This window comes from Akebia trifoliata, chromosome 10, assembly GCF_017979445.1.
Source record: "Akebia trifoliata isolate Shusen 1 chromosome 10, ASM1797944v1, whole genome shotgun sequence".
Classification (NCBI taxonomy): domain Eukaryota; kingdom Viridiplantae; phylum Streptophyta; class Magnoliopsida; order Ranunculales; family Lardizabalaceae; genus Akebia; species Akebia trifoliata.
Genome location: NC_141384.1, coordinates 23,403,401 through 23,475,489, shown reverse-complemented (window position 1 = coordinate 23,475,489; position 72,089 = coordinate 23,403,401). Strand labels below are relative to the sequence as shown.

At 33.5% G+C, this 72,089-nt stretch overlaps 5 protein-coding genes and 1 long non-coding RNA gene across 8 annotated transcripts; 5 read left to right on the top strand and 1 right to left on the bottom strand.

Annotated features, from left to right (window-relative positions):
- The first annotated feature begins 5,258 nt into the window (after positions 1-5,258).
- Positions 5,259-7,624, top strand: LOC147393337 (uncharacterized). Its single transcript, XM_086457141.1, has 2 exons — positions 5,259-5,752; positions 7,366-7,624. The coding sequence occupies exons 1-2, from the start codon at positions 5,297-5,299 to the stop codon at positions 7,447-7,449; spliced, it is 540 nt and encodes a 179-aa protein (XP_086313267.1). The 5' UTR covers positions 5,259-5,296; the 3' UTR covers positions 7,450-7,624.
- Positions 7,625-13,459: 5,835 nt separating this feature from the next.
- On the top strand, positions 13,460-22,492 carry LOC147393336 (uncharacterized). The gene is made up of 2 exons (XM_086457145.1): positions 13,460-13,960; positions 22,227-22,492. Exons 1-2 carry the CDS (start codon positions 13,508-13,510, stop codon positions 22,308-22,310), a joined length of 537 nt encoding a protein of 178 aa, XP_086313271.1. The 5' UTR covers positions 13,460-13,507; the 3' UTR covers positions 22,311-22,492.
- Positions 22,493-25,194: 2,702 nt separating this feature from the next.
- LOC147393335 (dynamin) lies at positions 25,195-35,068 on the top strand. 3 transcript variants are annotated; one of them, XR_015182198.1, is made up of 8 exons: positions 25,195-25,446; positions 29,418-29,506; positions 29,661-29,736; positions 32,166-32,215; positions 32,302-32,637; positions 33,187-33,225; positions 34,358-34,659; positions 34,763-35,068. XR_015182198.1 is itself a non-coding variant. In XM_086456319.1 (7 exons), the coding sequence occupies exons 1-7, from the start codon at positions 25,287-25,289 to the stop codon at positions 34,541-34,543; spliced, it is 936 nt and encodes a 311-aa protein (XP_086312445.1). In that variant the 5' UTR covers positions 25,195-25,286; the 3' UTR covers positions 34,544-35,068. The 3 variants fall into 3 exon arrangements, 2 of the variants coding, with proteins under 2 accessions (XP_086312445.1, XP_086312446.1); XM_086456319.1 differs by having other exon boundaries at positions 34,358-35,068; XM_086456320.1 differs by having other exon boundaries at positions 25,414-25,553; positions 34,358-35,068.
- A 6,729-nt stretch (positions 35,069-41,797) lies between these two features.
- On the top strand, positions 41,798-43,406 carry LOC147393334 (mavicyanin-like). Its single transcript, XM_086454915.1, has 2 exons — positions 41,798-42,036; positions 42,918-43,406. The coding sequence occupies exons 1-2, from the start codon at positions 41,883-41,885 to the stop codon at positions 43,259-43,261; spliced, it is 498 nt and encodes a 165-aa protein (XP_086311041.1). The 5' UTR covers positions 41,798-41,882; the 3' UTR covers positions 43,262-43,406.
- Positions 43,407-63,962: 20,556 nt separating this feature from the next.
- LOC147393333 (mavicyanin-like) lies at positions 63,963-65,522 on the top strand. Its single transcript, XM_086456365.1, has 2 exons — positions 63,963-64,194; positions 64,999-65,522. Exons 1-2 carry the CDS (start codon positions 64,035-64,037, stop codon positions 65,388-65,390), a joined length of 552 nt encoding a protein of 183 aa, XP_086312491.1. The 5' UTR covers positions 63,963-64,034; the 3' UTR covers positions 65,391-65,522.
- A 134-nt stretch (positions 65,523-65,656) lies between these two features.
- On the bottom strand, positions 65,657-67,656 carry LOC147393332 (uncharacterized). Its single transcript, XR_015182213.1, has 3 exons — positions 67,434-67,656; positions 67,244-67,323; positions 65,657-66,506 (listed from the first exon to the last, which is right to left on the bottom strand). It is a non-coding gene; the product is annotated as an uncharacterized LOC147393332 (long non-coding RNA).
- Between the last annotated feature and the right edge of the window lie 4,433 nt (positions 67,657-72,089).

Sequence of the window (72,089 nt, the reverse complement as noted above, 5' to 3'; positions counted from 1 at the left end):
ATCTTTGTAGCTCTTCTAACTTGGATTTTGTACAAACTCGAGATTTGGGCCACCATTGTTGTGTGCTATTTTTGTGATGTTAGTCTCTATAGCATCTCTAGCCATGGATTAAATCCTCAAAGAGATGGTCTATTTTATTGCAAAACCTAAATTGGCTTTTAATGCAACTTCTTTGCCTGGTTTATGTCAAGCTTGCTTTGGTCTACTTAGTGAAAATCTCACAATTTATAGTAAAAAAAAACTTTGAAGCAGCTTCAATGGATATTTTTTTTAGGATTTTCTGTTGAAAGACACTTGTAAGAAAGAAGGATTTTTGAATCTGTGATTTCTTTTGAGAGAAGATACTCATGAGAGAGAAGACAAAGAGTCTATGTTAGATTTGAGAGAGAAGAGAAAAGGTTTTAATTTTAATAAAAGAAATGGAGAGAGGTATTTGAAAATACCTCGTTTGTTTTAAAGTCAACAATGAGATCCAGCTGACTTGTCTTTTCTTTAAAACAAGATCTAGCCGTTGAATGACGCAGATCCAGCAACTGACATGCATAGTTTTCTAAGACATCCCATGTATTCCAATGCTACACTTGTTAAAATATTCTTTCATAAACCTTTATAAGGCCATCAACATCTTTTAGAGATATATAAACCCGGGTGCCTCCTAAGTTTATTATTATTTTTTTTTTATAAGGAAAACATCAATTCTTTTTAAATCATGGGGAAATTATCAAAAAAATACAAAAAAAAATATATATATATATTTACCAAAACAAATCCAATTTTTGAAAAAAAGATACAAAACCGGTCTTTGAAAGACCGGTTTTTCTCTCTCCTCAATTTTTTCTCAAACACTTTCTCTCTCCTCTAATATTTAAAAAAAAATGAAATTTTTTTAAAAATCGATCTTTGAAAGACCGGTTTTTCTCTCTCCTCAATTTTTCTCAACACTTTCTCTCTCCTCTAATATTAAAAAAAAATGATTTTTTTTTAAAAACCGGTATTTGAAAGACCGATTTTTCTCTCTCCTCAATTTTTCTCACCCCTTTCTCTCTCCTTTATTATTAAAAAAAAAAAAAACGAATTTTTTTAAATACCGTCTCTTAAATTTTTTTAAATTTCACGGACACGTCTCTTAAAAATCTAGAAATTAACAACTCTATTTTTTATTTCGCGGACATGTCTCTTAAAAATCTAAAAATTAACAAATCTCTTTTTTATTTAGCGGATATGTCTCTTAAAAATCTTGAAATTGATTTTTATCAAATATATATATATATATATATATATATATATATAGATATATATTGATAATAAAAATTCTAGAAATTAATTCTTATCAAATATATATATAGAATAGAATATACTAAAATTAAAACTATAAAAATCAAATAAATCTTTAAAAATTTTAGAAATTAAAATTTTTTTTTGTATTGATTTTTTCTATTTTAAAATAAATTAATTTTCAAGTGAATATTTAAAAACTAAAAACGTCATTACTTAACTACCGGTTTTAATAAATAAATTCTATTAAAAATTAATAATTAAAAAATCCAACGAGAATCTATATAGAAATATACTAAAATTAAAACTCTAGATATCGAATAAATCTTTAAAAAATTTAGAAATTAATTTTTTTATATTTGTATTGATTTTTTCTATTTTAAAATAAATTAATTTTCAAGTAATATTTAAAAACTAAAAACGTCATTACTTAACTACCGGTTTTAATAAATAAATTCTATTAAAAATTAATAATTAAAAAATCCAACGAGAATCTATATAGAAATATACTAAAATTAAAACTCTAGATATCGAATAAATCTTTAAAAAATCTAGATATTTGTATTGATTTTTTATATTTTAAAATAAATTAATTTTCAAATAAATATTTAAATATTTAAATATTTAAAAACTAAAAGTGCCATTATTTCTATTTTAAAATAAATTAATTTTCAAATAAATATTTAAATATTTAAAAACTAAAAGCGGTATTTAAAAAAATTCGTTTTTTTTTAATAATAAAGGAGAGAGAAAGGGGTGAGAAAAATTGAGGAGAGAGAAAAACCGGTCTTTCAAAAATCGGTTTTTAAAAAAAAAAAAAAAATTAATATTAGAGGAGAGAGAAAGTGTTGAGAAAAATTGAGGAGAGAGAAAAACCGATTTTTCAAAGCCGGTTTTTAAACAATTTTCATTTTTTTTTAAATATTAGAGGAGAGAGAAAGTGTTGAGAAAAAATTGAGGAGAGAGAAAAATCGATCTTTCAAAGATCGATTTTGTATCTTTTTTCAAAAATTTGAAAAATTGGATTTGTTTTAGTAAATAGTTTTTTTTTTTTTTGTTGTATTTTTTTGATAATTTCCCCTTAAATCATTTTTATTGTGAAAATTTTCAAAAAGTCGTGACTTTTTATTTTGGGTGTTTAACAAAATTGCAAAAATTACCAAACCACTCATTTTTGTTAATATTTATGAAAACAGTTACACATCCCTTTTGTAGTTATCAATATCAATCAATACTGTTGAATATTGTAGGGTAGCATCACATCTTCTATTTTCTTATTTCGACTTCCTGTGAACCTATAATCTTACAAGAGATAATTCTTTTCATAAAAAATCATAAGGTTTCAAAATATTAAATTAAAAAACATCAACTATTCAACAATTTCTTCAAAATACATACTAATTTTAGTAATTTCTTCTTTAATTTAAAATTCAGATCAATATAAAAATGTGAAGCAATGGCTCTGCCTGTATCTTTCAAATGTGCACCCACTATAGATCCCCACAAAATTTACCGAAATACAATATTTTTTTTCCTTTTTTCGTGTTGATTGATGAGAGATTCAATTAATCAAAGTGGACTAAATCAACCTCATTGATAATTTCTGGCTATTAAAATCATCCCCTCAAAATTTGTTGAAATAAATATTTCTTTTCCCTTTTTTGTGTTGATCGATAAGAGATCCATAGATGGACAAAATCAACCTGATTGGTAATTTATGGCTATTGAATTCAATCAATTATTAACAAACAAACACGGAGGTTGGTTCCACGCCCACAAAACAAAATGATCGAATCCAATGGTTAAAAATCATTAAGATCTTACTTTTTAATGTTTAGATCATTCAAATGATGGGCTGAATATCGTAACTAGAACTAGAACAAGAAGATTGTTATGTGGCTGCTGATAGATACTTCAAGTTAGGTAGCTAAAGAAACTCCCTAAAGTACAGGATAAGTACTCTTTATAATATTCTACAACGCCTTTACTTGCACGAAAAGCTAAAGCTCTAGCTGATTGGATGACAACTGGAGACAAAACGAGGCCGGTAGCCGGCTGTATTACCAAAAGAAATAGTTGGGATCATGTACTCCAAGGAGTTCGGTAGCTTAATTTGCATACGACGAGTAACACTATTTAGGTTTCCCAGCCAAGCGGGCCTAATTGGGGCCGAGCCAGGAGTAGAAAAAAAATTTGTGGGGACAATCAAGAGTGCAAAAAAAAAAAAAATAGTTGTGAAGGCAACTAAGAGTGAAAAAAATATATTTGTGGGGGCAATAGTGACATATTTCTTTATCGGCCACAAAAATCTGTCGCAAAAGCACATTAATCCATAAAATTTGAAAACTCTTCTGCGGTGCCCCACTCTAAATCCGCCTCTGGCTCCATTGGGTTTATATACCAAAATCAACTTGATCAGAGACTTTTAAGTCCAGTTTTTTTTTTTTTTTTTCTCACAATGGACTTCTCTAAGACCTTTAAATGCTTTTCGAGTGATCAGTTGTATAAAAATTTGAATCCAATGGTTAGAAGAAGTCATCAATTATATGTATTTAAGCTGTATTTGATCTTTTTACAGTAGTGTAATTTTGTTGATGATGAGGGTGTCCAAACCCATTGGGCCAATGCCCTCTTATTAGAACATCATATCTTAGTCAAATCCCTCGGTACATACCAAGTAAGTTAGGATAAATCCCTAGGACTCGCCATCAACCGGGCTTGAACTCAAAACCTCTCATTTTTTTTAGGGAGGCCTTGACAACTACCCCAACACCCATTGATTTAATATGAATCTTAATTGATTTTATTCGTAATAAATTTAAATAGAGGAACATGTTTTGTTAGTCTATTTCCAAAATTTCAAGGCATGGTTTTGATATAGTTGATATAAGCATTCACGTGGATCTTATATTCACTTTTAATTTAGGGGATTCCTCCAATTGGGGAGTTAGTAGTGCTACTTGCTATAATACTAAGAATGTGCATCAATTAACTCAACCTCTATAGATTTAAATGGTGAATATCATGGTTATATCAGTGTTAATTAAGATGGACTTTGGGTCATATCGATATGAGGCTATTGATAACATCAATGAAACAACTCTTATTTAAATATTTTGTTGGTTCGCTCAACTAAACCTAATATTACTATCAAAGATTTCACTAGTTATTTTTCATTAACTCATCGATTTTTTTATTTATCGAGAGAATGAATTTGGCCCAATAATGAATGTTTTTTTTAATAAACTATCAATATGGAGTATAGTGATAGAAATATAACATTTTTTGAAAAATTATGATATTAATGGTTGTTGAATAACAATTTTTTCAAAAAATCTCCACGTTTTGAAAAAGAATACAATTTTTTTAAGTGTTATTATATATATGGGAAGTATTCAGAGGCCCTAAAGAAAGTCAAACATTTTTGAAATAGGGGTTAGAAATTTCAGAATTAGATGATTTTTTTATATTGAGAATGAAATTTATGGTGAAGAGATCATCCTCACTAAAAATCAGTTCATTTCAAAACTTCTAACCCTAGTTTACAAGTTGAAGAATCGTGGATCGTCTGATTTTTATAAATAACTTTTGATGAGGTTAGAAATTTTGGAATAAGCTGATTTTTTGTGAGGATGATTTCTTCATCATAAGGATCATCCTCACAAAAAAATCAACCCATTCTACAACCTCTAACCCATATATTGAAAAAAAAAAATGTTTAGTTCTCTTTTAAGGCCTCCTCACCCTATATATATGTTCAAGAGTAAAGCTTAAAACTTATGAGTATATCCATATCTGAATCCGATTTGAAATCCTACAAGTTAAAATCATTTACCAATTCATACTTAGATCCGACCCAACTGAATAAATGGATTCAGGTCGTACATCAACTCATATCCAACTCACTTTTAATTCATGTATACTCGAACAAACAAAACCTACTAATTCAAAGTTTATAAACAGAGGCCCATCTCTCTCTCTCTGACCCCATCAAGACTAGGCTAGAGAGAGAGAGAGAGAGATGGAGGAGATACGAGAGACTGCCTTAGCTTACTACGCTAGCAGTTCCGAAGAGGTCAAGAAAACAATTAAAGATTTCTTTGAAACCATAGACACAGATGGAGATGGAAAAATAAGTATCCATGAATTCGAAGCTTACGTAAAGAAGAAATGGCGTCGTTTTAAGACGGAATTATTTGCAGAATTAGATTCAAATGATGATGGATTTTTAGATCTCGAGGAAGTTGTGGTTTTCTTTTACATGGTTAACTTGAGAAATTGTTTCTGTGACGTTTGCGGAGAATTTATAAAAGGAGTGTTTTTCACTTGTGTCGAATGCTTCAAAAAGAAGAATAGCAATCAAACCTACGATCTCTGCCTCAACTGCTACCGGATCGGGCGGTTCACCCATGAACACCGAGTCTTTCTGGATAACTACGCGTTGCTCATCTCGTTGTGGTCCGACTCAAAAAAGGCTGTAAGTTTTAAAACTAGTAAAGTTTCGTGTCGACTCAAATCGTTTTAATTTCGAGTTGACTTGACTTGACTTTTAATTCGTTTTTTTACTGGCTTTCGGAATCTGGTTTGAATAACTTGAACATATTTTGGATAAAAACAAGAATAACAAAAGAAATGTAAATCTTAATTTTAAAATAGAGTCCGACTAGCCAAAACAAGACCTCGAGATTTGTAATAAATCTGGAGGACTTGTTTTATGAATCTCGAAGCCTTTTTGATGCTCACAATCCTTAGTAAGGAAAGGGTTTCTCTTTAAAATATTAGAAAATATTTTAAGAGAGTTTCTATTGCCATTCCAACCTTCACTGTTCCGAAAAATACCAATTTTCTTGACAGCCAATTGAAGGGTGATTTATCAAGTGTTCTGAGTTTTAAAACTACATGTCTAGATTAAGGTGAGTTGACTCAACGCTAAAAAACTTGTTTGAACCAACCTAAAGAGTCTTCAATCAATAAACTTGAAAATTCAATCCAGCCCGATTAAAACCAGACCAAGTAATGTGTTATATCTTTGGAAAACAGCAAATAAATATGTCTAAATTTTTATACATGGGGATGGATTATGGGACATATGTAAAAATAAAAAATTTTCAAAATATGGGTTAGAGGTCTTAGATTGAGCTGATTTTTTGTGAGGATGATCTCTATGATGAGAATATCTTCTTAAAAAAAAAAAAAAAAATCAGCCCTATCTGAGACTTCTAACCCCATCAAAAGTGATTTAGAATGAGGACCGTCGATTTTTACCTATAATTTGTAAACTATTTTTGATGGATTTACAAATTTCAGATTGGCCTGATACTATAATTTTTATGAAGTTCATAACTTCATTCCCATTTTTGTAGAAGAAGTTGGGTTATATGGATGACCAAAGGACCATTTATCTCTATGGACCACATGTCAACGTACCGCCCAAATACATCATTCAGGGTGCCACATGTATATAGAGCATGAAATTTTATGAACTCCCAAAAAAAAAATATATAATTGAAAAAAGAGATTTTTTTTTCACCATTAGATTTAAATTTTAAATTTAGAAGTTCAATGGCTATCTATTTTTAAATTTAAGATCTTGCTCCAAAAAATACTCTCTATTTTTGGATTTATTTTTTCAAATCCAATCTAGACCACAAACAAGAAGGCTAAGTTGTCATTTGGACCAATGGGGTAGTCCATGTGACCCATATTAAAGATAAACCTAAAGAAGATAAAAGCTTAAAAGAATGATTTGGTCACATGATTTCAAATTTGAAAGTTTATTGTACTAGGAATCTTATCTGTTAGTTTTGATTTATTTCTTATCTCTATAAGCTCTACACCCCATTATAAATACAATAGGTGTCTTCCCATCAAATGTGTGGTAGACCAATTAGTTTTACTACTTTTATAGCCCAAATGTGGACCTCGGTTCACCTCTACATGGTCCCTCGGGCCATTCAACCTTTTCCCTTTTATAGAAATACCCTAAAATAAATCTTTCATCATAATTTAATTATATGAAACACATGAACAAACACCTCCATTGTATGCATCCCAATAAATGATTAATATTTGATTTTTTTTCTTTTTTAGCATTCTGAAGATGATGCATCGAAAGCCCTTGGAGTAGGGGTTTCGCTCGTGCAAGGTATTCTTGAGATTTTAACAAACATTTAATGTGCAACATGTAATGTTTTATATAAGTCTTCATTGTAAATTCTTTGTATTTATGTATCTCCTTAGAAATAACACATGGTGTGTAATAATTATTATGGAGCTCTTAGATAATCTAAGTAATGTTCATACGTCGAGAAAACCTCTTCTATATCTTATTTTTCCCATGCTTCTTTTATTTTATTTTATAATTTCCCGTTTTTAATTATTTTTAGTGATAGTTTTTATTGACCAGTACCGCTAGTAATCACAATTTTTGTAGTGTGTTTATGTTTGAATGAAGAAATCGAGTTCTGCTCTTAAATTCTTCGTTTACAAGTATTAATCTAACTTTTAAGAGCAACCCATAACATGTATAAAACTTAGGGCGATGGCTTGGTCACCTTTGGTGTGACTTGGTAGGAAGAAATGAATAGGAGCTTCAATACTAATCAATAACAATATTCTTGATTTCTTCAACCAAAGTTGTTAATCGCTCATTTACATGACAATTTGAGTGATCTTTGATTACTAATCTGCAATAGAGAGCAAAAAATTAAGGCCAAGAAGAAAATAAAAGTTTCCCCCTATGCGCTTCGGCTATGTTTGCATTAATGGTTAATGGAGAATTAGTTGGTAGAATCAAGCTTAATAACTTGCAATTGTTTCAGCATGAAACAGTTATATAAATTTCGATGACATGAAACATTTATATATATTTCAACGCTTTGTGAATCTAATTAAATCCGATCTATATGTTAATTTGAAGAATATTCTACCCCAAATGAAGTATAGGCATAACTCTAAATGCTTTCGATTGAAATTTTTATTCGGAATCCATATTGATGTAGGACAGATCACATAATAATTTTCTAGAACATCTATTCAAAAGGGACGACGTAGGAAGAGCAAATATCTATTTATCTTTGGTAATGAAGGACACAACTTTACATGAAGTTATTATAATCGCTGTAGAAAAGCTTACAATGAGGTGTACAATATTGTCTTAGACACACTTCTTAAGAATATTTATTTCTAATCAGTCCCTGAATCTTGTTCCACACTTCTCTTACGATTGAAATGTCGAAACTGTCCTAACCATTCGAATTCATCATTTTTGTTTAAGAAATTTGGATTTCCGACATCTCTATCGAGTTTCGGAGACTCCATTCCTAAGGAAAGGATTTGAGTAGAAGGAGAAGAAGTCATTTTCAAGTATTTTGAAGTTGTATGTAAAAAATTATGATATATTTTTTTAAAATTTTTACTTCATTTTAGGATGAAAATTAATTGATTAACAATGATTCTTTTAGTTTTAAATCATCTACATAAGTCATTATATCAACTTTTTAGTCAACCTTTCTATCTATTTTAGTTGAAAAAACTCGAAAAAAAAAATGGGTGGGTTTTACCAATGTCAAACTCACTACTTTTTATTGTCAAGTTTAACATTTTTATTGTTGAGTTCGACATTTTTAAAAAAATTATTGAGCTCAACAATAAATAAAACTGGTGAGTTTGAAAAAAAAATGGTGAGCTTGACATTCTATAATAATTTTTTAATCTGTTTCGTTTTTCATTTTTTGTTATAAATCATTGAAATAAATAATTAAAATACTTCTAAATATTCAAAATTATAAGTATATCATTTCCACTGGTCGTTTAAGATAAAAAATCATTAAAAATGATTAGAATCACATTTCGAAAATCTAAGTATGTGAAGATGATGAAAAATGGGTAATTTGAGTATTTCAAAAATAATAACTTCGAACAAGGTTGAGGGACCATTAAGAAATAAAATTTTAACATGAGTTTAAAATTTACAACAGTTAGAATTTTTTAGCCTTTTTTAATATTTTGAATGTTAATATCTTATTTTAATGTGATTTAAATATTTGAGTATTTTATTGGCCTTTTTTCGATTTTCGAAAAGTATACCATTTCAGATAAGTTTTACTAGTTTGGCTGTGCAGGATAGTAGTATGAATTGGTCAAATTTGATGTCTAAAGTTTTATTTAAGCTAAATTGTAAATGGACTTTTGACTATTGAATGAATTTTGTCCTTAGGGTTTTCTTTTAATTTCTTTGTAAACTCTTCTTACTACTTGAAATTGAAGGACTTATTGTTAATCAACCACCAAAAGACCAATCTATTGAAGAGGGGAGAACTATAAATATAAGAGGATTACGAGACTTAACTGGAGTATGACGACACACTCGAGAGTGGAGGAAAATATGCACTCAACACTCCCCCTCACTCATAATGATGGAAAGAATCAAACCCGTGACCTATGAAAATCTAATGCTTTAATACCATGTTAACCAAACAACTCCTCCAAACGATCAATCTAGTAGATAGAGAGAACTATGAATATAAGAGGGTCACGAGAATTAAATGAGATATGACACTTGCGAGAGTGGAGGAAAATATCCACTCAAGTCAAAGTGACCTTCATTTGGTATTAGAGCCAAAATTTTCTTTAGTTCATAGATATAAGTGGAATCGGAATCGGAACCATTAAAAATCACGGGTACCCATCGGTTCCGATTCTCAAGAATCAAATGAGAAAAATTATTTTAAAATCATTATAATAAAAAATTCATTCTAAAAGATAACATATTATTTGTAAAGTATCAACTTAATAAAAATTTATTCCACTATAATGATGATTTAATGACTTTTATCTTCAAATATTAAAATGTATTTCCTTTGCATGTAATAAATTTAAAAAGAAATGACTCATCTTAAGCTCAAATATTTAGTTTATATGAAATTTGAAAAACTTTATATCGTATATGCTAATTTTAAAATATAAGATTACCTTGAATCATGTATAATGTAAAAATAAATGACAAAATAAATCGGTTTTGGGTACCCGCGGGTACCCATTGGATAGAACCTAATGGTTCCGGTTCCTATTGATTCGATTCCATATTAGACCCTACTCTAATCGGTTCCAATAAAAAAAAAACCAAAACCGGAGTTTTCAGTTTTGGTTCTGGTTTAGTTCCGGGTAAATGGGTACCATTGACACCCCTAATCACATCTGCTATTTTCTTATTTTGACTTCCTGTGATAATTCTTTTCAGAAAAAACCATAAGGTTTCAAAAATATTAAATTAAAAAACATCAACTATTCAACAATTTCGTCAAAATACATACTAATTTTAGTAATTTCTTCTTTAATTTAATATTCAGGTCAATATAAAAATGTAAAGCAATAGCTCTGCCTGTATCTTTCAAATCTGCACCCATTATAGGTCCTCACAAAATTTACCGAAATACAATATTTTTTTCCTTTCTCCGTGTTGATCGATAAGAGATTCAATTAATCAAAATGGACTAAATCAATCTCATTGACAATTTCTGGCTATTAAAATCATCCCGTCAAAATTTGCTGAAGTAAAATATTTTTTTTTCCCTTTTTTGTGTCGATCGATAAGAGATCCATAGATGGATGAAATCAACCTGATTGGTAATTTATGGCTATTGAATTTGATCAATTATTAACAAACAAAAACGTAGGTTGGTTCCACGCCTACAAAACAAAATGATCGAATCCAATGGTTAAAAATCATTGAGATCTAATTTTTTAATGTTTAGATGATTCAAATGATGTGCTGAATATCATAACTAGAACTAGAACAAGAAGGTTGTTACGTGGCTGCTGATAGATACTTCAAGTTAGGTAGCTAAATAAACTCCCTAAGGTACAGGATAAGCACTCTTTATAATATTGTACAACGCCTTTACTTGCACGAAAAGCTATAATGAAGCTCTAAAACGAGGCCGGTAGCCGGCTGTATTACCAAAAAGATATAGTTGGGATTGTGTACTCCACGGAGTTCGGTAGCTTAATTTGCATACGACAAGTAATACGATTTAGGTTTCCCAGCCTAGCGGGCCTAATTGTAACTACTTGAAGCTCCGTTCAAGGGCCGAGCCAGGAGTAGAAAAAAAATTTGTAGGGACAATTAAGAGTGAAAAAAAAATTTGTGGGGGCAATATTAACATATTTCTTTATCAGTCACGAAAACCTGTCGCAAAAGCACATTAATCCATAGAATTTGAAAACTCTTCTGGGGGCAAGTGCCCCCACTCTATATCCGCCTCTGGCTCCATTGGTCTTATATACCAAAATCAGCTTGATCAGTGACTTTTAAGTCTCAGTTATTTTTTTTTTAATTTTCTCTCAATGGGCTTCTCTAAGACCTTTAAATGGTTTTCAAGTGGTTAGTTGTATAAAAATTTGAATCCAATGGTTAGAAGAAGTCATCAATTACATGTATTTAAGTTGTATTTGATCTTTTTACAGTAGTGTAATTTTGTTGATGATGAGGGTGTCCAAACCCATTGGACCAATGGCCTCTTATTAGAGCATCATATCTCAGTCAAATCCCTCGGTACATACCAAGTAAGTCGGGATAAATCCCTATGACTAGCCATCGAGGTGGTTTGAATTCAAAACCTCTCACTTTTTTTAGGGAGGTCCTAACAACTACGCCCAACACCCGTTGATTTAATCTAAATCTTAATTGATTTTATTCGTAATAAATTTAAATAGAGGAACATGTTTTGTTAGTCTATTTCCAAAATTTTAAGGCAAGGTTTTGATATAGTTGATATAAGCATTCACGTGGATCTTATATTCACTTTTAGGGGATTCCTCCAATTGGGGAGTTAGTAGGGCTAGTTGCTATAATACTAAGAATGTGCATCAATTAGCTCAACTTTTATGGATCCAACTGATGAATATCATGGTTATATCAATGTTAATTAAGATGGACTTTGGGTCATATCGATATGAGGCTATTGATAACATCAATGAACAACTCTTATTTAAATGTTTCGTTGTGCATTGGTTCGCTCAACTAAACCTAATATTACTATCAAAGATTTCACTAGTTATTTTTCATTAACTCCTCGATTTTTTTATTTATCGAGAGATTGAATTTGTCCCACTAATGAATGTTTTTTTAATAATCTATCAATATGGAGCATAGTGACAAAAATATAACATTTTTTGAAAAATTATGATATTAATGGTTGTCGAATAACAATTTTTTCAAAAAATCTCCACGTTTTGAAAAAGAACACAATTTTTTTAAAGTGTTATTATATAATGAGAAGCGTTCAGAGCCCCTAAAGAAAGCCAAACATTTTTGAAATAGGGGTTAGAAGTTTCAGAATTGGATGATTTTTTTTATTGAGGGTGATATTTATGGTGAAGAGATCATCCTCACCAAAAATCAGTTCATTTCAAAACTTCTAACCCTAATTTACAAGTTGAAGAATCGTGGATCATCCGATTCTTATAAATCACTTTTGATGAGATTAGAAAATTTGGAATGAGCTGATTTTTTGTGAGGATGATCTCTTCATTATAAGGATCATCCTCACAAAAAATCAGCCCATTCTAAAACCTTTAACTCATACATCGAAAAAAATGTTTGGCTCTCTTGAAGGCCTCCTCACCCTATGTATACATATGTTCAAGGGTAAGGCTTAAAACAGGATGAGTATATCCAAATCTGGATCTGATTTGAATTTTACAGTTAAAATCATTTACCAAATTCATATTCAGATCCAAACTAATCAAATTAATGGATTCAGATCGTACATCAACCCATTTCGTTCAGTTCTCGATTTGGTTTGGTTCTATACAAGCTTGATCTGAGAATCGAATCAAATTGAACGGTTCTTCATTTTTGTAATCCGGAACTGAATCGTAACTTGTTCCAAATCAAACCAAACCACCCCACAACTATCGATTTGATTTGGTTCTCGGTTTGAACCGGACCAAGTTGCACCCCTACTATCTAGGTGAGAAGCTTTGAAGTTTTGGTGAGTTTTGGATCTTACCGATCGCCAAGATAGACAACAACGATGGCACGGCTGGATAATATAGGTATATGTCCTTGTCCAAAATAGTATGACACGTGGTAAAAAAGAAGTGGAGTTGAGTAACTACCTAAGTCGTGAGAGCACTGAATCCACACATTCAAACTTTATAAACAGAGGCCCATCTCTTTCTCTCAGACCCCGTCAAGCCTAGACGAGAGAGAGAGAGAGAGAGAGAGATGGAGGAGATACGAGAGACTGCCTTAGCTTACTACGCTAACAGTTCCGAAGAGGTTAAGAAAACAATTAAAGATTTCTTTGAAACCATAGACACAGATGGAGATGGAAAAATAAGTATCCATGAATTCGAAGCTTACGTAAAGAAATGGCGTCGTTTTAAGACGGAATTATTTGCAGAATTAGATTCAAATGATGATGGATTTTTAGATCTCGAGGAAGTTGTGGTTTTCTATTACATGGTCAACTTGAGAAATTCTTTCTGTGACGTTTGCGGAGATTTTATAAAAGGAGTGTTTTTCACTTGTGTCGAATGCTTCAAAAAGAAGAATAGCGACCAAACCTACGATCTCTGCCTCAACTGCTACCGGATCGGGCGGTTCACCCATGAACACCGAGTCTTTCTGGATAACTACGCGTTGCTCAACTCGTTGTGGTCCGACTCAAAAAAGGCTGTAAGTTTTAAAACTAGTAAAGTTTCGAGTCGACTCAAATCGTTTTAATTTCCAGTTGACTTGACTTGACTTTTAATTCGTTTTTTTTTACTGGCTTTCGGAATCTGGTCTGAATAACTTGAACATATTTTGGAGAAAAACAAGAATAACAAAAGAACTGCAAATCTTAGTTTTAAAATAGAGTCCGACTAGCCTTACTAAAATAGTGAGAAAAAAAGCCTTACTAAGCCGCATCCATCCATCGTCAAAAAGACTTCGAGATTCATAAAAAAAGACCTCGAGATTTGAAATAAATATGGAGGACTTGTTTTATGTATCTCAAAGCCTTTTTGATGCTCACAATCCTTAGTAAGGAAAGGGTTTCTCTTTAAAATATTAGAAAATATTTTAGAGTTTCTAAAATTTGTGGACCTTGATTTTTGTAAATCACTTTTGATGGGGTTAAAAGTTTTGGAATGAGCTAATTTTTGGTGAATATTATCTCCTCCTCATAGAGATTATCCTCACAAAAAATCAGTCAATTCCGAAACTTCTAACACATAAATTTAAAAAATGTTTGACACAATATTTGACTCTCTTTAGGGTCTTTAAACACTACCCTATATATATATATATATATGGAAATGTTCAGCACCCTAAGTTTTACCACACACTTTAACAAACGTTTTTTGTCTTACATGGGTTAGAAGTTTTGGAATGGGCTGATTTTTGGTGAGGATGATTTCTATAATTAGAAGATCATCCTCCCCAAAAATCAGCCAATTCCGAATTGTTTATCCCCATGTTTACACGTTGAAAAATCGTGGACCGTCCATTTTTTGTAAACCATTTTTGATGGGGTTAGAAGTTTTGGAATGAGCTGATTTTTGGTGAGGATGATCTCCTCACCATAGAGATCATCCTCACCAAAAATCAGCCCATTCCAAAACTTCTAACCCATGTAAGACAAAACACGTTTGTTAAAGTGTGTGGTAAAGCTTAGGGTGCTGAACGGGACCCATATATATATATATAGATAGATAGGGTCAAGTTCCAGGGACATATAAGAAACATATGTAAAAACAATGTAACATTAATAAAATTTTAAAATATGGGTTAAAAATTTCGGATTGAGCTGATTTTTTTGTAAGGATGATCTCTATGATGAGAAGATCATCCGAAAAAAAAAAATCAGTCCAATCTGAAACTTCTAATCCCATTAAAAGTGATTTAGGATGTGGACAGTTGATTTTTTTGTCAATTTTTGTCAATAATTTGTAAATCACTTTTGATGGATTTAGAAGTTTATAATTGAGCCAATTTTTTGTGAGGATGATCTTCTCATCATAGTGACCATCCTTGCAAAAAATTAGCTCAATCCAAAACCTCTAACCCATATTTTGAAAAACCATTGTTTTTTCATATGTTTTTACATATGGCCCTTGAATCGCCCCCGATATATATATATATATATGGGTCAGGTTCAAGGGACATGAGAAAACATATGTAACATTAATAAATTTTCACAATATGGTTAGAAGTTTTGGATTGAACTGATTTTTTGTGAGGATGATCTCTATGATGGGAAGATCATCCGAAAAAAAATCAGTCCAATCTGAAACTTCTGACCCCATTAAAAGTGAGATAGAATGTGGACCGTCAATTTTTTGCCAATTTTTATCAATAATTTGTAAATCATTTTTGATGGATTTAGAAGTTTCTGATTGAGCTGATTTTTTGTGAGAATGATCTTCTCATCATAGTGACCATCCTTACAAAAAAATCAGCTCAATCCAAAACCTCTAACCCATATTTTGAAAAACCATTATTTTTTCATATGTTTTTACATATGGCCCTTGAATCGCCCCCTATATATATATAGGGAAATGTTCAACACCCTAAGTTTTACCCTACACTTTAACAAACGTGTTTTGTCCTACATGGGTTAGAAGTTTTAGAATGGGCTGATTTTTGGTGAGGATGATCTTCTATCAGCCCATTCCGAAATTTTTAGTCCCATGTTTACAAGTTAAAAAATCGTGGACCGTCCATTTTTTGTAAATCATTTTTGATGGGGTTAGAAGTTTTGGAATGAGTTGATTTTTGGTGAGGATGATCTCCTCACCATAGAGATCATCCTCACCAAAAATCAGCCCATTCCAAAACTTCTAACTCATGTAGGACAAAACACGTTTGTTAAAGTGTAGGGTAAAGCTTAGGGTGGGGAACGGGACCCATATATATATATATGGGTCTGGTTCAGTAACAAACATTTTGGCAAAACATTTTTCAAAACATGGGTTAGAGGTTTTGGAATGGGCTGATTTTTGGTGAGGATGATCTCTGGTCCTCACCAAAAATTAGCCCATTCCAAAACTTCTAGTTCCATGTTTACAAGTTGAAAAATCGTAGACCGTTCATTTTTTGTAAACCATTTTTGATGGGGTTAAAAGTTTTGGAATGGGCTGATTTTTGGTGATGATGATCTCCTCATCGTAGAGATCATCCTCACCAAAATTCAGCCCATTCCAAAACCTCTAACCCATGTTTTGAATAATGTTTTGCCAAAATGTTTGTCAAAATGTTTGTTACTGAACATTTCCCTATATATATATATATATATATATATATATATATATATATCAAGGGACATATGAGAAAAACATATGTAAAAACAATGTAACATTAATAAAATTTTAAAATATGGATTAGAAGTTTTGGATTGAGTTGATTTTTTGTAAGGATGATTTCTATGATGGGAAGATTATCCGAAAAAAAAAAAAAATCAGTCCAATCTGAAACTTCTAACCCCATTAAAAGTGATTTAAAATGTGGACCGTCGATTTTTTGTCAATTTTTATCACTAATTTGTAAATCACTTTTGCTGAATTTAGAAGTTTCTGATTGAGCTGATTTTTTGTGAGGATGATCTTCTCATCATAGTGACCATCCTTGCAAAAAATCAGCTCAATCCAAAACCTCTAACCCATATTTTGAAAAACCATTGTTTTTTCATATGTTTTTACATATGTCCCTTGAACCGCCCATATATATATATGGGGGCGGTCCAACAGTCCTAAAATTTGCCAAATATCTTGTCAAACATTTTTCAAAACATGGGTTAGAAGCTTTGGAATGAGCTGATTTTTTGTAAGAATGATTTATATGATGAGGAGATTATCCTCACCAAAAATCAGCCTATTCCAAAACTTCTAACCCCATCAAAAGTGATTTTCAAAAATTGGACGGTCCACGATTCTTCAACTTGTAAACTAGGATTAGAAGTTTCAAAATGAACTGATTTTGGTAAGGATGATCTCTTCACTGTAGAGATCATCCTCACAAAAAATCAACCTATTCCAAAACTTCTAATCCCATCAAAAGTGATTTACAAAAAATGTTTAGCAAACTTTAGGGCTACCGAATCGTTCCCTATATATATATATATATATGGAAATGTTCAGCACCCAACCATTTACCCAATCAAATGCCCAATATTTTTGTCTTACATGGGTTAGAAGTTTTGGAATGGGCTGATTTTTGGTGAGGATGATTTCTATAGTGAGGAGATCATCCTCACAAAAAATCAGCCAATTCCAAAACTTGTGACGGGAGATCATCCTCATAAAAAATCAGTCCATTCCAAAACTTGTGATGGGAGATCATCCTCACCAAAAATCAGCCCATTCCAAAACTTGTAACCCCGTCACAAATGATTTATAAAAAATGGATGGTCCACGATTTTTCAATTTCTAAACATGGGGTTAGAAGTTTTGGATTGGGCTGATTTTTGGTGAGGATGATCTCCTCACTATAGAGATCATCCTCATCAAAAATCAGCTCATTCCAAAACTTCTAACCCATGTAAGACAAAAATGATTAGGCAAATTGTTGAGTAAATGGTTGGGTGTCGAACGGGACCCATATATATATAGAATGCTTAAATTCTAATCATTATTTGAAATTTAATTGTTGAAATTAGTTTAATCTAGAATAATACAAGTCCAAAAGACATCTTCATTTAGTTTTCAATATATCCCTCAAATTTTACTATCTTTCATCTTTTATCCTCTTTTCAATATAGTACCTTTAACTTTAGTATCTTTCATTTTTTACCTCTTTAATCTTGTTTTTCTTCATCTCCCCTATCTTAATAATATATTTCCAACTTTATTATTTTTCCTTTTTTGATCCATTAGCCTCAAATTTCTTTTAATAATGCCACTCAAAATTTATTATTTTCTCATTTTTACCCCCTTAATCCGAAAGATGATGCTCATGGCATAGGCACGGACGAACTCTAATTTTTAATATAACATAAATAAATAATTATTAGTTACGTCATGTATATCATAAAAGAAAGTTTTAATAGGTGAAAATGGTTTGTTGTGGATATTGTTGGAAAATATAAAGTTGGTATGTTTGATTGCACATGGAAAATAGGGTGGAAAATTAATTTCTATGGAAAATGACATTTTTCAAGTGTTTGATTGCACATGGAAATGGAAATTCATTTTCCACCCCATTCAAAAAGTCCACTAAATCATGGATTTCACTTTCCCACCCATATGGGTGGGAAAATGAAATCCACCCGTATTTTCCATTCTCAATTCTTCCTTACCACCACCACCACCACCATTACACTAACCTCGTCGTCGTCATCGCCGTCATCACCATCGCCGTCGCCGTCTCCGACCACCTTCTCTCTCTCTCTTCTTCTTTTTCTTCTTCTCCTTGTTTTTCATCCCTCACCTCCTCCTCCGCCACCACCACCACTACGTATCCCCCCATCTTCCTCACTTACCTCCGTCACCGTCTCCGCCGCTACCTTCATTGCTACATCGTCCCCCCTCCCTCTTCCTCGTCATCTTCTTCTTCCTCTCCCCCTCCTCTCATCTTCTTCCTCTCCCCCTCTTCTGATCTTCTTCCTCATTCTCCTCTTCTTCCTTTTTCTCATATTTTTTCATGATTTTATCCAAGTGAAATCAAACAATGGAATTTGATTTTCCAATCCTACCTATTTTCTACAATTAATTTTCCATGGATTTCAAATTCCATGGAAAGTGACTTTCCATGCAATCAAACATACCCTTATTTTATAACAAGAAAAAACATGGAACACACAAGAAGTTAATATCCATTCGGATCAGTTCTTTATCGTATATTATTTTTTTGCTTCACTCCTCTACTATTTATATTTTTCATATTAGGCTTGTGTTTTGGCTTCATAGATAAGAAGCCATTCTTATAGAATGGCATCTCAACATCATTTTTTATATATTGTAAATGGTTGGATGTTTACAATCCCTTGATTCATTGCAAGTAAAATAAAATCCTGAACTTTTGAAATATAATAAAATTGGTACGAAAAAAAAATAATTAAAAACATGGGTGTATAACCAATTTCATAAATATATATATATATATATATTTACAAAAATGGATAGAGAGGTGAAGTCATTTTTTCTAAGAGATGAAATCCAACCTTGATTTAATCAGGGCATAACTTTTTACCCCAACTTATCTAATTGAAATGGAAGGTAGCTCAACCATTCTTATTTTTTGCATTAAGGGATTATTGTAGTAATTTTTGGGCACAATTTTTTGTTGTCGAGTTCAGTTTCAAGTCCAAAAACTACTAAAATAATTGTTTTATCATTTTGTAATTTTTCATCGTTGATACTATAATTTTTACGAAGTTCATAACTTCATACCCATTTTTATTGAAGACATCGGGGTTATATGGACCGAAGGACCATTTATCTCTATGGACCACATGTCAACGTACCGCCCAAATACATCATTGGGGGTGCCGCATGTATATAGAGCATAGAATTTTATGAAGTATCAGAAAACCATAATTGAAAAAAGAGATTTTTTCACCATTAAATTTAAATTTTAATTCTAGAAGTTCAATGGCTATCTATTTTTAAACTTAAGATCTTGCTCCAAAAAATACTCTCTTTTTTGGATTTATTTTTTCAAACCCAATCTAGACCACAAACAAGGAAGGTTAAGCTGTCATTTGGACCAATAGGGTAGTCTATGTGATCCATGTTAAAGATAAACCTAAAGAAGATGAGTCTGAGTCAGACAAACCCGGTCAAACAAAAGCTTCAAAGAAGGATTCGGTCACACGATTTCAAATTTGAAAGTTTGTTGTAACCAGCGATCTTATCTGTTAGCTTTGATTTATTTCTTATCTCTATAAGCTCTACACTCCATTATAAATACAATAGGTGTCTTCCCATCAAATGTGTGGAAGACCAATTAGTTTTACAACTTTTATAGCCCAAATGTGAACCTCGGTCCACATTCTACTTGGCCCCTACACTATGTGAAAATTGAAAATTTTAATAAGAAAACTTGACAGACTAAAGCCCACAAATTTTAGAAAGTAAATTTTGATGGCTTATGACTGTTGAAATTTTTGATGATTCTCAATTCAACGGTTTAGAGTCATCAAATTTCTCTCATCTTCCATTAATTTAACAATTTTGATCCGTCGAAAAAATAATTAATAATAAAAATTTTGACACTAAAAGTACCATCGATCCATGGGTTGCGGATCCGTTTTTTTGGATTTTGGGAGTTACCACATAATTAATATGGTTTAGGAATCGAATATTGACTCTAAATAGATATAAACATTGATCTACAAAAAAGAAACAACGGGTCCAAGGATCACATTAGGGGGTTGGAAGGTGTTAGGCACCAACCCTGTCCAACGAATGCTGGTCTCTACTATTCCCAAAAAAATTACATTGCAAAAATAACCTGAAAAAAATAAAAATAAAAAATATACCTAATTTACCTAGGTAAATACGACAATTCGTTCCCTCAGAACTGGGGGAGAGTATCCTCATGTGAGTCTTCCAATTTTTTCTTCGTCACTAGATTCATTTCTGATCTCCAAGATAATGTATTCTCTTCTTAAATTTGAGTATTTTTTGATTTTTTAGTATTTTGAGGGTTTTTGGAGGGTTTCTGAGTGTTTTTTGAGCAAAAACTAGGATTTGGATGTTAAGTAGGGAGTTGGGACTTTGGATTTAGGATTTTGGATGGGTTGGGGGGGGTATTTTTGACATCTTTTTCCTAGGTTTTCTCTTGACCTACGAGATTGGGTTGTGGAGGCTCTTATTTATAGGTTTTTTTTTGTAAATTTTTTAGTTTGACTTGGTTTCTTTTAGATAAGATTAGGTTGTTTAATTAAGGTTTTGAAATAAGATTTTAAATTAGGGTTCCATTTCTTACATACAATGAAAGAATATTTTTTAAAGTTTTTTGAAGAATCCTAATTATATCTTTAAGTCTTTGGACTCCTAGATGGAGAGATCTTTAAATAAATGTCAGGTGGGCTCCCACTTAAATGGGCCACTACTTAATATTTGGCCCGTGGACTTAATTAATTGGTTTTAATTGTTTAAAATTTTTAATTCAATTTATTAATATTTTATCTTGCGATAATTAATATTTTAATTATTAATTGAGAAAATTTGAATTTTTAGGATTGGAAAATTATCATTTTGCCCCCGAAAAGGATTTTTGTGTTTTGAGGTCGTTTTTCAAAGTTTTGGAATCGATTTTTCGTAAGGAATTCAATGAGAATATCGGTTTGTGTCATTTATGGATTTTTAGTGTGAAATGATCGTGGATTCTATAAAGGGTATTTTCATAATTTTGTCAAATTTTGTGAAAATTGACAAAACAGTTTGTTAGGTTTTAGTTTGTTATTTTATGTGTTCAAAATGATTTTCTTAAGCGTAACGTAGGCTCTATGGATGTTTTGATGTTAGGGATATTTTAGTAATTTCATCATTTTTTAGTGATTTTTTTTTGTAAAAATTTTTCTTGTCTGAAGAATGATGATTTTTACATATTTGGATTATATTTTTTTAGCGTAGTGCGGTTTCTAAAGTTTTGTTTGTTTGAGATACCTTATTCGAATTTTTGAAATATATCTAGTAACAAACAAAAAATATTAGAATATTCATCCATCATCGAGAACAGTCGCAATCGGATTGACGAATTGATTAATCATGCGAGTGCAATAATGGGGTGTCTACAGATGCTTTGGTCTGCCAATTTTTATGAAATTCGACGGTCTTGGACCGTCAAATATAGGTTTTTTTTATGTTGTGCTCGCAACCTTTTCCCTTTTATAGAATACCATAAAATAAATCTTTAATTATGATTTAATTATATGAAACACATGTAGAAACACCTCCATTGTATGCATCCAAATAAATGATTAATATTTGATTATTTTATGTTTTTTCTTTTTTAGAATTCTGAAGATAAAGCATTGAAAGCATTTGGACAAGGGGTTTCACTCACGGCAAATATCCTTGGCATTGTAACAAGTTTATAATGTAGCAATATTCGTCATTGTAAATTCTTTGTGGAGCTCTTAGATAATCTACGTTAGCGTTCATATGTCGAGAAAACCTCCTCTATATCTTATGTTTGCCGTGTTTCTTTTGTTTTTTTATAATTTCCCGTTTTTAACTATTTTTAGTGACAGTTTTTATTGACCAGGACCACTAGTAACCACAATTTTTGCAGTGTATTTATGTTTGAACGAAGAAATTGAGTTCTGCTCTTAAATTCTTCGTTTACAATTATTAATCTAACTTTTAAGAGCAACTGATAACACGTATAAAACTTAGGGCGATGGCTTGGCACCTGGTGCGACTTGGTTGGAAGAAATGAATAGGAGCTTCAATACTAATCAGGAACAATATTCTTGATTTCTTCAACCAAAGTTGTTAATCGCTCATTTACATGACAATTTGAGTGATCTTTGGCTACTGATCATGCAATAGAGAGCAAAAATTAAGGCCGAGAAGAAAATAAAAGTTTGCTCCTGTGTGCTTCGACTACATTTGCATTAATGCTTATTAGAGAATTAGTTGGTAGAATCAGACTTAATAACTTGCAATTGTTTTGGCATGAAAGAGTTATATAAATTTCGATGACATGAAATATTTATATATATATATTTATATATATATATTTCGACGCTTTGTGAATCTAATTAAATCCGGTCTATATGTTAATTTGAAGAATATTCTACCCCAAATGAAGTATAGGCATATCTCTAAATCCTTTTGATTAAAATTTTTATTTGGAATCCATATTGATGTAGGATAGATCACATAATATATTTTCTAAAGCATCTATTCAAAAGGAACAACGTGGGAAGAGAAAATATCCATTTATCTTAAGCTAATGAAGGACGGAACTTTATGTGATGTTCTCATAATCACTATACAATACCAATCTAGAAAAGCCTACAACCAGGTGTACAATATTGTCTTTAACACACTTCTCAAGATTAATAAAACTTTTATTTCTAATCAGTCCCTGAATCTCGTTCCATACTTCTCATGATTGTAATGTCGAAACTGCCTAAACTCTTCAAACTCATCATTTTTGTTTAAGAAATTTGGATTTCCGACATCCCAATCGAGTTTCGGAGATTCCATTATGAAGGAAAGGAATTAAGAAGGAAGAATAAGTTATTTTCAAGTATTTTGAAATTGTATGTAAAAAAATTAGGATTTTTTATGTTTCATTTTAAGATGAAAATTAATCGATTAACGATGATTCTTTTGGTTTGAAGTCATCTACACAAGTCATTATGTTAAGTTTGTAGTCAATCTTTCCATATATTTCAGTTAGAAAAACTCAAAAAATAAAAATTGGGTGGATTTTACTAGTGTCAAGCTCACTATCTTTTATCGTTGAGTTCAACATTTTTTTTAAAAATTGTTGAGCTCAACAATAAATAAAACTGATGAAGTCAACAAAAATAAAAATTGGTGAGCTTGAGTCTTAACAATAAATAAAATTGGTGAGATTGAAAAAAATAAAAAAAAAAGGATGAGCTTGACATTGTATAATAATTTTTGAACTTGCTTCGTTTTTCATTTTTTGTTATAATATCATTGAAATAAATAAATAAAATACTTCTAAATGTTCAAAATTATAAGTATATCATTTCCATTCGTTGTTCAAGATAAAAAATTATTGAAAATGATTGGAATCACCATTAGAAAACCTAAGTTTGTGAAGAAGATGAAAAATGGATAATTTGAGTATTTCATAAATAATAACACGAGATAAGATTGAGGGACCATTAAGAAATAAAATTTCAACATGAGTTTAAAATTTACAACATTTAGAATTTTTTTAACCATTTTTAATATTTTGAATGTTAATATCTTATTTTAGTGTGATTTAAATATTTGAGTTTTTATTGGTATTTTTTTTTTTTTGATTTTTGAAAAGTATACCATTTCAGGTAAGTTTTACTAGTTTGGCTGTGTAGGATAGTAGTATGAATTGGTCAAATTTGGTGTCTACAATTTTGTTTAAGCTAAATTGTAAATGAACTTTTATTGTTGAATGAATTTTGTCTTTAGGCTTTTCTTTCTTTGTAAACTCTTCTTACTACTTGGAATGCAAGTATTTATAGTTAATCAACCACCAAAAGATCGATCTATTGGAGAAGGAGAACTATGAATATAAGAGGGTCACGAGACTTAACTAGAGTATGACGACACACTCAAGAGTAGAGAAAAATATGCATTCAACACTCTCCCTCACTCATAATGGTGAAAAGAAACGAACCCGTAACTTATGAGAATCTAGTGCTCTAATACCATGTTAACGAACGAACTACTTCTATATTGAAAAATACAATAAATATGACTGTGGGCCTAGGCAATATAAACTTAGTTTTATTAAAAATGATTTATTTGAACAAAATATGGGTATTTTAGAAATACCCTTATTAAATTGGTGATATTAGATTTTATCCTTTTGTGAAATGCAAGATTATGTTTATCCTGTTGATCGTAAGTCAAAGTCATATTTTCTTGATGATTTAATAGTGAAATTTTGATTTTTTTTGAAAATTAAATTCAAATACTTAAATTACTAAATAATTTTTTTTAATGTTTAATCGTCAAGAAAATGTGACGTTGATTTACAGTCAAGGGTGAGGGTGTAAACTTAATCTTGCATTTTATAAGGGGGTAAATCTAATATCATCAACTTAACAGGGGGTATTTGGAAATTACGCTAAAATATCAAAATTGGTAGACTCAGCCGAACCCTTGATGACTCAAATCTCAGACGAGTCATCTAAGTGGGCTTCTCACTCGGACGTTTCCAATACTGAGATGATTCACCCGAGTCATGTGCCGTTGTTGGACGAGTTTCAAAAACAATCAGAGAGACCGTCTGTGCCTTTCTTGCAGACAGAAGGCTATGAAAAAGAAAGTAAAAGGTTACCATCTTCTCTACTTTAGCTTTTAGAGAGAGAGAGAGAGAGAGAGAGATGGAGAGCAGAAATGGTAGTAGTAATGATTTTGGGGGGATGAGGAGGAGGCTTCCAATTCAAATAGAGAATCCGTTTGCTTTGAAAGTGGGTCAAGTCTTCACTGGCTTTGGAATCGGATGTGGTGTTGGTATTGGCATCGGTCGCCCTTTAAACTTAGGTACCTCTCTCTCTTTCTCTCTGAACTTTGAAATAAGTCCAAAATGATGAACTTTGGAGGAATTTTCAAACCCAACAATGGTGAAAACCCTCATCATAAATCAATCGGTAATATCCCACTTACCATGTATATTATAAAACCCTTCATCTCTCTTTTTCTGCCTATCTCTTTAAATTTATGATTTGTCATTTTGATGTCAATAGTACAATAAACTATCATACCTAAACTGTTATATTGTTTGACATCAAATATAACTCCTCTCTTTGAATATCTCAGAACTCGATTCGATCTTATAATCTTCATTTTAGTTCAACATTTATAAGAAATCTCATGTTCCAATCATTTATCTGATTTCAACAACTACCCACAAGTATGCAATTTCAATTATGGTAGTAATGTATCGTACCTTGTGTTTGAAACAAAAAATAACTAAGGGAAATCTATTTTTAGGTCTTTGATATGGTGATAACCCAATCAATGTTTAAAATCTTAATTTCAACATCATTTTCAGCATTGGAAGTGATTGATGTGAAATCCCAGAATTCTGAAGTTTCTTCAAGATTCATATCAAATTTAAAACTGAATTTTGACATCTTAGAAAATCTCTAAATTGCCTGATATCGATCTTGTAATCTGAAGTTTTCCAACTTTTTTGAAATTTAGAATCTTGACTCCAAGTTATACAGTTCTGATTTGGGGGTTCTATTTGAAGGAATAGTACAATGTACGTTACTATTGTATCAAATGGCATTGTCTTTCATGGAATCCAATGAGTCGGAGATAATGTTGGATGACGTGACTTACTTTCGTCCAACATTTTAAAGGTATATTTCCTAATTGTACGTACCTCACAAGAGATTGATTTCTTGGAGGAAGAAGAAGAGTGTAAGTGTTGTTAAGATCATAAGGTAATTTCTTCCTTGAACTTGAGTTGTTGGTCTTCCTATAAGACCCATTAATGGTTGAATCTTCTTCTTTTTCTCGAAGAAGAAGAAGATTGTTGTTGTTGTGGTTTGATGTTGGAGAAGAAGAAGATGAAGTTATTGCATCTTTAGTAGGGATGACAGACGAAAAAGATGAAGAAGAAGACTTATTGTTGCTCGTCATTAATCTAAAAAATTCCAATAAAAAAGAGAAGAAGTTGTGATAAAAATTCCAATGAAGAAAGGAAAGAAGTTGTGAGGATTTTAAAGTATTGGGGGTAGGGTGGGTATTTATTTATATAATTGCCTATTGAATGTTCAAATCTAATAAGTCTGAATGCTTTTTTGACAAAGATTAGGATTTTTTAATTGTAAACGGATTGATGAATTTTTTTTTGCTCACAATGTTCATAAAATTTGAGATTCACCACATGAGCCCACGTATTGAAGCATTCTCAATTTACAATGTTACCCTCGTTAGGCTTGACGAGACGAGAGATTCTTTGAGCAAAAAATAACTCCACGTGAATGATGTTTAATAGAATGATTATAATTTAGAAATGGGTCCCAACTTTTTGGTAAATATTTGAGATACTCTTGTATTTTCAAACTGATGACATGCTTCTTTGACCTTGGTCTACTTTGCAGTACTAATCATAAATGACGTAAATACCCCAATTTTCTCCACCAAACCCATTTTGTTATAGATTTTTTAGGATTCTATCTCTCTCGGCCTTCAATTCTCATGAATATGATAGGATTTCTGGAAGGTAAAACACGTTGGATTTTTACCTTGACTTTGCTTCCTCAAAATCTATCATTTAGAGTACAATTCTTTTCATCCTAGTTTTCAACTTAGGATTATCTCTGCTTCAACCTTCAAATCTCAACAGAAAGTTCAAGTCTTTTGTAAGTAAAAGATAATGAATTTTCGGGTAGAAAATCAAGTGTTTTCTAAAAGGGATTGAAGGGAAGGTTAAACGAAGTTGAAGATGAGGCATTCAAGATTACATTTAGGTTGAAGAGCTTGTACATGATTGCTTTTTTGTAGTTTAAAATTATTGATTTTTTTCCGACCTAGGCTTTAGAAGAGCATTTAATGACTGGGAAATGGAGGATTGGGGGGACTTTATTGAGGGGCTTCTAAGGATGGGGCATTCTCAGTGCGTTCCTTGTATTCGTTGAGTGTCCACTCCAATGAGGATGTTTTTCTGGTTATAGCCATATGGGGTCCTAAAGTTCCTACTAAGATTTCTACTTTGGATCAGCTCATCAAGAGAGGAATGGTTGCGCCAAACTTTTGTGTCTTCTGCAAAGTGAATAAAGAATCTTCAAATCACGTTCTTTTTCATTGTTCTTTCACCCAATAGGGTTGGGAATACTTTTTTTCGTTATTCGGAGTTTACAGCTGTCTCCCTGGCTCGGTTAGAAATATGTTTGAATTTTGGGTGCAATGGTGCTTTTGGTTTTGGAAGGCCAAGAGGACTTTATGAAGCATAACCCCCTTCACTATTTGCTGGGCCGTTTGGAAGGAATGTAATAGAAGGATCTTTGGGGAGAAAGAAACATATGTTAGTGATACAGTAATCTCAGTTTTAGCATTTTATTTTTCTACTAGGGTAAGCTTTTTAAGGTGTTTAGAGGGGTGTTTTTGAAGACTTCCTTGAAAGGTGGGATGGGGTTTGTAATTTGGAGGAGTAATTACTGTACGGCTGGGTTTTGTTTGTTGTTCTGTTTTTTCTTTTCTTTTCCTTAGGTTGGATATCTTGTTCTCCCTTTTATGTGCATTCTTCCTTCTTTTTAATGAAATTTTGTTTACCTATCAAAAAAAAATTATTGATTTTTTGCTCCCATAATTTCTCATCTTATCAAGCTTAATGAGGGTAATGTTGTAAATTGGGGATGTTTCAATACACGGGCTCATGTGGTGAAACTCGTATTCTGTGAACATTGTGAGCAAAAAAAAAAAAAATAAAAATAAATTTCATGTATCCGTTTACAATCCAAAATCCTAATCCCTGTCTAAAAAGCATCCAGACTTAGATTTAGATTTGAACATTCAAAAGTCTATTATATAAATAAATACCCACCCTGCCCCCAACACTCTAAAATCATCACAACTTCTTTATTTTTGGAATTTTTTTTTAATCATAACTTCTTCTCTTCTTTATTGGAATTTTTGAGATTAATGGTGAGCAACAATAAGTCTTTTTCTCTATCTTTTTTTATTTGTCGTCCCTATTGAAGAAGTGATAATTTCATCATTTTCTTCTCCAACACCAAACCACAAAAAAAAAAAAAAAACAACAACAACAATCTCGTTCTTCTTTGAGAAAAACAAGAAGATTCAACCATTAGTACATCTTATAGGAAGACCAACAAGTCAAGTTCATGGAAGAAATTACCTTATGATCTTAATAACATTGAAACTCCATTAGTTTTGGGCACTTCTGCTTCTTCCTGGCCTACCCTCTATTCTTCTTCCTTCAAGAAATCAATCTTTTGTGAGGTACGTACAATGCAGTGAAAACCGTAGTGGGCATTCTAGGGTTGGTGTCGACTGTCAAGGAATATCTAGATCGATATTATAGTTATTGACATTTGTGTTTGGACTTGTCTTCTTACAATTCCCTATTTAAATACTATTGCATGCTTCCTTATGAGTATTATTGTTGTGCTCTTGAGACTTTTTGTCTCATTGTAGGCTTCTATTTGGTTTGTTATGGAGACAATCAAATGTCTTTTAATGATGTGGTTTGTAGAGCCTGATAGTACTGGTTAATAAGGAGGTACTGTAAATCAAGCCATGCGTGTTCTATGTGTGATTTGCATTTTGTTTATTTATTTATTTATTCATTTCTTGGTTCAATTGCCCCTATTTTTCTTAACATTTAAATCTCTACTAAATTGCGAATTGTTTCTAAACCTCCAAAGTTTGATGGATTACTTCTCCCCACTGCATCATTGTACTAGAGAATCTCTCTATTTAGTTTGCTGTTATTTCCAGTTTCCACTATCACTAAATTTAGAATTAACATTGTGACTCAGGTGCAATACCAGCACTTCAACAAGTTATGACTGCTACTAGAGGTGCAACAGATGCTTTTTCTGGTGTTGGGAGACAAGTCAACAGCTCGGTAAGTCCAGTGTGTTGATCTTCGGCTTTTGATGATTTTTGTTCTTTAGTTACTTTCTGAATACCTTTTAATTGAAATGTTTTCGCTTTTTCACTATGCTTATAATGTTCTTACTTATTTTTTTTTTTTTTTTTACTTTTTAAACTGTTATTAGTTGAGGAGGTTTGGAGCAAAGAACATCGAAGCGGGTATTGGATGTGGAATTGGTTTTGGCCATGGTTTTGGAGTAGGTGTGTGATTCTGTCTTATTGGGTCTTCTAAGAAAGACATTAGCACTAAACATGGCTTGAGCTTGAATCTTTATAATTAGACATAGTAGTTTATCGATTTGCTAGTATAATTATCTGAAGTAAAATTTATTATTTTGCCAATATACGAGAATAAACATCAATAAAAAATGTGAATAATCTAAATTGAAAGAATCTTCACAACCATGGGGATCTTCTAACAATGAAAACATATATACAACGCGTGCAGGGTGTTGAGTATCTCTTAGATTCCCTTTGGGATACTTACCTACTTAAGAAAGATAATTGCATTGCCTTCCACAAGTATACTTCTTTGGTATTTATGCTATGAGCAGTAATTCAGTCAGATATTAAGAAGAAAATTACAAGCGGAGAAGAAAACTTCTTTGAAGAGAACTTCATATGTGCAAGGAATACTTAAGACTTTTTCCAACCAACATGTCTATGTCGAGAATGGCACTTTGAAGCCTATGCATGTATAGTTTTATCATCATCAAAGCCTAATACCAACATTGGGTTGGCTATCTGGACCTTATTTCTCTGTAGCAATCTAAGACTGCATATTTAAACTGTCAAAAAAATTTACCAATAGGTAATATGTGATCAATATGCATGCCTTTACTTACCATTTGTTGATTAGAGGCACCAAAAATCATCTTTGTTATTATTACTATGACTTCATGGTAGAAGAATTGCCTTCTGTCTCAGGTGTCTAAAGCAAGCAAGAAGTCACAATCACCGAACTTCTGACTAATCTCAGCAAATCTTGTCATCATATCCTTGATTTCTAGAGAGCAAAGGATATCCTCAATGTCATTCCGTTGTCATCTCAATATAACTCCTATTTTTTCTTGGTCGAGATTCTTTGCAATCAATCTTCAATAATTGTTTCTTATTTAGCATAGAGCAGCTCCATTTCATCTTCCAGAGTTTTCTACCTGTTGGGCCTTTTTGAATGATCTTCCTTTTGTTTCTTCACACTCCCTTTTGTTTGTTTTTTTCCCCCTTTCTTTGATTGACTAGGACAATGTTAGAGAAACAACAGTCAAGGCCTAACTGTTGGCTTATAGACAACACCAAGGAAATATGGTTCCGCTTTTGAATTGCATGTAAGTGGCACATTTCGGATCCCATGAAACGTGGGATAAAATGCCATATGTACACGTAAAACCTGACATCTGAAGTGCCATGCACGGTGATCTAATATTACATCATTCCTAGTCATGCTTGCACATCGTGGTGATGGCGACGTGTACACCATACCAAACAGTCTAGATGGTTTGCCATGGAGGGCGCCATCTGTAACCATGCCTAATATTTCTGTCCCCTACCATCTCAATGTCATGCAAGGTGGACTTGTTCAATGCATCAGGATGACAAAATGTAGGGTTTGATGGTTTGGACTTTGGAGTAGATACCTGTTCCAGGGATCCTTGATGTTGTTGAGGGACAAACGTGGTTATTGACAAGGGCATCTAAGTGAGTTCCTATATGAACCTCTCTGGGAGTGGGAACTGCCATAGTAACTCTTCTCAGGGGATCCTATCTACAAACTCAAGGTACAACTTTTCCAAAGCCGGCTGCATTGGATGGAATGGTTACTTTCAAATGCTGGCATCTCTATATGTACCAATCATTTGTTTGTAGCACTTAATGTTTGAAACAAAGATTATGTATTGCCTGTTGTTGCTTTTTAAGAAAAAAAAAACTGCTCCCTTAGATGTTTGTTGTATGGTATGAAGGTTACCGGGAGGTAAGGCTCTATTTCTTGAGTTTTTTCATCTTATTTCTATAGGTCTAAGAGCATGAACAATTGTGCTAGTATTTAGTAAGACAAGTTCATAAAATGACGGAGATGCGTGTTTTAACAGAAGCTATGAATCTAGATAGAATTGAATGGTGGAACAAGATTCATGTTGCCTACTAAAACATTATTAATGATGATGTTGATGATTAGACTAGGTTAAGTAAATGATGAAAATGTATGCTTTAATGTAAGATAAGGTTCTAGAAAGATTGAATGGTGTAAAAGGGTTCCTGTTGCGAAAAGAAATGAAATTAAATAACAAAATTACGATTACAAACCCAAGTGTGTTCAAAGATATGCAAAACTAGACCTTTCTACTTGGGAATATTAACATCGTTCATTAAACCATATAAATAATAATTGCAAGCTGGGAAACATAGAGGTTCATTAAGATTTTCCTAAAAGAAGTGTTGATCGTGTGTCAGACCTGTCTTTTTCTAATATAGTGGAGCAGCCTTGTCTACAAATGGACACATGTACCCTTTCTTCACATTTTCCCATATATGCCAGTAAGAGGACTTATACCCATTTGGGAGCCAAGTAATGATGTACTACTTTTTTTGAATGAAATCTCTTAACCTATCAAGAAGTGTTTACATTGCAGGTCTTGCTGTAAAGCCTGGTGTGGTACATCAATTTCAATCGTTTCTTGGAGTACGTGTGATTCTCTTTCATATGTTTCATATTTTGGAATAGTTTTCTACCCATCAATCTAAAAATAATCTCTTTCTATTTGCTAGCAAGCACTGGCAAAGGTGATGATGAAGTTTGGAGTCGTTCCTGGCTTATCCGTTGGTCAAAATATGTTACCAGGGTCCTTGCAAAGCAGCATGAACATGATGAATGATACCTCCATACAAAATCCAGTAGGAAATATCTTGCAATTAGCATCAAAAGCTCCAGAACACACATCTCAAGACCAAGGTGGAAGTTTGGACATGGGATCTATAAACAAGTCTTTTGCATTTAAAGGATCTCCATTGGACAAATCCTTTGGCAGTCGCACTGAAAACGTTATCAGCAGTTTCTTGCAGAATCCAGTCTTGAAAGACAAGGACACGGATCTTAATGAATTGGTATGTGGCACAAACAACATTCTTTGTTGTTTGGGTAGGAATATTCATTTCTTGAGTTGGAATATTTCAATAAATTCGCTTTATTGTTATGGATTCCTAGGACCTAAATATGATACAATAATCCATTTTTAAGTTTGTCAAAACTGTTTTAGATTAGAGTTGGAGAGGTTTACTTCTGAAGCTGTGAAATTATTTTATTGATTTATGTTAAATTTTCTGGAATGTGTCTTGGGATTAGTCTAAGTTTATATTTAATGCAGTAAGTAATTCTTCATATTTTTGATTTAGACTTCAAAGCAATATAGTGTCCTCATATAATAGAGCTGCCTATTTTTATTCAGTTAAAAAAATGTTAAAAGAAAGTAGTGTTGCCATGTTTTTTTTTTTCTTCCTGCTTATTGTTGAATTAGTCTGTGAATACCATTAGTTTGTGATGATATATCCTGAAAAAATGTTTCAAGTTTGATCTTAAGCTTTGATTTAGTTGATATTTGCATGGACTGCTGTTACAATGGGATGCTATTCTCAAGCTGGGGTTTCATTTTGTAGGCTGGACGCTTGCAGTCAGAAAACAATGTTCTTCAGATGGTAAGGTTTTTCATTAATTGATCCTTGTTAATGTTCCAAATCAATTGAGTAATCAATAGTACTTTGGGTTCATATTTCTAAGCCCTTTTTGCATACCTATAATTTTTTTGCAATCAATGTTAAAAAAAATATGCTTTCTAGAAAATTGTGATTCCCACCAATGTTTTAAGACAATGCTGAGGCATGAGGCGAGGCGCTTAGTTTACACCTCGAGATGAGAAGGCATACGTCTCACATGCATGGGTTTCTTAAATAAATAATAAAACATATAGAAATACTCCAATTAAAAAAATAGTGGAACCACCACATATTTCAACATTTTAAGTTTCAAATCCACATAATTAAATTCTATGTTTTAATTCTCTCCACTAGTAGTAATATAAGTAGATATTATATTCGAATTAGTTTTTATATGTTGTATTCTACAGCAAGAAGAAAAATTAGGCTGAGTCATATGTCTTGGCCAAAGGGTGTATGCAACCATGCCTAGAGGCATGTATGCCTGTTGGACATCTATTGGTCTTAGGCGTATGGTTCAACTGTCTTTTACATTTCTTCCTTGTACCTTAAGGCCTTATTAGTGAGTCTAGCTCTGAAGCGGTTCTCAAAGTGTAAGCCTCACACACCTTTAAAAACACTTATCCAGAAAAATAAGGAAGACTTTCATATTTAGAACCAGCAAGCTAGTATCATAAAGTAGATCATGAGTTATGAAACGTTTCCCATTTCTTTAAGAGAGCTGCTATTAGCACCACAACTTTTAATTATTACACCCCAATTAAAATAAAGAAAGTGAATGGTTGAAAATAAGTAAAAGTTGGGGTGCCAATAGCTCTCTCCTTTTTCCTTGCTAGATTTATATTTTTTGGGTTTAGGATTTTATATGAGCCTAATCATAATTGTAAACAACTACTGAAATTGTTTGAACAAGTGTTGTAATGTTGAGATTATAATCTGAACCAAACCTGGATTATGGTTGAAGAGTGCGTTTTAACCTTTAATTGGGATGATAAATAATTTAAGAATTTGGAGTGTAATAAGTAAAAGTTGGGGTGCCAATAGCAGTCCTCTTCTTTATTGATCACTATGTGTTGAAACTGCCTAGCTGTTGATCTGATCTATGTACTTTCAGGTGATTAAACATCAGCAAGCCATCGAAGAGCTGATGGAAGAAAATGAGAAACTTCGTCAGGTACTTGTAGAAGAGCTAAAAGTTCCACCAACAAAGCTCCAAGCCACTAACATAAGTAGAGCTAAATCTCCCACCCTATGTGCCGATTGTTTTGAATGCCGTAGAAGACAAAGAAAACGTAGATAAATATATTTCCAAGATGCATACCCAATCTCATTTCAATCTTTCGAACTGGCCTTGATATTCCACAACACAATTGGTTTGGGCGGCTTAATTTGGCACGGCGGTGATATCCCAATTGTGTAAGATTCGTGGTCAAGGATTCATTTTTTTATTTTATTTTTTCTTCTCATTGCCATCAAAGAAAGCAAATCACAGTACTTCAGATGAAAATTTCATTAACAGAAACAAGCATGGGGGTTGGACTATTATTTCTAAAGGTCTCATGGAAAACTTCCAGCGGTATGGTTACCTCTTTTAGGTTCTTTAATTTTTTATATTTGTTTATTTTTATCTGTCGAAAAGGTTAGTGCAGTTCGTTCATATTCTTCTTAGGAGTGATAATTTGATTACAAACAAGTTAGCTCCTCCAGCTGTTGTATCTTATATTCCACCATCATATCGTGCATTGCTTCATGATTCTTCTTAGTATTAAATGAAACTACAGGGAAAGATGGTATAAACAAGTTGAAACAAAACATTATTTCCTGCGTTATGGTTGATTTGATTATTTGATTTTTTGCCAATAGGGCTATCAGGACGCTGGGCGTCAATTTTTTGTTTGTTTGTCGTTTTAGCAGAGGAGGCTTTTCTCTATATAAAAGTTCTTTGGATGTTCATTTTTCATGAAAATATATGTCGTCGGAAAAGAAACTGTTTTTTGAAATATTTTTTCTGTTTTCTCTGCATTGTCTTTTTTCCTTGTTTGACAAAAGCATGGGCCTTTATTAGGTTCTTAAAATTGAATATTAGGTTTAACGGAGGCAGGCCAACCTAACCTAACATCTACTTGTGATAAGACATTAAAAGGGCTTTGGTGACATAACTTTTTTCCTTAGAAAAAAAGCAGAAATGGTGGAAGCGGAATGACAGTCTCCTTTATCTCTTCTTGATTAAATTATAAGCTTGGTTTGGCTCCAAATTCAATTAACATGGGTGTGTATGGAATCTAGCTTATGATTACTGGTTTTTGTTTTTGTTTTTGTTTTTATTGATAAACAATGTAAAAAAAATTGAAAAATCTAGGGTTTACTTCTATCTTCTTCATTACTTAAAGAGAATAACAGAAGAAGAATTGTTGTCCAAATTGAACTCCATTAATAAGGTTACAAAGATATATATTCCTTAATAATTTAAGATCTGAAAGGAGGCATTTTAACAGTTTTACAAGGTGCAGAGAGTTTATTTGGATGATTAGTTAAACTAAAATAAAATTATTTCTTCTTGTAATCCTTTTGAACTTTTTTTTTTTTTTCACTCGGTCTGTACTCTTTTGACATGGCAAGAGCACAAAACAATAAATCTTTTTTCCTTGTGTATGCAGAAGAAAACGATATATGGTTTTGTGGGTCAGCCGAGTATAGACTGAGTGAAAAAATTGAATCCGAAATTCACGACAATATATATATATATATAGAGGGAGCGGTTCAACAGCCCCTTATGGTGCCACGCATTTTTTGTAAATCACTTTTGATGGGGTTACAAGTTTTGAAATAGGCTGATTTTTTGTGAGGATGATCTCTATGGTGAAGAGATCATCCTCACAAAAAATCAGTTCATTTTGAAACTTCTAACCCTAGTTTACAAGTTGAAGAATCGTGAACCGTCCAATTTTTGTAAATCACTTTTGACGGGGTTAGAAGTTTTGGAATGAGCTGATTTTTGGTGAGGATGATCTCCTCATCATAGAGATCATCCTCACAAAAAATCAGCTCATTCCAAAACTTATAACCCATATTTTGAAAAATGCGTGGCACCATATGGGGCACCATGGGGCCGCTGAACCGCTCCCCCATATATATATATATATATATATATATATATATATATATGGGTCCCGTTCGCCACCCTTAGTTTTACCACACACTTTAACAAACGCGTTTTGTCTTACATGGGTTAGAAGTTTCGGAATGAGCTGATTTTTGGTGAGGATGATCTCTATGGTGAGGAGATCATCCTCACCAAAAATCAGCTCATTCCAAAACTTCTAACCCCATCAAAATTGATTTACAAAAAATGGACGGTCCACGATTTTTCAACGTGTAAACATGGGGCTAAACATTTCGGAATGGGCTGATTTTTGGGGAGGATGATCTTCTAATCATAGAGATCATCCTCACCAAAAATCAGCTCATTCCAAAACTTCTAACCCATGTAGGACAAAAAACGTTTGTTAAAGTGTGTGGTAAAACTTAGGGTGCTGAACATTTCCCATATATATATGGGTCCCGTTCAGCAACAAACATTTTGACAAACATTTTGGCAAAACATTTTTCAAAACATGGGTTAGAGGCATTGGAATGGGCTGATTTTTGGTGAGGATGATCTCTACGGTGAGGAGATCATCCTCACCAAAAATCAGCCCATTCCAAAACTTCTAGCCCCAGTTTACAAGTTGAAAAATTGTGGACCGTCCATTTTTTGTAAACCATTTTTGATGGGGTTAGAAGTTTTGGAATGAGCTGAGTTTTGGTGACGATGATCTACTCACTGTAGAGATCATCCTCACCAAAAATCAGCCCATTCCAAAACCTCTAACCCATGTTTTGAAAAATGTTTTGCCAAAATGTTTGTCAAAATGTTTGGTGTTGAACATTTCCCTATATGGGAAATGTTCAGCAACAAACATTTTGGCAAAACATTTTTCAAAACATGGGTTAGAGGTTTTGGAATGGGCTGGTTTTTGGTGAGGAGATCATCGTCACCAAAAATCAGCTCATTCCAAAACTTCTAACCCTATAAAAAATGGTTTACAAAAAATGGACGGTCCACGATTTTTCAACTTGTAAATTGGGGCTAGAAGTTTTGGAATGGGCTGATTTTTGGTGACGATGATCTCCTCATCGTAGAGATCATTCTCACCAAAAATCAGCCCATTCCAAAACCTCTAACCCATGTTTTGAAAAATGTTTTGCCAAAATGTTTGTTGTTGAATGGGACCCTATATATATATATATATATAGGGTCCCTTTCAGCAACAAACATTTTGGCAAAACATTTTTCAAAACATGGGTTAGAGGTTTTGGAATGGGCTGATTTTTGATGAGCATGATCTCTATGGTGAGGAGATCATCCTCATCAAAAATCAGCTCATTCCAAAACTTCTAAACCCATGTTTACAAGTTGGGAAATCGTGGACCGTCCATTTTTTGTAAGCCATTTTTGATGGGTAAGAGGTTTTGGAATGGGCTGATTTTTGGTGATGATGATCTCCTCACCGTAGAGATCATCCTCACCAAAAATCAGCCCATTCCAAAACCTCTAACCCATATTTTGAAAAATGTTTTGCCAAAATGTTTGTCAAAATGTTTGTTGTTGAACATTTCCCATATATATATATATATATATATATGGTCCCGTTCGCCACCCTAAGCTTTACCCTACACTTTAACAAATGTGTTTTGTCCTACATGGGTTAAAAGTTTTGGAATAGGCTGAGTTTTGGTGAGGATGATCTATATGGTGAGGAGATCATCTTCACCAAAAATCAGCCTATTCCAAAACTTCTAACCCCATAAAAAATGGTTTACAAAAAATGGACGGTCCACGATTTTTCAACTTGTAAAACATGGGGCTAAAAATTTCAGAATGGACTGATTTTTTGTGAGGATGATCTTCTAATCATAGAGATCATTCTCACGAAAAATCAGCCCATTCCAAAGCTTCTAACACATGTAGGACAAAACACGTTTGTTAAAGTGTAGGGTAAAGCTTAGGGTGTTGAACATTTCTCATATATATATATATATATATATATATATATGAGAAATGTTCAACACCCTAAGTTTTATCACACACTTTAACAAACGTTTTTTGTCCTACATGGGTTAGAAGTTTTGGAATGGGCTGATTTTTGGTGAGGATGATCTCTATGATTAGAAGATCATCCTCCCCAAAAATCAGCCCATTCCGAAATGTTTAGCCCCATGTTTACAAGTTGAAAAATCGTGGACCGTCCATTTTTTGTAAATCATTTTTGATGGGGTTAGAAGTTTTGGAATGAGCTGATTTTTGGTGAGGATGATCTCCTCATCATAGAGATCATCCTCACCAAAAATCAGCCCATTCCGAAACTTCTAACCCATGTAGGACAAAACGCGTTTGTTAAAGTGTGTGGTAAAACTTAGGGTGCCGAACGGGACCCTATATATATATATGGGAAATGTTCAGCACCCTAAGTTTTACCACACACTTTAACAAATCTTTTTTGTCCTACATGGGTTAGAAGTTTTGGAATGGGTTGATTTTTGGCGAGGATGATCTCTATGATTAGAAGATCATCCTCCCCAAAAATCAGCCCATTCCGAAATGTTTAGCCCCATGTTTACAAGTTGAAAAATCGTGGACCGTCCATTTTTTGTAAATCATTTTTGATGGGGTTAGAAGTTTTGGAATGAGCTGATTTTTGGTGAGGATGATCTCCTCACCATAGAGATCATCCTCACCAAAAATCAGCCTATTCCGAAACTTCTAACCCATGTAGGACAAAACGCATTTGTTAAAGTGTGTGGTAAAACTTACGGTGCCGAACGGGACCCTATATATATATATATATATATATATATATAGGGGACGGTTCAACAGGCCTAAAGTTTGCCAAGTTTGGTGCCAAACATTTTTCAAAATATGGGTTAGAAGCTTTGGAATGAGCTGATTTTTTGTGAGGATGATATCTATGATGAGGAGATCATCCTCACCAAAAATCAGCCTATTCCAAAACTTCTAACCCCATCAAAAGTGATTTACAAAAATTGGACGGTCCACGATTCTTCAACTTGTAAACTAGGGTTAGAAGTTTCAAAATGAGCCGATTTTTTGTGAGGATGATCTCTTAACTGTAGAGATCTTCCTCACAAAAAATGAGCCTATTCCAAAACTTGTAACCCCATTAAAAGTGATTTACAAAAAATGTTTGGCACCAAACTTGGCAAACTTTAGGGCTGCCGAACCGCTCCCTATATATATGTGGGTTAGAATTTCGGAATGGGCTGATTTTTTGTGAGGATGATCTCTATGATGAGGTAGTGAGGAGATCATTCTCAAAAAATCATCTCATTCCAAAACTAAGAAACCCCATCAAAGTGTATCATGATTTTTCAACTTGTAAATTAGGGTTAGAAGTTTCAGAATGAGCTGATTTTTGGTGAGGATGATCTTTTCACCATAAAGATCACCTCCAGAAAAAAAAAATCAGCCCAGTCTGAAACTTCTAATCCTTATTTTGAAAAATGTTTGGCATAATGTTTGACTTTCTTTAGGGCCTTTGAACCCCCCCCCCCCCCCCCCCCCCCCCCAAACACACACACACATATGGAACTTGATGTTAGGGAGCCAGCGATTTGCCTTAAATGCCTTAAAAATTTCGAATTAAGCTGATTTTTTATGAGGATGACCTCTATGATGAGGAGAGCATCTTTGCAAAAAAAAAAACTAGCCCAATCTAAATCTTCCAACCCCATCAAAAGTGATTAGAATTGTGGATTGAGAGATTAGTGAGCCAATGAGAGAGCTTTGTCTATTCAAGATCGAGAGTGGCTTAGAGATCACTGAACCAACGAGAGTTAGGATTTCTTCGTCTGAGTGAGAGAGCTTAACGTTTAAGATAGAGAGAGAGAGCGAGAGTAATTGAAAAAACTATCATCCTTTTCAAAAGAAACCCAAGATTCTGAACACTCAAGGTCAGAGAAATTTCATCATCACGACATCACCTCTTGAGCTCCATAGTCTTAATTTTTGGTAAGATGCAATCCATCTATAGTTCACCCAAACGTGTCAACAGAAATGAAAATGTAGACGTCAAAACAAGAAAGCCAATCAACATGTACTCTTTTCAACATGGTGACGTGGCAATTTCCACTTTTAATCACAATCTGCCACTTGAAAACATTGGCTACCTCAACTCAGATCAAATTTGATTTTCTAAGAAACTTTTAACTGTGGTCTAGATAAAATAACTTGACCAAGCCATCAAAGGGGAAAAAAGATGCAAATTATTGGCAATTTTTGTTTATTAATATAGCTGATGGGACAGATTCAATTTTCTTTTTGTTTGTGTTTTTCGTTTTTTCTCAAATTTGATATTTAATGAATTTTTTTAAAATACCCAAAATACATATATTATAGTTGTGAAACCAACGCTTGAGTAAAAAATTATAATGAAATCTTAAAAATATTCAAAATTCCAACTTCCTTCATCATTTTTTGTTATGAATCATCGAAACAAATCGAAAAATACATCTAAATGCTCAAAATTAGGAGTATGTCTTTTTTCATTCGTCGTTCACAATAAAAAATCATTGGAAACGATTGCATTCGCCGATAAAAAACTTAAGTATGTGACAAAGATGAGAAAATGGTAATTTAGTTATTGCAAAAAAAAAAAAAAAAATTATAAGGAGAGATGAGGTTGAGGGACGATAGATATAAAAAGTTTACTAAATAGACTATCAAGTTATGACCTAAAAGTTAAAGGATTATTTATAAAGAAACCCTCCCACAGAGTCTGAAATAATTTTTGGAAAGATACTGTTTTATTCGTGCCATACATTTATATTAGCACTTGGCAGCACTGTGACAAAGTTGGGGTTCCAAAATAATTTGGCAAAAGAAAGTTTTGGAAAAAGTTGGCAAAAATGGTTAAAATTTTTGTAAGGATATTGTTTTATTCGTGCCTTGTATTCTATTGTATTTTTTTTTTTTTTTTTTTTTAAATCATCGACAATTATTAAAATCATGATTTAATTGCAATTTTTTCAATAAATTGTGGAATTTTGTCACCATGCTTGGCAAAGAATGGACTTATACTAGAGAATGGGGTAACAATTTTCCTCTGTTTCGTAACTTTTGTCTTAGGGGGCATTTTTCAACTTTTGTATAGATTACAAATTCATGTCCAACTCATTTTAGATTCCAATTCCTACAAAGAAGTGAAATTGAGATGTTGTGATCATATTTTTCACATAAATAATGAGTGTAAATAAACTTGCCCAGCTAACCAAGTAAACCTTGTGTTTCTTATGTTGTTGTATGCTAGGTCTAGGGTCGGGCGTGCACAAATATCATTCTTGTCCTTGAACCCATGGGATCAAGTTAGGTAGGACAGTTATGTCAGATGAGAAGAGGGACACCAAAGTCTCAATGCGTTAGGTAGAAGATGGTTTCTCATTGTTCACAAATTAAAATAATTCCAAAGTTTTTGTCTCATTTGTTTTCTCTATCTAAATAACAAGATATATATGAGACCCATTGTTGATGCTTTCTACTTAACCTATTATTAACATTGAAGTTCTAAGAGAGATAGCTAGCCATGGAAACTACTTCTCTTCTGGTTTTGTTGTTCATTGTTCCAATGGCCTATGCTGCTACGGATTATACCGTAGGAGATAGTGTTGGATGGACTACAGGGGTCGACTATAAAACATGGGCTGCTGCCAAGACCTTCACTGTTGGTGACCGCCTCGGTAAGTATTTTGTACTCTTTTTTAAGTTGCGTACAACATCACCTCCCTTTTGGTGCCGCATAGGTAAGTATTTCTCATTGTTAACTTTCATGAGTTGAACTTCAAAGAGTTGAATCTCGAAACCCCAACTCTCAGAAGTAAAACTTCGTGAATCAAAATTCACCTATAAGGATTATTATTGGTGGATCCACACAATAATCATCCTGCTGAATTTGACATATTTCATCATGGGATATGAGTTCACTCATATTTCGGTGTCAAAGGTCCTTCATGGAATAGACCAAAATATCCATTAGATCAGTGGGCCCAGAAGAGTTAATCAATGTTGCATTATTGTTTTAGTAAAACTAGGAAAGGGAATGGATCAACGATGTTGAATTGTGAAATACCAAGCTGAAACAAACTTGGTGGGCTAGGCCCAAGCAAAGGTACAAAAAGACCATCATTTATTAGGCCCATCCTATCTAGCAAGATAGTTATAAATCAATTATTGAATAGTCCCAGTAGCTATCTAATGTAATTAGGGCTGGACTGAGTATGGCCCAAATTGGAATTCAAAATCTTAGCAGAAGCCCATCCCCTCTAAATGGTCTGGCTGGAATATGCCTGGTTTCGGCCTACAAGTATTTCCACCTATAAATGGGTTGGGTCGCTACTATATATATATATATAGGCCACCCAATAGTCCTATCTATCTAACATGGGCCAGTTCCCACCCTAAAAATGATTTGGTCCTATATCGTCTCAGCCCAATAACTAAATGGGCATATTCTACTACTCAAAATGTGGTGGGCCAAATTCTGCCCATTGAAAGCCTTAAAGGTAACTGTACTGTACCTGAGCTTCCAAGCAGTAACTAAAATTTTGATCTTGCAATCCAGTGTTCACCTACAGCGCACCACACAAAGTGGACGTAGTGAACCAGGCCAACTACGACAACTGTGCCACCAGCAATCCCCTTGAGAGCCACGGAGATGGAAACACTTTTATTACACTTAAGAAAACTGGGCCAATGTACTTCCTATGTCCAAACTTGGGCCATTGCGGCCAAGGGATGAAGCTAGCAGTCACAGTCGTCTCCGATGCAAGCAACGCACCAGGCGGTACACCAACGCCTACCACAAAACATTCCCCTAACGGAGCATTGAAGAACTTACATAGCATGAATGTTATGGTGCTTGGAGCTTCCCTACTTTTGGCACCTATGGTTGCATTTATGGGCTAGAGAAGAGGCAGTGCTGGTCATGATCTTGTTCCTTGTCATTTATATATGATATAGTGTTACTAAATTAATTTATCCAGTAGTTGTTATTGGAAGAATAGTGTTTTTACCTCCCCTCCACCGAACAATTATAATTTATCTTTGTTTTTTTTCCTAGATAAATTAATGTTAGTAATCAGAGCTAACCAAAAGTTTAAAAAGAGAGTTAATTATACTGCTACAAGAATTTTTAGTATAATCTTGAATTAATGAAATCGTATATAACACACCAAATAAGGATATAAACAAAAAAATACTATGAAATAAAGAGAGGGAAGCTTTTAGCAAAGATTTGCTAACTTAAATACATTTGTATAGAAAGGGCTTAGACCCATAGCTCAGTTGGCTTGACATATTGCAAAGCAACTTTGAGGTCGTTGGTTCAAGTCCAGAGCTTACCAATCAAAATTTTAGTAGGTGCAACTAGCTTAGTTGGTAAAGTCTTTGGGTGATGATACCAGAGACCTGGGTTCACTAGCATTGACTTACTGAATTCGTTCACGATAAGCTTACTGATCATAAAACAAAAAAAAAAAAAAAAAAGGGAGAGGGAAAAAAAACGAAGAATATGAGAACGAAGGGAACGACTGTTATGACAATCCAATCGTAGCCAAACTTCGACTTTTCCTCGATTACTCTCATTTTAATAACCAATTCCTTTAGAGAGCGAGGAACTTCTTCCACTTGAGTAGAAATCCAAATCAAAGAGTTTGTTTAGTGAAGAAGAAATGGGAAGGTGTGGTCGTTAAAACTAGAAAGGTTGTCCACAAAGACAAATTTTACAATTTACCTTGAGATACGTGTAAGATTACGAATTGATTTTTTGAGAAAATTATTTATTAATAAAAATAACGATTTTTAACATTAAAAAAGAAAAGGACAAAAAAGAAAGATAACAAACTGGCGGTATGTACACCTATTTATGGATGTAGCTGATTGAATTTGATATTTAAAAAGAAAAAAAGAAAAAAAGAGAGTTAAATACTGGAAATGCTCCCCACTCATGTCCAACCATACACTATAAGAGGATGTATTAACAAAAAAAAAAAAAAATTCCTGAAAATACCCCCATACCTACCCTAACCATGCACTAGTAGAAGTGCATGTTTTAAAAATAGAGAGAAAGTCCCGAAAATACCCCCATTTACCCCAACCATGCATTAAAAGTGGTGGTTTTCAAAAAGAAAAATTAATATGTAGACAATGTGATTTCTAACGTTATCATTAAAATTCGAGCATTACTACTGATGTATGTTAGATCTTCATAATAACCTCCATATTGTTAAACAATCATTCTTCGAACCATTTCAGAAATTTGATTTTTCTGCTTATGAATAAAAAAAATATTAACAACTACAAAATTAAGGGAGTAAGAAAAAAATAAAGAGAATGCGAATTAGAGAGAGCAAAAATACTCTCAATCCTTTTATTTATTTGTGGAAAAATGATTGTTTGAATTGAAAACAGGCTGTTAGACAATCTGTTTTCATAGAAGAGTCGTTAGTGACCGTTGGACATAAACCGTTATATTTTTTAAAATAAAATTTGAAAACATGCCATTCAGGTCATGTTTTGAACCCAATGGACAACCCATTTCCCTAAAAGAGCTGTTAGTGACCGTTGGACCTAAATTTTTACATTTTTAATTGAAAACTTATTATACAAGGGAATGGTCTAGGACGGGGTAAAATTGAAAATAAATAAAATTTGAAAACATATCCTTGAATCAGATGTTTTGTTTGTGACAATCAAAATTTGATTGCCATAGTGAAAAAAGCTCTTCAGGGGCATGGTTTGGGAGGGGTAAAATTGACAACCTCAAACCAGGCGGTCAAACCGTTGGTTTGTTATCCTTAAAAAAAAAAATAAAACAAAAATCATTATGCTTTAAAATAATTTTCCTTGATTTTTTAGTTATTTATTTTGATGAATAATTAGTGGTACAAAGCTCAATACACTCACTCAATGGAGTGTTACCGTCAAATTAACAATCAAACACAAAATATTGTGACATATAGCTTTTTTCTCTCCAGGCTTTGTGCTTGATTGGCTGAGAACAATTTCTTGATTTGTAAATGATTTCTTAAGATGCTTGATTTTCTACAAAAACTTTGTTAGATTTTTTATTTTTTCTCAAGAATAATGGCAATTATCAACAAAATATGGATTCATGGCAAGAAGATGGAAGACGTAACAGTAATTGAGAAAATACTTCGATCGATGACACAAAAGTTCAATTATGTGGTGTGTTCAATCGAAGAGTCTAAGGACCTTGATCAGCTCTCAATTAATGAACTCCAAGGTTAGTACAAGTTGATCTAATAGGACAATGAGGAGTAAGCTCTGAAAGCTTCAACTAACAACACTATGATACAAAATCAATCAGTAGGTCGAAGTAGAGGAATATGAGGTTGAGTCAACAAAGATGTAGGTAGTGAAAGAGGAGGACGAGGTAATAGAGGCAGAGGTGGAGCAAATAATGATTAAGGAAACCAATAACAAGATAATCAATTTCAAGGAAGAGGATGAGGAGGCCACCACTCGACTACTTAGAGACTAAGATCAACAGACAAGTCTAATGTGGAGTGCTACAAATGTCATTGGTATGGCCATTACAAATCTGAATGCCGATCTAATCTGAATAGAAAACATGAAGATATGTCTATTCATATGTGTGGAGAAGGAAGAAGAAGTATCATTGTTAATGGTTTGTCTTGTAAAGGAAGAAACCAACAAGAATTTATGGTACTTAGACACAGGCTGCAGCAATCATATGTGTGGAGACAAGTCTACATTCTTTGATTTGGATGAGTCATTTTGCGATGATGTGAATTTTGTGACAATTCTAGAGTCTCAGTTATGGGAAAAGGAAGGATTACAATTCAAACCAAGGGAAATTCTACTCAGACCATCTCTAATGTTCTCTTTGTTCCAAACTTGAAGATCAACTTGCTTAGTGTTGGTCAGTTGCAAGAAAAATGATGCGAGATTTCTATCAAAGATGAAGTATGTCGAAAACAAGATGTGAAGATGGGCTTAATTGATTAATGACGAATTGTATGTTCCCGCTTTATCTCTACAACACCACTCATTCATGCTTCTCAGCAAAATTGAAGGATATGGCATGACTATGGAATTTCGCTATGGTCACCTAAACTTTGGTGGATTGAAGACTTTATAGTAGAAAAATATGATAATTGGTCTTCCTCAAATTACAGTTCCCTTTGAAGTTTGTGAAGAATGTGTTGTTAGCAAACAACATCACAACTAATTTCCGTAAGGAAATTCATGGAGAGCAAAGAAGCAATTGGAGCTTGTTCATTCTAACATTTGTGGGCTAATAAATCCATCTTCCAATGGAGGTAAAAGATACTTAATCACTTTCATTGATGATTTTAGCCGAAAAACATGGGTATATTTTTTGCACAAGAAATCAGAAGTTTTTACAATCTTTAAAAATTATAAAGTGCTTGTTGAGAAAGAAGTTGGTAGCCCAATAAAAGTACTTCGCACTGATCGTGGAGGAGAATATAACTTACATGAACTTGTAAATTTTTGTGATACCCATGGAATCAAAATGTAACTTACAACAACTTATATGCCTCAACAAAATGGTATTTGCGAGAGAAAGAATGGTACCATTTTGAATATGGTTCGCAGTCTTCTGACAAAGAGCGACATTTCAAAAGATTTCTGGCCTGAAACAGTCAATTGGAGCATTTATATTTTGAATAGAAGTCCCACACTTACTATTCAAAATATGACATTGGAGGAAGCATGGAGCGGACAAAGGTTAGCGGTAGATCATTTCAAAATTTTTGGGTGTGTTGCCTATGCCCATATTCCAGATCAAAGAAGAAAAAACTAGATAACAAGAGAGAGAAATGCATTTTTCTTGGTATTAATGCTCAATCAAAAGCTTACAAGCTTTACAATTCTAGCACCAAGAAAACTGTTATTAGTCGCGACGTTGTTTTTGATGAAGATCAAACCTAGTCATGGAATGAGAATGGTGTTAGAAAATAAATTCCCACTTTTTTTGACAGAGAAAATGAAGATAAAAGACAATAGTTAATAGAGAATGAACAACAACCACTTCCAACAGCTATTCAAGAAGAAGAGCGACTTCAACATGCTAGAAGAAGACCTGCGTGGATGACAGATTATGAGAAAATTGAAATTGATCAATCTAAGGACCCACTTACACATTTTGCTATATTTTCAGACTGTGACCCTACCACTTTTGAAACAATTGTGAAAGAATCAAAATGGTAGAAGGCAATGAATGAAGAAATTATAGGAATTGAAATGAATAATACTTAGGAGTTGATTGAGCTTTTGAGAGGACACTAGACAATTGGTATCAAGTGGGCATACAAGACAAAATTAAAGGAGAGCGACGAAGTCGACAAGTACAAGGTAGGTTTAGTAGCTAAAGGCTAAAAGCAAGAGTTTGGTGTGGATTATAAAAAAGTTTTTGCTCTTGTTGCAAGACATGACACTATCAAATTGATGATTGCTTTGGCTACTCAAAATTCATGACTTATCTTCCAATTGGATGTGAAATCAACATTCTTGCATGGTGACCTACAAAAACAGGTATTTATTGATCAACCTCTTGGTTATGTGAAGACTATGAGTGAATATAAGGTGTATAAACTAAAAAAGGCGTTATACGAGCTCAAAAATGTGTATAGCTGTATTTATACTTATTTTTTGAAGGAAGATTTTAAAAAATGTCCATATGAGCATATACTATTCATTAAAATTGGTGATGGAGGAAAAATGTTCATTGTGTGCTTATATATGGATGATCTTATTTTCATTGGAAATGATAATGCATGTTTGATAAATTTAAGAAGTCCATGATGATTGAATTCGATATGTCTGATCTTGGAATGATGTATTATTTTTTGGGTATTGAAGTGATGCAATCTGCCAATGAAATTTTTATTTCTCAAAAGAAGTTTGTGCAAGAAATTTTAGACAGGTTTCATATGGCGTCCTGCCAAACGCTAACACAAATCCCAAGGCCACCTCGAGGTATTAGGTGACGCCTCGAAATTTCGGTATGGTCTCTTTTGTTTATGTTAGCATTCAACGGAACACAAAACCTGATAATCCAAGTTATAACAAAACCTGTATATAAAGATGTAGATATAAGAAATAACAGCGGAAGACTAATTATATCTAACATGTAAATAGATCAGAGTGCGGAAATTTAGCGATATACATGATTACAAAAATCCAACCTCACCCTAACACATCCCTAACACTCAACTTCAAAATATGTATACACCTGGACGAAACTGACTACACAAAAGGGGTATGGCCCTAGTGCTCATCGTACAACAAATTCTGGTCGTCGATCTGATTGACCAGGTACTCCTCACTTACCGACTCTACGCCTGCTTCCGTAACTGCAAGTGCTGAAGCTAAAAAAAAAATAAGAAGGAAATGGTGAGTGACAATGGTTACCTAGTAGGTCCACAAACAATTCCTACTAATAACTTTCCCTAACATAATCGAATAATCATACTGCATCGTTTCAAAACATGTAAGTTTTATAATTGAAACTACGATTAACTGGTACATACGGCCAGAGATAAGCAACTAAATAGTTTAAAAGTTACACATAACATCAATCATTCATACTCATTATACATTTGTCCATTTGTGCAAATACAGTTGACAACATTGAAATAATAGACATGCTTTACAATTTATAATTCGAAATATAACAACAGATACATAATACAAGTGGTGGAGTAATGGAATTTGAGCGTTGGGATTCACGACTGGATCGATCCCAGTCGGGACATGATGTTACTACGTAAATCTGTCTTTTAATTCCTGATTTTGTGGTTGGTCGTGTCTACCACGCTGTGAGACCATTTATCCGACTCAGGCTGGCTGTTTGCTGTGACCATAAGCAATGGGTCTCTTTTCAATGTGTCAGAACGTTCGACTACTACTAGAGTGTTAGTGATCACGACCAATCATCTTCGTTTATGCTTATCAGGCGTGCATGTGATTCCTAAAATAGTACTCCACTCGTATACGACCACCTTTACAATACACGTTTACTGGTAAAGATAAGAAAGGAATAGATCCAGATTCCAGTTGTGACTCCACTCTCATACGCGTCCCATACCACGTATGAGCTTGGTGGTCCCTACCGTACATCCCAGGATAGTGCACCCCTCCGGATGATGTGACGCACTATCCCTTCAGGCATTCACAGACCCTTTAACAATTCACAAAATAGTTACATATATATATATATATATATATATATATATATATATATATATATATATATATATATATATATATATATATATATATATCTTATTTTTCATATAAAACAAAAGAAAAATTAACAGAATAGGATTGAGAATGGATATCCAGTTCCTACCATGCAACTGTGGCCACCCGACCTAAAATAAAAATAGTACTCAGCGTACGTGCTAACATATTCTTAAATAAACATGCAACTCTTTCATTAATAACTTAGATATCCTTTCACCAACTTGCATACAACATACAATGTAAAATGCAGACATCACCCCTCGGGTGTGATTCTGACATTTTACCGTTGATCTCTTTCCCCATTCTTTCTGTACTTTCACTTTTTGTCTTTTCGAATCAAATCATTCATTTTCAATCTTTCAAAGTCATTTTTGAGTTTTCAATTGAAAATCATCAAGATTTCTTCAAAACGAGGTCCCGTGATGCACGGTACCTAAGCTGGTCAAAATGATAAAAGTTGGTGAAAATTTGGCTAAGTGTTGGAAACTTAATTTTTCAAAGTTCTCAAAATTGAAAACGAGTTTTTCGAAATAAAGGTCTCGATCACGAGATTCGACACCATATATTTTTTATAATTTAATTCAAAGTAATGCGAAAGTTACTACATTTTGAAAATCTACTTAAAACGTCGAAATTTATGTTTTGTCCTTGAAACCAAAATTTAGATTTTGATCCTTTGAGATTTGGATCTTGAAACCATTCTAATTGTTCCGAAATGGGGGGTAAAACCTTAATTTCATTAAAGAACTTAAAGTAAATGAACATTTACTTAAATATTTTTAATGAAATGAAGGGTGGCAAATCAAGTGTAGGCAATGGGGAAGTCAAGTCAAGAGTCAGAACTCAGTTCTGAAGAGAACTATTTTGTCGGCGGTAGAATCAAGATTCTGTCGGTGGAAGGCAATAGGGAAGTCAAGCCAAGAGTCAGAACTCAGTTCTAAAAAGAACTATTTTGTAGACGGCAGAATCAAGATTCTATCGGTGGAACCGACAGAATGCTTATCGGTAGGTGTCGGTGGAACTGACAGAATGCTTATCGACAGCTGTCGGTGGGACCGACGACATCTGTCGACAGAACAAAATTTTCTCGCGATTCTTAATTTCGTCGGTGGCAGAAATCTCATTCTGTCGGTGGGACCGACATAATGCCTTCGGTAGGTGCTAGTGGCACCGACCCTTCCCGCCGACAGTCCTGAACTTCACTCGAACCTTTGAGTTTTCGATCCCCTTTTTGATTTCTTCTTCCATTCTTCGAATCATTCGACCACCCACGAGTTTGTAGTTAAAACTTGACAAAACATCATCAAAATATCTATTTCTACCATGAATTTGAAATCAAATACCAATTTCTACGATTTAAATGCAAATAGTAAATTTTGTTTCAAAACCTAAATGCACATTTCAGAAATCTAAAGTTATCAATAGGAATTGAAAATCCTTTACTTGTTTGTGGTTGTCAATGGTGATGAATAAACACTAAGGATCAATGCTTGCCGGCTTGAAGTTCCAAAAGTGGTTGAACTCAGGTACCAACGGTGTGGCTGATTGTGAAACCCTCTTTGAAGGTGTTTTTCCCCTTTTTAATGGCCAACAACGACTCTCCTACGATTTGGATGAGGTTCCAAGTGATTATAAACAAACCTAATTGCTGATTTTTGTGGGAAACCAAGAGAAAGAAAAGGAAATGGAGGTTGGATGGGGTGAGGACGTAGAGCTCGACAACGCCAACAACATTGCCTTCTTCGTCGAGGTTCAACTCGACTTCGTTTGCGCTAGAACTTGGTGGAAATGGGTCGAAACCCTTAGGTTGAAAAGTGGTTGTCGTTTGGGATTTCTTAGAGAGGAAGAAAAAATGAATGAAATAAAAGAAAATCAGATTTCTTTTATAGCAATGTTGAGGGCATACTTGTAATTTTCCCATCATTTCTAGTTTCGATCGTAACTTAACTATTCGGACTCGAAAATTGACAAGTGAGTATACCATTTTGAATAATTTTTCATTACGTATCTAACGGTGTCATCAAATCTTTCTGATTCTCGCTCTAATGAAATTTCACTATTTTGGATCCCACTTAATACGAAATTCGAGGATTTTATAACTTTTTCATCCGGACTCAAATTCGAACATGCTTATAGGCTAATGTATATATTTCGATCCTTTTGAATCTAATGACGAAGTCAATTTTTCTTGAAATTAATCATAGTAATATTCGAGTATTTTACTCTAAGTCTCTCATTCGATATTTTCCTCCAAATCTCACCATTTAATTTTCTCGAGATATGAGTTAAAAATTCGGGATGTTACATTTCAAATGAAGAACTGCAATTTTGTTAGCACGCCATCTAAAGTGGGTTTGAAGCTCATCAAAGATCTTGAAGGAAAGAGGGTTGACAACACCCTTTACAAGAAAATTGTGGGAAGCTTTATGTATTTGACTTGCACAACAAGGCCTGATATTATGCATATTGTAAGTCTCATTAGTAGATACATGGAATGTCCAAAGGAGATGCATCTTTTAGCTGCCAAGAGGAATTTTTGATACTTGCAAGGAACCATTGAACATGGGTTATTCTACAAGAAAGGTGAAAAGTTAGATTTGTTTGGTTTTACTGACAATGACTATACAGGTGATCTTGATGATAGAAAGAGTACGTTTGGTTGGTATTCATGATGGGTTTATCAACTGTGTCATGGAGTTCAAAGAAGCAACCACTTGTCACTTTTTCAACCACCGAAGTAGAGTTTGTAGCTACGACTGCATGTGCTTGTCAAACCATTTGGTTAAGGAAAATTCTTGAGGAACTGCACTTCAAACAACAAGAACTCACTGTACTTTATTGTGACAATAGTTCAACAATTAAATTATCCAAGAATCTTGTTTTGCATGGAAGAAACAAGCACATTGATGTTAAATATCATTTCTTAAGAAACCTCACTAAAAATGGAGCTATTGATCTCGTTTATTGTAGAAGTGAATACCAAGTTGCTGACATATTTATCAAACCCTTGCGTTTCAGAAGTTGAGAAAGCTACTTGGTGTATGTACTTTGCAAGATCGTGATTAGAGGGTGTTTGGTTGTTAATATGTATTAAATTGAGTGTTTGAAAACATCAGTTTAAGAGAGGGATTGTTGAAAATGTCATCACGTGAGTATGTTATTCTTGTCCTAGTCTTTAGGAATTGTTTCTTCAATTTCTTTTATTGTTGCAAGATGTGGTTTATTGTTATTAACCAGGTATATAAGATTTTGTTAGTGGATTTTTGTACGTGTCAAGATCTGTTATGGTCATTAGCATGATCTTTGGTTTTACTTGGTCTATAGGAGGGTACGTGTTTATTTTTCTATTTTGCATGTTCAAATGAGTGCCTAGTTCGGTGGTAGAACGTTGAGTTGTAATGTCTATATATGGGTTGCTTAATTGATGAATGATGTGACAAGAGAATCTAGAATTTCTTTTTTCATTTTTTAATAGTTCTTTCCTCTACTTACATATATAAAAGTTTATTTTTTTATCAGAGAGTGTTATAGATCCTTGTATTGCCACGGTTGTTTGTTGGTATGGTTGGATCTTCAAAAATGTCATATCGGTGACCTTGAATTCCCTCTTTGATCGATCTCAATCTATTTGTTACTTCATTTGAACTTGAGCCTCATGAAAATTATATTTGAGCAATTTCTATACTTTATCTCGTTCCAATAAAGAAGTTTCAACTTGCTCCACCTTTATAGACCCAATTTCATAACCCATAATGGGTGTTAGAATCTTCCCATAAACCGCTTCAAATGGTGTCATTTTGGTAGATGTATGATATGAAGTGTTATACCAATATTTTGGACATGATAGCCACTTAACCCTTTTTTTTAGTTGGTTACTAGTGAAACAATGGAGATATGTCTTTAGACATCTATTGACAACTTTAGTTTGGCCATTAGATTGCGGATGATGCCCACTGCTCATATTTAGTTTGGTCTTTTTGCATCTTGAATAGTTCTTGCCAAAATTTGCTAGTGAAAATCGGGTCCCTATTTGTGATGATCAACTTGGGTATCCCTAATTTTAGGACATTTTTGACAAAGGTTTGGGCCTGAATTGTTGTCGTGTATGGGTGACTAAGGACCATGAAGTGAGCATATTTGGAAAGGCGGTCGATGAGCACAATCATTATTGATTTTCCAAAGGAGGTTAGGCAATGCATCTATGAAATCCATTGAGATTTCTTGGTGCAGAACATAGTTAGTAAATTGGCAATTGATTCGCGAATTAGACATGAATTAGATGTATATTACTCTTCCCGATCAAAACTACCATTGGATTCAAATATTTAGATTAATTCACGGATCTTTGAATCCCAACGACTAAATCGTAACTTGTACGTATATTCCATAAGTATTTTATTAAAATACGTCGTATTACCCTGTTCTCACTTCAAAACTCAAGACTCAAGAGAAAGGAAAAAAATCCTAAGTTGAAAATCGTCCCCATAGACCCATTGTGGAGTTTATTTGTTGGCTATCGGTCATCCAGTGAAATTTTCGTCTACTACGCATTAATAACTTTTTAAAAATGACAAGAATTTTTTTTTTTGAATTTATTTAGGTTATGAGACATGGTGATTTTGACATTAATAGACATGGTGATTTTGACATTAATTACTATATCATGTTTTATACTTTTCATTTACATTAATTATTAGATAGATTAAAACTAAATCTGTAAGTGTGAATATATATTTTATTGGATGAGTGCAATTATGAATTTTTATTTGTTTACTTAAGATATTTTTAATTTAAATATTGATAATTTGATTAGTAGATTAGAATTGTTAAGTCATGTCATATGTTATATATATCTGAATTTTTGAAAGTTTTAAAAATTGTTAGATCCGAATCATTTTCAAATTATTTCCGTATCGTATTTTTACCATCCTGCATTTTTTTCGTCGAATTTTTGAGCAAATCGATGTATTACTATTCCGAATTGTACTCGATTGAATTCCATACCATTTTTTCCCCGTCCACTGAATTGCTAACTATCGTCCAGTAGAGGGAGAGGGTGTAATAACATGGTTGGAGATGTTGTGTCATATTTATTGTGTTGACACACTTCACACTCTACGATGTAATTTTTAATAAATTGATGCATATCTTGCCGATAAAAAGTATTGGAGACCTGTTTAAAGATCTTGAGATATTCGAAATGACCCACTATGGGCCTCGAATGACAGTTTGCAACTTCGAATTTGGCCCAAGAACAATCTGCCCACTATGCTTTAAAAACCCATCTTCATAACAATAATATTTCTCACTACAATGAGTGTGTCCAATCTTATGAGTGTTTGGTAATGACCATATCGATATGTCCTACTTTGAAAACTAATATGCTCCGTATAACTCATCCAAGAATTCATTGATAATTAGAATTGGGAACTTATCCTTGATTGTGATCTTGTTTAGTGCTCTATATCAACACATATACGCCACGTACCATCCTTTTTTTTTGGAACCAAGAGAACTGGTAACAAATATGGACTAGTACTTGGTTGGATCAGTCCTACTTGTAACATTTCTCCGATTAACCTCTCAATTTCATTTTTTTGGAAGTGTGCATATCGATATGGTCGTATATTGGTAGATGCACTATCCGCCATGAGGTTGATTTGATGATGATGATCATGTTTTAGAGGAAGTTGAGTTAGTTTTTACCTTCTTCAAAAGGAGCATAAAGTATAATATACATGTTGTATCCTGGTAAAGAGTACACTCCATGGCGTGGTTGTTAACAACCTTGATTGGCTCATTCTAGTTGCCCATTAGCTTGTACCTCCTTCTATCAACTGTGAATTCCATGCTAAGGTTGGCAAAGTTTCACAAGATAGGTTCCAAAGTTCGCAACCATTGTGCTCATAAACCCATGTCACACCCTCCCACAGGAAACATATATAAGTCAGTTTTAAATTAGAATTCTTTCAATGTAATCGGTAGATCAGGACATGACTTGTCCACGTGAGCTTCCCACCATTGGCTACTATGACCTCAAATTTATCATCGACGATGGTTCGACAATGGAGTTTTCTAGTAAGAGTCGGGTCCACAAACTTGTAGGTACTCCTTGAATCAATGAGTACAGTAATGAGATTCTTTTTCACGAATCCATATAACCGCATTATTTGAAAAGTAACCGGAGCAGCGATATCATAGATTGAAATCTCCAATTGTTGGGTTTCCCTCTCATTACATTCATACTCCTCCGTTGGTTCATCATTGGAAACTCTTCCTTCCATTAAAAATAGTTTTCTTTTCCTTACTCTAATGTCCTCAAACCCATTTTTCATCACTATTAGAGAATAATGTTAGTTAGTATTGGTTACCGAATTTCCCTTTTCTGTAATAAAGTTTTTTATAGAATTTGTTAAAGGAGCCCTCTCCGAGTTTCTCTTCTATGTATATAAGGCCATGGTTGATCCTACTGATTCAATGAAGAATTTCATTCATTTCTTTCTCTTCTATTCTTTTCTCATTTTCATAATATGGTATCCGAGCCCCTTTTTCTTTCCTGAGTATCCATGGCTGACTCAACCTCTACCACACCGCAGTCCACCACGGTGGCTTTTCTTCCTCTTTTGTTCAACAATCTCTAGTTATTTTTAATCACACCTTATCGGTCAAGCTTGATAATGAGAATCACCTTCTTTGGAAACAATAGGTCTCTGCTTCTGTGCGTGGGCATCGACTTCTTCATTTCCTTGATGGGTCTCAATCCTCTTCGATGAAGTTTCTTTTTCCCTCTGATCAGATTTCTCATCGAGTTAATCTTATGTTTCTGGAATGGGAGCAGCAAGATCAACTCATTGTCTCTTGGTTGTTATCATCTATGACTGAGGGGTTACTTACTTGTATGGTTGGCTGCTCTACGTCTTCTCAGATTTGGTCCACTCTTGATCAATCTCAGACTCGAGCTAAAATCGACCAGCTCAAGCGTGCACTTCAGAATCTAAAGAAAGGTTATTTTTCTATTAACGATTATTTGCTTCGCATAAAAAATTACATCGATCGTTTGACTTTTGTTGGCTATCCTATTGATTCTACTGCTCACATCGAAGCTATTTTTGAGGGTTTACCTCAGGATTATGATACCTTTATAATTTCTGTTAACTCAATCTGATGCATATTCTGTTGAAGATATTGAATCTCTGTTGCTTGCTCAAGAGTCCCGGATTGAAAAACATTCCAGAGGGCTTGATTCTAGTACTGCTATTGCTAACCTTGCTACCCATGGCCATCCGCGCAAATAGCATCGCGGAGCCTTTCTTCAAGCTCCTTCTAATCGGTCTATTTCCAATTTTAACTTTCTTCTTGTGGTGGATTTCATGGTGGACTTGGGGATCGTTCTAGTTCTAGTAGTTATCGAGGTAGCTATCATCAGGGTGGTGGTCGATCTAGTTTCCCCTGGTATGGATAGTTATGACCTTAATGCCAGTTGTGTAACAAGCCTGGCCACACTGTTCTTCAGTGTTGGCATCGATTTGATGAGTCTTTCCAAGGCCCGTTAGCTATCACACCATCAAATGCTTCTTTTTTGCCTCAGATGCAAGCCACAACTATGGTTGCTACACCTCACACTCCTTATGATCCTTGTTGGTATTCGGATTTAGGGATGACACGCTACTGTACTCCATATGCAAATAACCTATGACTCGAGATGGCTACTCTGGTATAGATCAGATTCATATGGGCAACGAAACATGTTTGTTAGTTCAGGCTATTGGTCATTCTTATTTTCTCTCTCAATCTCATCTTCTTAAACTCAATCAGATTCTTCATGTGCCCTTAATTACTAGAAACTTACTTAGTGTTTCTAAATTTGCATTTGACAATAATCTATATTTTCAATTCCATTCTAACTATTGTTTTGTCAAAGATCAAGTAACTCACCAGGTTGTAATGAGAGGGATTCTTAGAGATGGCTTATATGGATTTTATCTACCTCAATTTGTTCGTCCTGCTTCACGTCAAGCGAGTCCTCCAAACACTTTCACCCTTCCTGCTCAATCTTCTAGTAGTATCATTGTTTCTCCTACAGTTTGTATGTCTACATTGTCCAAGGATACTCAACTGTTTCAACTTTGGCATAACAGATTGGGTCATCCTTCTTCCCAAATTGTAAAACCTGTCATACAAGTTTGTAATGTTCCACACATTAATAAAATGAATACTATTTTCTGTCAATCATGTTGTTTGGGCAAAATACATAAATTTCCCTTTCCCAATTCCATAATCAAATACACTACACCTTTGCAGTTGATTCACTTAGATTTCTGGGGTCCTCCCCAACTCCTTCTGCTAATGGGTATCGATATTATGTTCATTTTATTGATGCCTATTCTAGGTACACTTGGATATATTTGTTGCGGCTCAAGTCTGATACCTTTGAAACCTTTGTTAACTTTAAAAAACAAGATGAATTACAACTTGGTTGCCCTCTCAAAGTCATTCAAACCGATTAGGGCGGTGAATTTAGAGCGTTTTCTTCTTTTTTTAGAGATCATGACATTTACCATAGGGTGTCTTATCCAAGTGCTCACCAACAAAATGGCCATGCTGAGAGAAAGCATAGGCACATTGTTGAGAATGGTTTGACTCTTTTAGCTCAAGCTTCTATGCCTATCAAATATTGGGATGAAACTTTTCAGACTTTTATTTTTCTTGTTAATCACTTGCCTACTGCTGTCCTTAGTCATCGTACTCCTTATGAGATCTTGTTTCATGTCAAACTTGATTTCTCTTATCTCAAAATTTTTAGTTGTTTGTGTTTTCCCAATATCAAAACTTTCAATTGCCATAAGCTGCAATTCTGCTCACTCCCATGCACTTTCCTTGGTTACAGCCTCAATCACAAGGGTTATAAGTGTCTAGATCCTAAGGGAAAAATAATTATCTCTCGAGATGTGTTATTTGATGAACACACTTTTCCTTTCTCTCAATCTACACAATGTTCTCGGTTTATTCCTGTGAGTCCACTAGATCCTATTTTAGCTTTTATTCCTGTTATTACTCATGATCCACAGGCTGCTACTGACATTTCTGCTTTGAAACTCACTGACTCTGGTTTATTTACCAATGATATTAATACTCATATTGCTAATTTTGTTGCTAATACTAATGTACCTATGCAGGCTGATGATATCTCTATTACTCAGGATGAAATTCAACAACCTTCATCAGCACCTATTCCATCCCATCCTATGACTACAAGAGTCAAAGCTGGGATTTTCTAGGGAACCAACTACTGTCCATGATGCTCTCGCCAATGAAAATTGGAGATTAGCTATGAAAGATGAGTTCTTAGCTTTAGTGCGAAATGGAACATGGACTCTTGAGGATCTACCCGCTGGTCGTCAAGCCATAGGTTGCAAATGGGTTTTCAAAGTTAAGGAAAATCCGGATAGTTCGATACTTAAGTGTAAGGCCTGTTTGGTTGCGAAAGGTTTTTATCAAGTGGAGAGTTTTGATTTCAATGAGACTTTCATCCTTGTAGTCAAGCCCACAACTATCTGAGTGATCCTTACTATTGCTCTCACTCGAGGTTGGGATATACGCCAATTGGATGTTAACAGCGTATTTCTTAATGGAGACTTAAAAGAGGAAGTATTCATGGTGCAACCTCCAGGTTTTGAGGATCCTAGTCGTTATCATCAGGTCTGCCACCTACACAAAGCTCTCTACGGACTAAAACAGGTGCCAAAAGCTTGGTTTGAAAAATTACAGCATACTTTGGTCAGCTTGGGTTTCCCCTCGGCCAAGTTTGATCAATCTCTATTTGGTGTACGTAGATGACATATTAATAACTAGAAGTTCAGTTCAAGTGGTTTCAAACTTAGTCTCAGCCATCAATACATCATTTGCTTTCAAAGATTTAGGGCCTATCAATTACTTCCTTGGCATACATGTTACTAGAACTAACGATGGTTTGCATTTGTCCCAAACAAAGTACATCACTGACCTACTTTGCAAAGCTAAGATGCAATATGCTAAAGGCATCAGTACACCAATGACCAGTGGCCACAAGTTGTTTAGCTATGGAAGTGATCCTATTAGAGATGTTCAGTTGTATAAAAGTATTGTGGGGGCCTTACAGTATGCAACCATTACTCGACTAGAAATTGCATATATTGTTAATCGAGTTTGTCAATTCTTGTAGAACCCACTTGAAGCTCACTGGTAGGTTGTGAAACAAGTACTTTGGTATTAAGCTGGTTCACTAGACTCAGGTCTCCATCTTCGTAAGAGTTCTAATCTTCACATCACAAGCTTTTGCGATGCCGATTGGGCATCCGACCCCGACAATCGTCGATCTACATCTGGTTTTTGTGTTTATTTGGGCTCTAATTTAGTCACTTGGCAATCCAAAAAGCAACACACGGTATCGCGTTCGAGCACCGAAGCGGAATACCGAAGTCTTGTTCACTTGACAGTTGAAGTAACTTGGCTTCAATCCTTGCTTAAAGAACTGAATGTGATCAGCACCAAACCTCCAACACTATGGTGTGACAACCTCAACGTTGTAATGCTCTCTACAAACCCAATACAACATGCCAGAACCAAACATATCGAACTTGATCTTTACTTTGTCCGAGAAAAAGTTGTACAAGGATTATTTGTGGTTAAGCATGTACCAAGCATTGATCAAGTTGCTGATATATTGACCAAGGCTATATCGAGTACCAGGTTTTATGAGCTAAGGTCCAAACTTAGAGTGGAGTCCTTTGGCGCCCTGAGATTGAGGGGGAATATTAGAGAATAATGTTAGTTAGTATTGGTTATTGAATTTCCTCTTTCTGTTTTAAAGTTTGTTATAGAATTTGTTAGAGGAGCCTTCCAGAGCCCTCTTTGAGTTTCTCTTCCATATATATAAGGCCATGGTTGGTCCAATTGATTCAATGAAGGATTTCGTTCATTTCTTCCTATTATGTTCTTTTCTTATTTTCATAATTATCACAATTGTAACATAACTGTTTTCGACGTCGTTCCTCAGCCTCCTCTGATGTTAATCGCTTAATAACGGGTATGGGTGGAATCGGTGCAGGATTTGCTGATGAAGTTTTAAAAGTTGCTGATCTTTGATGTTGTTTCCTTATGAATGTCTTCTCTTCTTGTAGTTTGGCCAGCTCAATAGCAGTCATAAGAGTCGTGGGTTTAAACATCCTCATGTTGACTCTTATCTTTCTTTACGTCCTCTGATAAAGCAACTCAAAAGGAATGACTCTGGGAGCCCGGTAACATGGTTATCAAGCATCTCGAACTCCTTTTGGTACTCCCGAAAATTATCTGTTTGGCAAAGCTTTGCCAAAGATTCAACATAATCTTCATATTCGGTTGGACCAAATCGGGCACTTATTGTGTTGGTGAACTCCGCCCAACTTAAAAATTCAACAACAATATTCATCCATTTAAACCATTGAAGAGCTTCTCCTTCGAGACGAAATGAAGTTATTCTCATTTGTTGTGCCATCAGTGTTTGATAATATTCAAAAGAAAATTCCATACGATAAATCCACCCCATCGGTTCCTCTCCACAACACCTAGGAAATTCAAGTCGGATGGTTCGTAAACTAATGGCTGAGTTCACATCCCCACGCCTTTGGTTTGGTTCATGCTCGTGGTTTGGTGTTGCCCCTATAGATTGACTCTCGCTGGCCTCTACCCTCATACATTGTACGTTCTCCGATAGATGATCATATTTTAGTTAAGAGCTGCAATCATCTCCATCACTTCATGCCATTAATGTTCTGATCGCTCGGAGAATTGTCAGAGTTCTTGCTCCATGTTTTGTTTCCTTTGTGTTCGGGTTGATACCATGCATCATGGATCGAACCTGCTCTGATACCAAATGATAAGATTACTTGTAAAATCAAAGAGGACAATGACAGAGAGGATAAAAAGAATTGTCCATTGAATAGACGATATTAGGATTATTTAAGAATTCTTTCTCTAGTTTCTCATCCATTCCATCATCCTTATTTAAACTACTCTCCACATTAGGTTAATAAAATGTTACCTTTATTCTAGGAGGACTACTTTAAAAAAAAAAAAAAAAAAAAAAAGAACGACAGATACTTATCAAGACTAAGTAAACTATGGTAAGGAATTCAAATTAGAGTCTAATTTGTCTCGCCCCTATTCAATCCATTGACTTAGTCACAACTATGTGCCCACTAGGAGACTTTGTTCTTATCATGCTCTTAGTAAAACTTGGTGTGGCAATAGAAGCTCCCTATTTATATTTGTATTTGAAATCTGATTGGATCTTGTCAGGACTGAATCCGATTGTTATCAAATTGGATTTGGATCCTAATATTGAGTTCCAACAAAAAATTAGACGTTCCATATCCGATCCATGCAGTCCAATCCTTATTGGATCGGTCTCATATCAACCTCAATTTGATCCCAATCCAATCCATTGACAGCCTTACAAATGAGGCTAAGGGTGTGTTTAGAAATGGTAGTTGAAGTAACAACTCCTACCTTAATATTCTAATTGGTTGTTTAGTTCACCAATTCCATGGAGTTGCAACTCCAAAAAGGTCCTCAACTCCCATTTTTAAAGGAGTTATACCTACCACTTATGTGGGTGGGATTTACAACTCCGTGTAAAAATCTTTAATCCAAAAAATCGAATTGACTCACCTGAGTCATTTAGTGTATAAATCATTCAACTCACTAAACATTATTTATAATCTAGAGTCCTATTTAACTAATTATAATTTTTGAGTAAAATAAGATGATTAGAATAGAGATAAAATGGGTTGGATTTTATCTGAAATTTGAGTAATCCAAATCTCACGGGTTTGGACCCCTTGGAATAGATCCAAATAAAAATATGGGTTGATATACTTAATCCAATGCAGATCTGGGTCAGATATGAATTCACGCCTATATCTGCCTAGATCCGAATGATATATTATTTTGAAAATTAGTTTTTACTTTTCAAAATATCTTTTATCTACTACTTTAGTATAATATGAATTCTTAGAAAATAAATAAATTATAATAGTAAAATTGAATAATATAACAAATAAAAAAGAAATATAATAGAAAAAATGTTGAATAGTCCAAAATTATCCGACTTGAATTAAGTAATTCAGTGGGTCAGATCCGAATCCGGATTTAGTGTAATCAATATGATTTATATATGATTTTAGCTAATAAGATCCGAGTCATGTTTTGATACGAATCCGATTAAAAAAATTAGATCTAAATATGGATATAGTTAGATCCAGCCTGAATCCATGTCATTTTAAGTCCTATATTAGAATATGTTTCATCATAAAATCATATTTATTTAAGATAACAAATATTTAAATTATCAAAAATTAATTATTTTATCAAAATATATAAAACTGCTTGAATTTTATTGACTATGACAATATTTTACAAGTAATAGAGAAATCATATTAGATCTCAGTCAAATGCCAACAACGTACTTTTATGGGCCTAAGATTAAGAGGTCGGCTGGGTGAAAGCCAAGTGTCCTAACCTAACCGGCCTAGATGAGAATCGATTAGTGTGTAAAAAATGAAATATATAATTATATTACTGATTATTTTACATGGTTCAGATCATCAAATTGTAAGATAGTGTTCATGATGCATAGATTAAGGAATTCAGAGTCATTATATTAGGACTCAGTTATATCAAATAGTCTCCCTTAAGGTTCTATTTTATGCAATTTGGTGGCTAAAGTTTTTTAAATTATAAAAAAACAAAACAGGACAAGAAAAAGTCAAAATGGATTTGGAGTTGGAGGATGTTTAACTGCTTTCCAACGAAACTCCATCTTCACCAAATCCTGCCAACAATTTTTTTTAGAAAGGTTCTGTTTGGATGAGCAGAACTTAATGGGTTTTATGCAAAATGCAGTTTCTCAACGTTGCAAGTACAGCAATTTTCGAGATGTCTTATTTTTGTGCAAAAAAAGTGTTAAAAGACTCAAACCCATCAGCACCAGCAATTTTCGAAGGCAGTCTAGTGAACGAATTTTCAATAACATGTTTTCTCAGAAATAACAGGTACCAAACAGACCTTTACACGATATATCATTCATTGACAATCCTGCCCTCCTTGATAATCATTAAATTACCAAAATACTATGCAACAGAAAAGATATGAACAATTGGGTAAGGGGTATATATGTCCCGTGTATGTCCAATAGTACTTTTAACTCCAAATAAAATCAAAATAACTTACAAAAAAAGAATTAAGTATCAATACAAAAATCAAAATAAAAAGTTCAAGTTGGCTATGAGATTAGGTTATCTACTTATGAGCCATCCCCCATAAATAATAAACCTGCATCACAGCACAGCACACCGCGCAACACACAACACACAACACAACCCTCTTGTCTTCGATTCAAACTCTCACCATGGCCAAGCTTCTCCTATTTCATGTTCTTGTTGGTCTTGGTCTTGTGATAACTTGCACAGCAACTACGTACACTGTGGGGGATAACTCTGGATGGGACATAAGCTCTGATTTTGATACATGGGTCAAAGACAAGGTGTTCAAGGTTGGCGATGTTCTATGTAAGTGATTATTTCTTGTTTTATTTTGGTGCCTCTTATTCACTGTTGATATGTTGCAAGGGTGAATGTGATATCGATTCTCACATTTCTGACGTGTATGTATGTACGGAATCATAGAGGTTTTTGATCGAGATACGAGTTAAAAGCATCTATGGCTATGTGTGCACCTTCACATCAGCAATGTGAGAATCGATGTCAATTTTAATGTTACTTTATATATATATATATACAATTAAGATCATGAATATATTTCACTCTTATAAAAACAGTCGTAATAATATGACACCCCCTTCTGACAAATGCCGGCCCCCTACACCCCCATCACTGAACTGTAGATCATTCACCTCGGGAACGCAGCACCATAAATCTTTTCCTTGTGATCCCTAGGCATTTGATCTGCTGTTTTGTGATGGGGGCGTAGGAAGTGTTTGATAGAAAGGAGCGTCATATTATCACGGTTAAAAAAAAAAGTGAATTTGCCACCTTTAAAAAAAAGTTAATGGCTTTTTAAGAGAAGGGAGTTCATTACTTCATCGGTCTTCGGAAAAAAAAAAGTTATTTATGAAAATGGGTATACTCCCATTTTCTATTAAAATAAAAAAATTCATAGCAGATTGTATAATTTTTGAAAAATTCATATCCATTTTTGTAATTCTCTCAAGATAAAATCTAATTGGTTCTATTTCCAACCAATCCACGGCGATAAGTGGGCGGCATGACCTATTCTCTTTATTCTAACTAGTTCATAAAAATATCCCTAATTCTGAATTTAAATTACTGAAATTTCACTTCTATTGTTGCCAGTGTTCCAATACTCGTCGTCCCACAGTGTAAGTGAGGTGGACCAAGATAGTTTTAATGGTTGCAACGTGACCAACGTTATACAAACAAGCAGTGATGGGAACACCTCAATACCATTGTCGGCCCCAGGAGAAAGATACTTCGTTTGTGGGAACAAGTTACATTGCCTAGGAGGAATGAAACTTTCCGTCATCGTTAATAAAGATCGTGCAATTTCTCCCATTGGAGCCCCAGAAGCCGGGGATCCCTCTTCTCTTCCAGATCCCTCTTCCAAGAATAACCATCCTTTACCCAACACTCCGACTTCAATTGGGTTTGTCCATGGTGGAAGGGACACTCTTATTATAGCTTTTCTAAATACCATTGGAACGTTTTTATGTATTTTAGTCATTTGAGATTGTGAGGGTAAATATATGTTTAATCTTTCTATAAATTGATTTGGATAATGTAGGCATTTGGATGGAATGATTATTGTATCTTTTGTTGTGTAGAATCGGCTTAGGCCTACTGGGTATATTGTTCGGATAGATATCTTGAATTAAGGTGCCAATGGGTACTGTTTGTCAAATACCCTACTTATACAGTCTCTGACCCAACAAAAAATTAATAGGGAAATTTGACATTTGAGAAAATATGATATTTTGAGTTTTGGAAGAGATGATTTTGGACGAAAAACCTACAATTATACCATTATATTGTTGGGGGGAAGAATGATGAGAACCTTCCTATGTGTGTAACAAAGAGACAATCAATCAAACAGGAAAAATGTAATTACTAAGTGAGTCGTGTTTCACACATTGGTGTGCACAAAACCATAAATGCTTCTCACACGATTCTTGATGAAACACATCTATGGTCCTATACACACATTCATGCCAGCAATGTGTGAAACAATGTCAATTTCAACGTTACTTCAACATTTTCTTTACTAAGCTAAACTATGAAATAATCAAATAAAGAAATCGAAGAGGCTAGTAATTAAATACATAAAAGGCAAACCACACAACACCAAGTTTTTACATAGAAAACCTTTTTAATGTGAGGGAAAAACTATGGGACAACTCCAAACAATCTTCACTATTCAAAAGATGATGATATAAAGGTTTTCTTCTAATGCTCTTATCCAACGCTTGAGGTGTTACAAGAAATTGAAGAAAAATAAGGATTACCTTTTTCTAACTTTAACGACAAATAAATTTTACCATAAAGCACCTATCATTCTTGATGAAGAAGACTCAATACTCTGTGGTGGAACTAAGAGAAAGATCTCTCGCACATAATCTTGCTCTTGAGCATTATATGAAAGCCTTAAAAAAAACCCTAACACATTGTTCTTTTTCTCTCTTTCTATTTTCCTTGTCTCAAGAGTCCCAAAACAAAAACATACATGCCCTGCTTGCTTGAACTGCAAATTGCCGCAAATACAAAATTTTGCATTTACTTAATTTTATGCATTTTGCAATTGTAGTGCTTGGTTGTCCAATACAAAATTTTGCGTTTGCTTGGTTATCCTACAAAAAAAAAAAAAAAAAAAATGCAAATTAAACAAAAAATATTCTTAAAATCTTTTTTAAAGTTAAATAATAATTGACATATGGTCCTATATCATTAAAAAAAAAATCGAAAGATAAATTAAATCATTTCAACTAAAAGTCTCATACAACTTATAGAATTGTTCAAATTCAATAAATTAAACTCCAAGAATTATTCAACAAACCAATAAGATAAGTTAAACTATATATAAAAAAATCTCTTACAACTCCCCAATCTCTTCATGTAAGGACTCAAATTTATTCTTTCTATATTTTTCACTTTTTATAACGAACATTTTTGTAGTATAGGGATCCTTCCGAATATATTTGTTTTTAATTTTATATTTCCTAATCTCTCTACTAACCCATCACAACATCCTCATTATTGTTGTGTTCAATTTATTAACATGACACAAGTTTAAGCTAAGATTTCTCAGATCCAAATTTAACTTCTCCCTTTGTGCTTCGTGATCCAAATCACTTTCTTGAAGTGTCAATGTAGTCATTGAAAATCACGAAACCTAGTCTCTCTCGGTCATTTCTTCGAACATCTTCAATGCAAGATCGAAGTACAAAGCCTAAACCTTTCATTTAAACCCTTCCTTTTGGGGTAAACACAAACCTAAACTGAAAATCAAAAACCCTAACCAGAGGAATATACAAAACCCTAACCTAAACCTAAAATAAAAATTACGGTGAGGAGAAAGTTGGTGCACCTGATGAAGTATTCTCCTTACTTTGAGCTTTGACGAAGTATTCTTTTTTATTCAAAGTATCCTCTTTACAAACACCGATTCTGATGAGAGAGAAGATGGAAGAAAAAGAGGATGAAAGTCTGCAACACAGAGATCTATCGAAGTCTATAACAGAGATCAATCAAAACTTGGGTCAATCAAAGCTTGTTACCTTGAAATTGAAGCTTAGATTGAAACTATTGAAGTTCAATTGCATTGTTCGAAAGATCAAATCACAATCAAGAGAGATCAATTGAGGAACCTTGAAACTCATATGAGATCAATCAAAGATTTTGGCTAAAAACTGATTGAGAGAGAAAGATGGAGAAATAATTTCTACATTTTGAGGAAGATGGAGAGAGAAAGAACGAGAAGAGAGAGTAAGTGAGAGAAAGAGAGAAAAGATTTCTAAGTTTTAGATTAGTTCGATAATAGGATATATCGAAGAAACTCAACTAACATAAAAATTTGTGGAGCTATTTGCTCCAGAAAAATTCATGAAAATTTTATTGGAATTTTCACTTAATTTTATATTAGTTTGCCACATATTAAATAATAACCAATCAAACATATTCCGCAAAGCTTCGAAAATATTTATGTTTATGGCTGTTTGCAGTGTAAACAAATAGGGCCATAATTCTCTAGAGAACTCCATTCATTTATCACATGGTGGGCTTAAAAAAATAAGCCAACAATGGGTCAAATAATATAACCCTATTAATGGGCATCCACCAACCTATGGAACACAACATATATAGGGCTTATAATCATTCTCAAAAGTAGTGAAGGTCTCTCATCCGTAGATGGAAGCTTGGTTGAATAATGAAAATCTTGTATTTTCTTGACTGTTTTTCATCATACATATTGCTTGATCTAGAGATCGTAGCTCACAATATCAAATTACTATTCAAGATACATACACCTAGAGGTGTCAATGGATAGTCAAAAATTTGAATCCGATTCGAATTCGAATTTGAAAAATCGGATATTATCCAAAAATTTCAGATATCGGATTCAAATTTGAATAATTTTATATATTCGAATCCTTATTGGATACGGATTCAGATATTAACATTTCAAATCCGATAATATATAATTCAAAATACTATATAATATATATTATTTTATTTGATTAATTTTTTATATAAATAATATAATATATATTATTTATTTATTTTATATATATATAAATTATTTGAATTCTAATTGGATATTATCCGATATCCAATAAGCTAATCGGATTCGAATTCGGATAGAGTTTTAGAATATTCATTGGATTCGAATTTAAATTCAGATATCAGATAAAATTTTTGAATTCGGATTTGGATATTACTGTATCCAAACTGATAAGCATCCGTTGACAACCCTACATAAACCCTTAAATGTCATGGACACTAGGAAAGAATCACATCAGTGAATGAGTACTCATAAATTGTCATTTGTTTTCGACCTTATTTCTCTCATAAAGAATAATAATTTTCTGTCACCCCCATCTAACACATGTCCTTTGACATGGCATGTACCAGAATCATAGATTCTTTTCCTCCACATACACAACTGTACATATTTATGGGGATGAGCATTTGTGTATCCCAAGGGTAAGAGTCTATGGTTCTACCCCATGTCACTTCAGTGGATGTGTGTCAGAGGGGGACATCAGAAATCATGACTCTTTGGTAAAGTATCTGGCTTGCTATAGTTATAGCAAGTATTCTTCCTCTTTGAAACTTGATATGGACCATCGACCTCACTTAAGTATTTTGAACATTGTTTAACGTTCAAGTTGGACTTCTTTACTGATTCTTGTAAGATTCCTCCAAAAGGGTCTCTTTGACTTCTTTCATCGAAAGAACTGCTTGGACAAATCATTTCTAGATGGACTTAGGGTTGAGTTGATAATTGAAAGTTGCTTCCATGATCCATGGTACTAATGTTATAGTCCTCGAATAAATATTATCCTCATTCAAGCTCCAATTATTATCAACTGGTCATCTAGCTGAGATTTCTTGTGGCAGGGATCTTTTTAACTTTTTTAAAATATTTGGAGATTGATGTCTTTCTTTATCCAAAGTTATCTTAATAAAATGATAATACTAACTATATATTCTTAAGGACTAATGATAAACTTATGCGCTAAAGCATGTGGTGATGACACGTTTGATGTGGCAATTGTACAGACTTGTAGATATTTTTCTCTGTGTATCCCGAAGAAAAAGTTTTATGGTTATGTGCACTTGCCACGTCAAGCACGTACATACTGTGTACGTTTTAGCACGTCAGTTTATCATGATAAATTCTTAAGATTTAATTATTAAAATTTGTTAAACGTACCTGACCCGGTTAAGGATTCATTTAGACATGTTCAAGTTTTACTTTTATCCCTAAATAAGATTTTTATGTTGATGATGATAGCCAAAACCAACAAGTAAAGTTAGTAAACAAACATGCTTTATATTTTGGTGGGACACCTCTATCTCCTGTATGGGACAAAAGACATTGTATCCTAGCTCATATACATTAATGACATATGCACAATGATATATAGAATCAAATCAAGAACAATTCAAGGATGATAATCCATGGTATTATAAAACAAATGCTTGTATTATTCCATAGGACACATGAGCCCATGCTCAGATATCAGTCCAATCAATCAACCCAATTGAAAAGAATTATTATATAAGTTGGGGAAAAGACTTACTTCTAAATAATTTTGAGAAAGTACCACTACGATGAGAAGATCCATTGGATTTGCTTGAATTTAATCAAATTTGACAGACCTTGCCAACAAATTTACACATTTTTTTAATGTAACCTACAAAATAAATACACATGAAAAAAAAAAATCAAAATTAAAGTACCACTACCTAAAAAAGGGTAAGTTTGATGCCAAGGCTCATTGGATTTGCACGAGTTTAGTCAAATTTGATGGACTTTGACAATAAATTTACCCATTTTTTCACGTAGTGCACAAAATATATACACATGAAAAAAAAGTCAAAATTAACGTGCCAAACATTATTATTATTATTTTTTTAAATGTATAGAAGATAGGGGTATCCCTAGTATGATAATGGATTTCTTTTGCCAAACAGAGTACCACCTACTTAGGCACCCTACAATTAATGCTGAATAATTTATTGATGACCAGTGTCTATTATCGGGTAAAGTGAATAGAACCGGTAAAAGATTCATTCATATGTCGTGATATTTCATGTACATTAATTTGAGGTTGAAAGAAAAGGGTAAAAGTAAATTTAAGTATATTAGATATCATAAAATAATTTATTATTGAATAGGGGGTATCTCCTATATAAATGCTAAATATCTAAAAAGGCGTAAGGTTGAATACTTTGGATTTTTAGCTAAGGGATGGCAATGAGGCGGCACCCGGCCCCGATTATAAGTGTTCACCCGAACTGGTCCCAACCTGACTAGGGTATGAAATTTTTAACTCATCCCCGCCCTTAATAGTACTTTCAAAACCTGATCTCATCCCATTACGCCCTTGAACACATTTCTTTTTCATTCTTCTTAACTAAATTAGAAAATCTCCAGTTTTTTAATTAAAAAAAAATAAGTTGAGAATAAAATGAAGTGATTAGGGCATAGAAAGTCATTTCTAGGGCTTTATTTATAGACTTTAAGGTTTAATCATGCACAAAATTCTCTAAATAGACATAATTAATTGATAGTCCATATTTATTATTGTTGTTGAATAAATTATGATTTTTTGACCTAATTTCGATTATTTATTTGTGATAGGTCAAAATCATAAGATTCAAAAAGATGAAACATGATAATTAGATATGTACATTACAATTCAAGACCCAAGATAAGACCACAAACCGAAGACTAAACCTATTGGGCTAACAAGAGCTGCGGCGCGGTAAATTCCTTGGGTGATGTAGTGATGTCGGTAAGATTTTTCTCAAGATTTGTGCAATGTTAAGGCAACATGATTTGTAATGTAACAAGTTATTAAACTCTAAAACACGAGACTGTTCCGAATCCTAAAAACCCGAATTTGATCTTTATAAATAAAAAATCAGACAAGAGATATAAATCATCTTCTCTATTCCTCTTTTTTTTTTAATTATCAATTTTCTATTCAAGCTTTGTAAATAGGAGTTCTCTTCCAATTTCGGGTCAAGGTTTATAAAAGAAGCATCATTTTCTTCTCAATCTCTTCTCTTTTTATTCTTATAATTTCTTTTATTATTTTTGCAATGACTTCTGCTAGAAAGGTCGATGAAACTTGAGGAAGATTATCTAAGTTAATTTTTTTTATATCATACTTCAATATTCTATTATGATTCCAATTTTTTAAGTGGTGATCATCATATCTAGTATTTATTTTCTTGATTTTGATAATTTAATCTTAGATAAGTTCAAGTTAAACTATGCCTTATTAGAGATTTTATATTTAAATATTTTGATTTCGTCTTATTAAATATCATCACAGAATTTAAATTACATATTTGGATTAATAGATTTTATTTTCTGATCCAATAACATTAGATTTGTTGATTGGATCGAAATAATGAAATTGCCTCGACCCTTTTTCATTAAATAAAGAAGAGGGGGTTTGATTGGTAAATTGGGGATTTTTTGAGAAATGAGAGTTGTCACCTAGTTTAGGCCTAGGAACAAAAAACTTTCTATATCCCATGATCTAAAGTCAATTAAAAATTCACATGTGCAAATATTTTCTAAATTAACAATAATGGGAATTTATGAAAATTTTTCAAATTAGAAAATTAGTCATATAAAATTTTTGAATTGGTAACTTATAAGGTTTTTAAATTAGGAATATGAAACTTTCCAA

What these genes read in the sequence shown, in the direction of transcription:
- LOC147393336 (XM_086457145.1), top strand. Translation starts at nt 13,508, where the DNA reads ATGGAGGAGATACGAGAGACTGCCTTAGCTTACTACGCTAACAGTTCC. An exon ending in GGTCCGACTCAAAAAAGGCT is followed by an intron (nt 13,961 to 22,226) that starts GTAAGTTTTAAA and finishes TTTCTTTTTTAG; the next exon opens with AATTCTGAAGATAAAGCATT.
- LOC147393335 (XM_086456319.1), top strand. Translation starts at nt 25,287, where the DNA reads ATGGAGAGCAGAAATGGTAGTAGTAATGATTTTGGGGGGATGAGGAGG. An exon ending in CGGTCGCCCTTTAAACTTAG is followed by an intron (nt 25,447 to 29,417) that starts GTACCTCTCTCT and finishes ATTGTGACTCAG; the next exon opens with GTGCAATACCAGCACTTCAA. An exon ending in AAAACAATGTTCTTCAGATG is followed by an intron (nt 33,226 to 34,357) that starts GTAAGGTTTTTC and finishes ATGTACTTTCAG; the next exon opens with GTGATTAAACATCAGCAAGC.
- LOC147393333 (XM_086456365.1), top strand. Translation starts at nt 64,035, where the DNA reads ATGGCCAAGCTTCTCCTATTTCATGTTCTTGTTGGTCTTGGTCTTGTG. An exon ending in CAAGGTTGGCGATGTTCTAT is followed by an intron (nt 64,195 to 64,998) that starts GTAAGTGATTAT and finishes TATTGTTGCCAG; the next exon opens with TGTTCCAATACTCGTCGTCC.
- LOC147393337 (XM_086457141.1), top strand. Translation starts at nt 5,297, where the DNA reads ATGGAGGAGATACGAGAGACTGCCTTAGCTTACTACGCTAGCAGTTCC. An exon ending in GGTCCGACTCAAAAAAGGCT is followed by an intron (nt 5,753 to 7,365) that starts GTAAGTTTTAAA and finishes TTTCTTTTTTAG; the next exon opens with CATTCTGAAGATGATGCATC.
- LOC147393334 (XM_086454915.1), top strand. Translation starts at nt 41,883, where the DNA reads ATGGAAACTACTTCTCTTCTGGTTTTGTTGTTCATTGTTCCAATGGCC. An exon ending in CACTGTTGGTGACCGCCTCG is followed by an intron (nt 42,037 to 42,917) that starts GTAAGTATTTTG and finishes CTTGCAATCCAG; the next exon opens with TGTTCACCTACAGCGCACCA.